At 43.1% G+C, this 72,089-nt stretch overlaps 1 protein-coding gene and 1 long non-coding RNA gene across 2 annotated transcripts; one reads left to right on the forward strand and one right to left on the reverse strand.

Moving 5' to 3' along the window:
- Window positions 1-19,262: 19,262 nt before the first annotated feature.
- Window positions 19,263-27,188, reverse strand: LOC129707017 (uncharacterized). The gene is made up of 2 exons (XR_008725130.1): window positions 26,148-27,188; window positions 19,263-23,539 (listed from the first exon to the last, which is right to left on the reverse strand). It is a non-coding gene; the product is annotated as an uncharacterized LOC129707017 (long non-coding RNA).
- A 546-nt stretch (window positions 27,189-27,734) lies between these two features.
- Window positions 27,735-44,341, forward strand: hapstr1a (HUWE1 associated protein modifying stress responses a). The gene is made up of 4 exons (XM_055651744.1): window positions 27,735-28,107; window positions 30,249-30,329; window positions 32,810-33,088; window positions 43,272-44,341. Exons 1-4 carry the CDS (start codon window positions 27,897-27,899, stop codon window positions 43,514-43,516), a joined length of 816 nt encoding a protein of 271 aa, XP_055507719.1. The 5' UTR covers window positions 27,735-27,896; the 3' UTR covers window positions 43,517-44,341.
- Window positions 44,342-72,089: the final 27,748 nt, after the last annotated feature.

Genomic DNA, 72,089 nt, shown 5'->3' on the forward strand with positions numbered 1-72,089 from the left:
GCTTGCGATTTGAGTTTCACCTGTGCAAACTTTAGTCACACCCGTTATTTCTCACTTGTCAACTCTTTAGCACAAGTCAAAATGTTAACTCACCCATTCATCGACAACTCTGCGGTCTGCACAACTGTAGCACGTGAAAGGACTACAAAGCTTCTCTTGTCATTGCCATAATGGTAATGTCTATTTTAGTTACATAAAGATAAGGAATGAGCCAATTCATCAGAAACTGTAGCAGCAAAAATATCCTGTTTACTTCCCCATTTCTTCATTAAAAAAATGTCGTAGTCTAAAATAATTTTTAGAACCCCATATTTAGTGACAATGTTTCATGCTGCAGCTCAAGCCAGACCTGATTAATGACGCACGGGGTCTTCAGCCATGTATTCCTATTGTAATTTATTCTCCGCTGTCTACTTAGATAGCTTTCATCCGACCGTCTGAGCCCTGAGCATAGAAGTTAGGGGTCATGTTACAATTATATACAACGTTGGTGAGAACACATTTAGAGTATTGTGTTCAGTTTTGGGCACCATGTTATATAGGAAAGATGTTGCCAAGCCGGAAAGGGTGCAGAGAAGATTTACGAGGATGTTGCCAGGATTCAAGAGGCTGAGCTATAGGGGGAGGTTGAGCAGGCTAGGTTTCTATTCTTTGGAGCACAGCGGCTGAGGAGTAATCTTAAAGGGGTGCACAAAACCATAAGAAGAATAGATCGGGTATATGCATAGAGTCTCTTGCCCAGCGTAGGGGAATCGAGAACCAGAGGACGTAGGTTTAAGGTGAGGGGAGGAAAGATTTAATAGGATCTTGAGGGGTAACGTTTAAACGCAAAGGGTTGTGGGTATATGGGACGAGCTTCAAAGCGGTTGTGGGGGGGAGGGGGGTGTGTGTGGGCGGGGGGTATGTGTGGGCAGGTTGGAGATTGTGGCAGTGCGAGGGGGGTGTGGGGGGGGCTGTGAGTGCGCGGTTGGAAATCTCCGCCGGCTATCCTCAGCTCCATTAAAGACGCGATGACGCAGGAAGGTGCAGACCGTCTCGTGGAGTGACAGGAGTAAAGACCAATCCACGCGGTGCTGAACGGCAGGAGAGGAGATCGATCTGCTCACACACGGTTTAAATTTTTTTTAAACTTCGCTAACTTTTACATCAGACCACCGGTCGGAATGAAACTTGATGCAATTGCAGCACAGGACAACGGTGAGTAAGCGTACCGTCTTTGCGCAAATCAAATGACCGTGCAACCGGAAGATAACAAGATCAGAGCTTTAGTTATGGAAAGATGGCGCAATCTCATTGGGACTGGTGGAAGTGGCATATGTTGGATGCAAAGGATAGTGAGTGAAAGGTGAGGACCAGAGAGCTGTGTCTCTGTTCTCTCTGGAGAGGTGTGGGAGTAAGAGCAGAGAGAAGAATACTCACACGCATGACATTTAACAAACAGAAGTACAACAAAGAACCATTTTGTGACCTTGGATGTCCTGTACAGATCTACAGATTTGTGGCTAGCGTGGTACAGTACAAAGCACAGCGTTCAAGCTGTGTTCAGCAAGATTTAACAACTGTGAATCTATGGTCAGAAATACTTCCTTAATCATGCTAGTTATGGATAAATATTGACAAGGGCAAAGGAAAGAAGTTCCCTGGTCTTGCTCGTAAGTCAGAGGCCTACCCCAATCTCTGACTGTATTGTACAACTATTTGGCTTCTTTTGCAGCAGTTGTAATCACACTCATAATACACCGTAAGGTCATGCACTCAGATCACAGCTGTCGTCATTGCCAGAAGGGAACAGAGAAAACAATTCACATTGTGTGAATAGGGTTGTGCACTTTAACAATTTGTTAAATTCTATTTATTATTTTAGTGGGATGTCCGCAATCCATTTCTACAAGGACTTTGTGTTCCACACAGATTAAATGCAAATTAAAAAGAAAACATTGAGTCAACCACCCTTTCTAAAAATCTATTTGTTTTACCTCCTTCAGTGCAATTAAAGTGATTTATTTGAATTTTAATGGTTTCTTTTTTTATATATATTTGAATAAGATTGTGAGCGTTACTCCCTGGGCAAAGGGTCCGCTTCATTCTTCCTTCTTTATTTCCGTGAATAACATGGGGAATATAGCAGTTTTGTCTCAAGCTTCCTGGATGGCCGATTATTCAATGAAGAAGGCATGTTGCCTTTTAGCACAGCTAAATTTGGGAATAGAAGATTTTATTTTTAATTGACATAGAGTGTGGTTATGATCTCAAATTCTTTGCCTGTAAGGCAGAATCAGTCAGTACCTTCAAAAAATAATTAAATAGATCCTTGAGAAGAACAAATTTTGCGGGTATCTGGGGAAAAGTGTGAAAGTGGCACTGAGAGGATTGTTCTGCCAGAAGCCAGCATTGACTGAGTGGGCCAAATGAGCACCTCCTGTGCAGCAGAATGTGATGATTCCTTTGAATCTGTGATTAAATGATCTTGTGCAGGAGGTAAGTGTTTAAATGTGGTGAAGCTTAATCAGAGCAGGTTTGTGCAGAGCCTCTGCAGATGATTGAGGACTCCAAATTGTCAGACTTTCTGCCCCTCTTCATGCCGGGGTGTCCCCTGAGAGAGAGAGCAGTGTGCAGAGGTACGCACACACAAGTGTGGATGGATTCCAGAAGGGAGAAAGGGCGAGGAGAATGGAAGACGTGGCTGATGGTGCAATCCCATTGGAACTAGTGGAAATGGCAAAGGATGATATGTTGGATGCACGCTAGTTCTCCCCACATCACCAATAAGTCCCCGTGCCTGACTCAGCCACTTGCTTACATGCCAGGGGCAAAGTACCATTTAACCAACCAATATATCATGGGATTTGTGAGAGCATGAGGGAGGAGGTAATGCAGGTGATAATTTGGAGACTAATAATTGAGCAAGCCTCACACATATATCGGCACTAGTCAGCATTGAATCCAGGTCAATGGAGCTGTGAGGCAGCAGTTTTACTAGATGCAGATTGCAACCATCTATGCAAGACACATTTTCACACACTTTTATGTGTGACATGATTCTAGACTCAAAATGCTAGAGTAACTCAGCAGGTCAGTCAGCCTCTCTGGAGAAAAGGAGTAGGTGACATTTTGGGTCAAAACCGTTCTTCAGACAGGATTCGGCTTGTACTCGCTAGAACTTAAAGATTGAGGGGGGATCTTATAGAAACTTACAAAATTCTTAAGGGGTTGGACAGGCTAGATGCAGGAAGATTGTTCCCGATGTTGGGGAAGTTCAGAACAAGGGGTCACAGTTTAAGGATAAGGGGGAAATCTTTTAGGACCGAGATGAGGAAAACATTTTTCACACAGAGAGTGGTGAATCTCTGGAATTCTCTGCCACAGAATGTAGTTGATGCCAGTTCATTTGCTATATTTAAGAGGGAGTTAGATGTGGCCCTTGTGGCTAAAGGGATCAGGGGGTATGGAGAGAAAGCAGGTACAGAATACCGAGTTGAATGATCAGCCATGATCATATTGAAACATAGAAAATAGGTGCAGGAGTAGGCCATTCGGCCCTTCGAGCCTGCACCGCCATTCAATATGATCATGGCTGATCATCCAACTCAGTATCCTGGATGATCAGCCATGATCATATTGAATGGCGGTGCAGGCTCGAAGGGCCAAATGGCCTACTCCTGCACCTATTTTCTATGTTTCTAACTTCTGAACATGTGTATAATTGATAATCCAGATGGGGTTTTTTTTTAAAAACCGGTGTTGACATTGTTGTCTGTTTACAGTGGACACCGCTTTTCCCAACCAGCTTGAAGATGTTTGAGTAATTTCCTTGTCAATAATCCGTAGGACCCACGTTGTTGTGAGTGATTGATTCAGATGTTAAGGTGGCCTCTGATTCCTGCCTTTGAGAGCAAATGTTAAATTCATGCAGGAATACTGCATCCAGATTGTCCATATTTGGCTTCTACAAAAGGTGAACTCAATGTTTGAACATTATAATAATAATCACCCCAAAATTGTTGTTTAAAGATTATAAATAACTAGACTAAGTGGCCCATGTTCACACGGGAGGGCTGGTCCCCCAACGCTCCTCCCCACCAATTCCAGGTGGCCAGTGGGGGGGGGGCTTTCTGGAGTGCTGGTATGGGTTCTTGAGGTGGCAGCTCAGTCCCTCAAGCCTGATCTGCTGGCAGCTCACTCACGGCTGGTGGGCTGGCAGTTGACTCATGACTATTCCTTGAAATCCATTTCAAGCAGGGTGCAAGGCCACCAAATTCAAGTGCAGTTTCTTACCACTATGAGCAGGGTGCAAGGCCACCGAATCCAAGTGCGGTTTCATACCACTTTCAGCAGGGTGCAAGGCCACCAAATTCAGTGCAGTTTCATACCACTTCAAGCAGGATGCAAGGACGCCAAATTCAAGTGCAGTTTCATTCCACTTCAAGCAGGGTCCAAGGCCACCAAATTCAAATGCAGCTTCATACCATTTCATGCAGGGTGAAACCACCATAAAACCACACAAAACACCAAACTCACAGTTCAGTAGACATTCAGTGTGTTCAGTTGATTCACAGCTCAGACAGAGTCACGACCTCTCCCTCTCCCATCATGCAGAGACTGAGCCACACCCACACTTCCGGGTATTATAACCCCTCCCCCCGGAAAAGGAGTGGCTTTCAGGGCGTGATTGACAGGAGAGAAATTCTCAACATTTTTTAAACACTAATAACACGTTTATTTTTAATTGATGGGAAGAATTCTCTGCACCTGCTCAGCGGAGGGGGGACTGAGTAAGATGGCCAAAAATCACAGCCGGAAGTGGTAGCATTTTATTTAAAATCAATATACAGTGCAAACAGGAAGTAAGTGCATTTGCAGTAGTGCCTTTTAACTTCAAGCCAAATCACCCAAGCTGCCATTTGCAGAAAGTAGTGCCTTTCAACTTCATGCCACCATTTGCAGTAAATAGTGCCTTTCAACTTCAAGCCAATGCACCCACGCCACCATTTGCAGTAAGTAGTGCCTTTCAACTTCAAGCCAAGGCACCAAAACAACCATTTGCAGGCAGTGCCTTTTTACTTCAAACAACCCATATTTTCATTTGCAAACCACATTAGGGGTACTCGCAGTTGTGTAGACATGTGTTCAGTGTTATTCAGAGATAGAGACGTGACCCTTGGCTTCATCCACCTTGCAGAGACTGAGTGAGGCACACCACTTCCTGGTTTTATAGTCCCTCCCCCTCCCCCCAGCAGGTGCAGCAGAGAGAATGGTGATTTCTTTAAACTTCAAGCCAAAGCTCCCAAGCCACCATTTGCAGTAAGTAGTGCCTTTCAACTTTAAACCAAAGCTCCCAAGCCACCATTTGCAGTAAATAGTGCAATTCAACTTCAAGCCAAATCACCCAAGCCATCATTTGCAGTAAGTAGTGCCGTTCAACTTCAAGCCAAAGCACCCAAGCCATCATTTGCCGTAAGTAGTGCCTTTCAACTTCAAGCAAAGCACCCAAGCCACCATTTGCAGTAAGTAGTGCCTTTCAACTTCAAGCAAAGCACACAAGCTACCATTTGCAGTACGTAGTGACTTTCAACTTCAAGCCAAAGCACCCAAACCACCATTTGCAGTAACTAGTGCCTTTCAACTTTAAACCAAAGCTCCCAAGCCACAATTTACAGGAAGTAGTGCCTTTCAACTTCAAGCCAAGTAGTGCCTTTCAACTTCAAGACAAAGCACCCAAACAACCATTTGTAGGCAGTGCCTTTTTACTTCAAACAAACCATATTTTCATTTTCAAACCACATTAAGGGTACTCACAGTTGTGTAGAAATTTGTTCAGTGTTATTCAGAGCTCAGATAGACGTGGCCCTTCTACATTCCAGACTGAGTGAGGCACACCACTTCCTGTCCCTCTTTAGTCCCTCCCCCTCCTTCCAGCAGGGGCAGCAGAGAGAATGGAGAATTTAAAAAAACATTAATATCTCTCTGATATGTCATTGATGGAAAAAGTCCTCCGCACCCTTAAGGCGGAGGGGGGCTCTGAGCGAGGTGGCCAAAAATGACGGCCTTAGGTGGCGGCGTTCTGTCGGAAATCGCAGTACAGTGGGCCAAAAGCGGTCAAGATCAGAGATTTAGTAATATAGATTTAGAAATAATTTCCTATGTTGTTTTGAACATACAAACAAGTAGATGAAAGCACAATTGTTGTGTCAATGCAACAGTGATTCAGAGATCTGGACTTTCTGGAGCAAAGACAACAGGTCAAATCCTATCTTAGCAGATGGGTATTTACGTTCAGTTAATTAAGCAAATCTGGAATTAAAAGCTTACTAATGACTATTTAAGTACTTTAATGGCTATTTACAAAGCCATGTGGTTCACCAAAGCTCTTTAGCGAAGTTAATCTATTATTGTTTCCCCCATTTTGGCTTCCATGTGACTCCAGACTTACAGCAAATTGGTTGACTTTTACGTGCCACTGAAACAGCTCAGCAAGCCATTTGGTTGAAAGGTTATTAAGAATGGCAAGAAAATACTGGCAATACCCATGTCCTAGGAATGAATTAGAAATGCAAGATTCATGGCCTGAAAATCTAAAATAAAATCAGAAACTGCTTGAACTACTCAGTAAGTCAGGCCAGGGAAGGCAAATGGAGTTTTGTTTGATGTTGAATACCTTTAGATTGAACTTCTTAGGGAAAAGAAACTTCAGATTGCTGGTTTATACTGAAGATAGACACAAAATGCTGGAGCAACTGAGTGGGCCAGGCAGAGCCTCTGGAGAAATGGAACAGGTAATGTTTTGGGTCAGAACACTTTAGACTTTTCAAAGGAAATTTGTTGCTTGATTTGGTTTGCGAGTTTGCGATTTTGAGACCCAGAAAATTCCTGCATGTCACCCGCTGGCATGGAAACATTTTATCTGCTTTTCCTTCCAAGGATCCACAGCCTGTAGAACTATGGGTTTCTGCAACAGCTTTATGCCTCTACTTGGCTGCAAGGTAGCCACTAGGAGGCAGAGGTGCCTCATTCAGAATTTAAACCTTAGCTTGATCCCTATAGTATTTTTCCAGAGGCAATGATGTATTAACAGCTGAATGCGTTGAAAGGAGTCACTGAGATGATAATAGTACTTTGAAAATTAGTAATGCAGCAAAATTCACTGGATTTTAAATTTCAAAAGATGAATATTTGAATGATCATCTTCATAAGGACAATATATATTTTTAAAGTTCATGGATAAATCATCCTAAGATTTCACAATTAAAATTAGAAAATTGCTGGAAAATCACAGCTGGTCAGTCAGCGTCCATGGGAAGATAAACTGTTCACATCTCAGTTGAGGCTGGTTCATCAGAACTCATGAACATTTTTGTAAGCAAAAAACAATGTGTTGGAGGAACTCAGTGGGTCGGGCAGCATCTGGGGAGGAATGATGTTTTATGTCAGGACCATTCGTCAGACTGATGAAGTAGGAGGGAGAAAGCCTGAAAGGAGGACTGGGGATGTTGCAGAACCTGGCAAGTGATGGGTGAAATTAGGTTGGGGGAGACAGTGATAGATCTAAAAAGGAGACAACAGAGTGTCAAATAATGAAATAAGGGAAGGAGGGGTGGGTGATGAGCATATGGAGGATGGGAAAGGAGAAGAGAAAAGGTGTTGGAAGATGACGGGAGAAATGCGACTAATTAGGTTTCTTCCTGGTGTTCCGGTTTCCTCCCACATCTTAAAGGTGTGCAGGTTTGTAGGTTAATTGGCCTCCATAAATTCCCCCTCGTGTGTAGGGAGTGGATGGAAAAGTGAGATAACATAGAACTAGTCAGAACAGGTGATTGATGGTCTTTGTGAAAGGCCTGTCTCCGTGCTGTATCTTTCAATCAATATTCAATCACATGTGTGTGCCACTTGGTTATTTCAGCTCTAATAAAAGACAGAGCCCAGAATATTAACTTATTTCTATCTTCCAATAAGCTTTGACAGACCTGCTATGTTTTTCCAGCATTATCTCTTTTTGTTTAATTTTCTGTATTGACAGGACTGTGCATTTTATTTTCATGCCCATTGAGATTTGGAGTGGAACCACTTGACTGCCACTTGAGAGGATATTCAGAGCTAAGTTTTACTTGGGGCGTAGTTTCAGATGAATCTGCATTGCTGGTGCATTACAATTCGCTCTGTGTAGTTTTGGTCTCGCTTCTCCCACCCTTTCCATAACGTAGCTGGATAACGGCTGGCAAATCTTGCCCAGTCGAGAACGGACAGAGTTTTCCAAGACCCGGAGATACAACATTCCCACTCATTAATAGGGGAAAGGAACGAGACAGTGGGGGACAATGACCACTCCCGAGGATATTCGTAGTGATCTACTTTGAACTCTAGCCGAATTCTTACTTGACCCCATCCATTATATCACACAAATCTGGGAACAGAACTTGATTGAAGCGAATATTTTAAACTTTCTTTGTTTGGTACTATAGAATAATGTGGAAAAACAAAATCCACAACCCTCAGGGAAAGCGTTTAGTTTTGATTGTCTTCAATGCATGTTGAGAGTGGAGTGTTTTTACAGAAGTATAAAACTGTTACGGCATAGATGGAGACAAATTAACTCATCGTTCATGCCGGCTTCCTGTAAGGCAATCTATTCTGTCCCATTTTCCCACTTTTCATCCATATGTCAGTGTCTATCCAATTCCCTCCAAAGCCCTGATTCTTTTCTCCACCATTGCAGAAAATGAGCTCCAGATTTTCTCCAATTTTGTATTAAACTACCCTTGCTCGCAAATCCTTTTATATATTTTGCCCTTCACTTCAACCTTGCTTCCGTATCATCAGCTAATGGCAGCAGCCTTCCTCTATTAGCCTTCTAGTACATCAAAACTCCTCTCAGTCTTGTTTGCTTTAAGGAGAGGCAGCAGCACTGTGACACAACTAGTGACCTGGGTTCAGTCATGAGCTCCAGTGCCCTGCCAGCTGTTTGCAACAAAGATCTTATAGCGAGCAAGATAGTCAACTCCTGCTGAATGCAATGAGCTGACGTGTAGTACACAACGGAGCGGAACGTGGGTAATTTCTTCGTTCATTTCAGTAACCCGACCCAACTTTGTACATCCCTCTCGCAATGTAATCAGCGTTGCGGGGAAACAATTTGTGTGTGTGATATAGGGTTAGATTCACAATTCTGTTCATTCATAATTATGATAAATTTTGTTAAAGATTAATATGTTAACAAATTATGATTCTGTTAATTGTCTTTTTTAATGTTTTGTTAAAAAGCTTTTCTTTTTAAATGGCTCATGTGCTGACTTCCCACATGCTGTGGAAGGAACATAGGCATCTTTTTGCTTTTTATTGTGAGGCAGAGAGGCAGAAAGAAAATGAGAAGATTTTTACTAAAGATGTTTGATTTTTATGAGGATGTTTCCGTAACCAGCTTCTGTCTCTGCACTAGTATTTTTGCTCCGCTATGAGATCTTTGGTGTGGAGACGGAAGCCGGTTACGGAAATGGGGCCGAAAATTACCCATGAATCTGCCCATGACCGTACGACGTCCTTTTAGTCGAGTGGACTATCTTGCTCGCTATAGGATCTTTGGTTTGGAAGGCCTCTGTGGGCACCTGAGTTTCCCCATGTGATCTGGTTCCTTCCCACATACCAAAGATTTGCAGGTAGTTTGGATCATTTTTCCTATTGAGTAGGTGAGAGGCAGAATATGAGGCCTTGATGAGATTGAAGGGAGAATAAAATGGGATTTGCGTCTGCAGGTGCTGACTCACTTCACTGAAGGGACTGCTTTTGTGCTGTGTGACTGACTGCATATCAAAATAGCAGTAGTTTTAGCACTGACCCTGAGAACACAGCTGCCTAGCTTATTCCAGTTTTGACTTTCTGCTTGTTCTCCATGAGCCTACTTTTCAGTAATGCTGCTGTTAACCCATTCACTCCATTGGCTTTTCAGGTTACCTGAAAAGTTACATGCTAATGACTCCTGGAAATACCTAGCATCTAGGGAGAGAGACACAGAGTTTACATTTCATCAGAAAGGGCAAAACATTGAGATCTTTAGGTTTTAACAATCAAGGAACGGAAGTTCAGAAGAAGGAAAGAACAAAAAGGTTGGTTACTGGAGGGTGGCCAGTGGTAGAGCTGCTGCCTCACAGCAGCTGAGACTCGGTTCAATCCTGACTATGGTTTCTGTCCAAAGATCCTATAGCGATAGGATCTTTGGTCCTGTCTTTGTGGAGTTTGTACATTCGCCCTGTGACAGCTTGGGTTTTCTCTGGGTGCTCCGGTGTCCTTCCAAATCCAAAAGACGTGCGGGTTTGGAAGTTAATTGGCTTCTGTAAATTGTCCCCAGTGTGCAGGATAGAACAAGTGTACGAGTGATTGATGGTCAGTGTGGACTTGATGGGCCGAAGGGCTTGTTTCCTCACTGTATCTCTAAACTGAACTGGATGAAGATCAGGGAAGATGAATGACACAAAGGTATGATGATGCAGGGTGGGTTGTATTGAGACAAATAAAGAAAAAGTAGCTGGGTCTGGAGGAAGTGCAAGTGGGAATTATCTCAAACCGCTAATGTCAGTGCTGTCTTGTCAAAGAATGAGAAAGAGTTCCACAGGCTTCAGGGATGAGTGGCCTATACCTGTTCCTCATTTGTATGAGTTGATGTTGAGCTTCACTAAAAGAATGTAGGAAACTGAGGACAGGGAGGTCATTGTGCAACCAGGTCTTATTCTGGGACATTAAACAAATTGCTACCGATGGTGTAAATTTAAAAAAAGAGAAAGAGAGAAACTGCAGATACTGGTTTACTAAAAAAACACACAAAGTGGTGCAGAAACTCAGCAGGACAGGCAGTATCTCTGGAGAACATCGATGTGCCTTATCAAATTGGGACCCTTCTCGTCCCAAGCCAAAACTTCAACTATCTCTGTTCTCCAGAGATGCTTCCAGACCAGCTGAGTTACTCCAGCACTTTGGGTCTTCTTTTGCAGATAATATAAGGGGAATATGAATGCTGGCACCAGCCGTACACCACACTCAAATACTGGATCCGCAGCTCACTCACCAGACTAATGAATAAATCAGATGTCAAAACATTTGGATTTCTGAACAATCAAATGCTGGGTTATCAACACTGTTGATGCAGCATGTAATGAAATTAAGAGAGTAACTTTAAGCCAATTTTCTAGGCAATTAATCCAGTCGATTTTATGGCCTGGACAATTGAAATTGAAATTATTGACAAGAATAAAAGTACATAATGTGAGGTGATACCTTTTGGGAGGAAGAATAAGGAAGTCACTCATTCTAGCAATGTTACAAAGTTTTGAGATTTAAAAAATCAAGTCTGCAATTTATCCCATCAGATAAAGCATGACTTAACTCAAAAGCTGTGATCGAGGACAGTCAAAAGCCCATAACTTTCTTAAAAATTGAGAACAGAATGAAATTTTCAGTTATTATAGATTGAAGCATTCTGAAACAAATATGAAACAATCTTACTTGGATGGCCTGAAATTAAAGCATATAATTAGTTAGTTACCTAATTGTTGCTAATTACAAAATTCAATTACTAGATCTAAACATCTATCCATTTCTTAAGAAAATGTTCACATTTTTAAATAGCCTAAGTGTCCAAATAACATTCCCACAAGAATTCACAATATAACATGATTTTTAAATCTCATTGTCATGAAAATATAGGCCAAATGGAAGGAATTTAGTGTGTAATTCCCGTAAATTAATGGCCATTTAAATCATCTTGCGAGTGGGTTTTTGTGGAACGCGAGTTTATATGTAAAATAAACGACTTACCTTATGTTTTGTCCCGTACGTGAGATCCGTCCCGTTGTCGGCGTTGACAGCATTAGAAGTAGATTTTTATTTTACTCCAGGGATTAAATTATCCCGCGTTTTATTTTTTAAACTTCCGAGAACGGCAATCGGAATGATTTTTTTAGCATCAGATAGTAGCCCAAGAAAATATATCTCGGACAGGCAGGAGAAAACGTCATTTTAATCCCTCCCCCCCCCTCCCTCTCCCTCTCCCCCTCAAAGGCGCCAAAGTCGCGCACACGGCCAGTGACAGAACTGCAGCGCCGCTGAAGGTAAGTTTTGTAACATACCTACTCATTCACTGGAAAGTGTGAGTGCTAATGCACCAATAATTAAACAATTCACTACCGATTAGCATAGCCACAAGGAAAACAAACCAACCTCTGGAGTTTATTACTCGAGGGTTTGAATTGGAAAGAAGAGAAATTATGTTCTGGTCACCATATCTATTGGAGAGATAGAGGGGTTCTGGAGAAGGCACAAAGGAAGAATAGAAATATAAGGGTATTTATGTTACAAACAAATGAACAAATTGGTTCTCTTTTCTCTTGTGAAAACTGAATTGAAAGAGGTCCAATATCACCTTGGTCCAAAACGTCACCCATTCCTTCTCACCAGAGATGCTGCCTGCCTGAGTTACTCCAGATTTTTATGTTTATCTTCAGAAGAAACTTCCCTACTCAAGAGTGATGGTAGGATTGCTATCCCACAGAGTGATTTAAGTAAATGGTACAGATGTTCAAGAAGGAACTGCAGATGCTGGAAAAATTGAAGGTAGACAAAAGTGCTGGAGAAACTCAGCGGGTGCGGCAGCATCTATGGAGCAAAAGAAATAGGCAACTTTTCGGGCCGAAACCCTTCTTCAGACAGATACAGGTGCATTTAGTAAGAGGCTGAACAAGTATATAGAGGGGAAAAGGGAACTGAAGATCACACTAATTGATTTAGATAAGGGGGAGGGTGGGGTGCAGCACAAACAGTGGAATTGACTGTGGGCTAAATGGCCTCTCTTTGAGCCATATTTAGTTTAGTTTGGTTTTGAAATGCAGCGTGGAAACAAGCCCTTGGGTCACTCAGTCTACTCCGACCAACAATCACCCATATGCTAGTTCTATCCTACACACCAGTGGCAATTTATAGAAGCCAATTAACCTACACACCTGTACATCTTTGGAATGTGAGAGAAAATTGGAGCACCTGGAGAAAATCCACGCGATCACAGGGACAATGTACAAATACCATATGGACAGCATCATAGTCAGAATTGAACCCGGGTCCCAGGCGCTATAAGGCAGCAATAGACAATAGGTGCAGGAGTAGGCCATTTGGCCCTTTGAGCCAGCACCACCGCCCTCTGGCTTACCCCTTATTCTTAAACTGTGGCCCCTGGTTCTGGACTCCCCCAACATCGGGAACATGTTTCCTGCCTTTAGTGTGTTCAAACCCTTAATAATCTTGTATATTTCAATAAGATGCCCTCTCATCCTTCTAAATTCCAGAGTATACAAGCCCAGCCTCTCCATTCTCTCAGCATATGACAGTCCCACCATCCCGGGAATTAACCTTGTGAACCTACATGCTGCACTCTCTCAATAGCAATAATGTCCTTCTTCAAATTTGGAGAACAAAACTGCACACAATACTCCAGGTGTGGCCTCACCAGGGGCCTGTACAACTGTAGAGGAACCTCTTTGCTCCTATATCCAACTCCTCCTGTTATGAAGGCCAACATGCCATTCGCTTTCTTCACTGCCTGGTGTACCTGCATGCTTACTTTCATTGACTGATGAATAAGGACCCCCCAGATCCCGTTGTACTTCTGCTTTTCCCAAACTGACACCATTTGGATAATCGGCCTTCTTGCTTTTGCTACCAAAGTGGATAACCGCACATTTATCCACATTAAATTGCATCTGCCATGCATCTGCCCACTCACCCTACCTCTCCCAGTCACCCTGCATTCTCATAGCATCCTCATCACAGTTCACACTGCCACCCAGCTTTGTGTCATCTGCAAATTTGCTAATGTTATTTGTAATCCCTTCTTCTAAATCATTGATGTATATTGTAAATAGCTGCAGTCCCAGCACCGACCCTTGCGGTACCCACTAGTCACTGTCTGCCATTCTGAAAGGGACCCGTTAATCCCTACTCTTTGTTTCCTGTCTGCCAACCAATTTTCTATCCATGTCAGCACTCTACCCCCAATATCATGTGCTCTAATTATGCCCACTAATCTCCTATGGGGGACCTTACTCAATGCTTTCTGAAAGTCCAGGTACACTACATCAACTGGCTCTCCCTTGTCCATTTTCCTAGTTACATCCTCAAAAAATTCCAAAAGATTAGTCAAGCATGATTTTCCCTTCGTAAATCCATGCTGACTCGGACTGATCCTGTTACTGCTATCCAAATGTGCCGTTATTTCATCTTTTATGATTGACTCCACCATCTTCCCCACCACCGATGTCAGACTAACTGGTCTATAATTCCCTGTTTTCTCTCTCCCACCTTTCTGAAAAAGTGGGATAACATTAGCTACCCTCCAATCCACGGTAACTGACCCTGAATCTATAGAACTTTGGAAAGTGATCACCAATGCATCCACGATTTCTAGAGCCACTTCCATAAGTACCCTGGGATGCAGACCACCAGGTCCTGGGGATTTATCAGCCTTCAGTCCCATCAGTCTACCCAACACCATTTCCTGCCTAATGTGGATTTTCTACAGTTCCTCCGTCACCCCAGGTCCAAAGTACTTGTTCAAATCATCTGCCATTTCCTTGTTCCCCATAATAAATTCACTCTTTTCAGTCTTCAAGGGTCCAACTTGGGTCTGAACAATTTTTTCCTCTTCACATACCTAAAGAAGCTTTTATTATCCTCCTTTATATTCTTGGCTAGCTTACCTTCGTACCTCATCTTTTCTCCCCATATTGCCTTTTTATTTATCTACTGCTTTTTAAACGTTACCCAATCCTCTGGCTTCCCACTCATCTTTGCTATGTTGTACCTCTCTTTTATTTTTATACTGTCCCTGATTACCCTTTTCAGCCACGGTCACCCTTTATTCCCGTTGGAATCTTTCTTCCTCTGGAATGAACTGATCCTGCACCTTCTGTATTATTCCCAGAAATATCTGCCATTATTGTTCTACTGGCATCCCTGAAGGGTATCTTTCCAGTCAACTTTGGCCAGCTCTTCCCTCATGACTCCATAGTCCTCTTTGTGCAACTATAATACTGACATTTCCGATTTACCCTTCTCTCTCTCAAATTGTAGATTAAAACTTATCATAACTCTATCACTGCACCATTCTGCTGCCCTTCTGAGCCATATGTTCCACCTAAGTTACTTCGAAGGCCAAGGATCTGAGGATAACAAAAATCTCCAATAAACACAAGAAATATTGGAAAGATTCAACCTGCAGATTGAAAATAATAAACACATTTTTGGGTTAGGGACCTTTCATTTGAACTGTGAAACGGCGAAGATGTGGGTTTTAACCATGCACGGGTGCTAGGAAAGCTGCACCAGGTAGGAAAGATCTGTGATACTGGTGGAAGTAAGGAAGAACTTGAAGCTAAAATTGTCCAAAATCATATACAGTAAACACATCACATACAGAATACAAGTAGCAAGCGCGTAGTGTACTGTTGTGGGGGAGGTTTGTGTGTTGGACTGAGCTACATCCACAACTCTCTGCAATTTCTTTCAGTCTTGGGCAGAACAGTTGCCAAACCAAGCTGTGGTGCATCCTGTAAGAATGCTTTGTACAGTGGATCTGTAGAGGTTTGTAAGAGTCATTGGAGACATGTCAAACATTCTTAGTCTTTTGAGGAAATAGGGGCATTGCTGTACTTTTTTGACCGTAGCTTCAGAGTGGTTGGTCCAGGACAGATTGTTGATATTTATACCTAGAAACAAAATGTTCTTGACCATACCCACTTCAGTACCATTGATTCTGACTGGACATAAATACCACCTCACTTCCTAAAGTCAATAACTGGCTCCATCTTGCTGGCATTGAGAGAGGCTGTTGTTTTGACACCATGTCGTTGTTGGGCACTGTTGTTGAGAATTAGAGTGGAGGATATTTTGTCGCCTATCCTCACTGATTGTGATCTATGGGTTAGGAAGTCAAGGATCCATTTCAGAGGGGGTGCTGACTCATAGCTCGAGGAGTTTGGAGATGGGTGGGTGCTTAGTGTTGCTGCTGCACTCCTCCAACAATCTAGGTTCAATGTTGATGGTGTGGAGTTCATACATTCATCCTGTATCCTGTCTACGTGGGTTTTCTTTGAGTGCTCTGTTTTCCTGCCACACTGGTTGGTAGGTTAGCTGACCAGTGTAAATTAAGAGCAAAACACAAAGTACTGATGAAACTCAGGAAGGGGGGGGGGGGGGGGGGTCAGGCAGTATATGTGAAGGGAATGTGACATTTTGGGTTGGGACCCTTCCTCTGTTCCTCCAACAAAATGAAAGGTTCCAGTATCTGCAGTGTATTGTATCTCCAGTGTACATATGCCTTAGGTGGGTGATGGGAGAATGAGGAGGAAGTTCGGGGGCATGTATAAGAGGATAGGGTGCAGGGAAATAACTGATCGGAATGTTCTGAGAGTACAGACTCACCAGGACAAAAGTATGAATGTGGGCTTAGGGGAAATGAAAGTCATAGAACATGGAAGTCATAGTCACTGGAAGTCATACCAACAACGAAAGTATTACCAGTAATAAACAGACAGGGATATCTGAGAGAGTGTATTCCAAATATTCCTATGGGTTCTCCATTTAGTAAACGAGGTTAAAATGTTTGCATCAGTTTATTTTGACATTGGCTCTTTCCATCATGGCCCTTGTGCTTTTGTCATCCTTAACTCTGATGACATTTACCAACCTCACTTCACTCTGCAGGTAACAGTCACATTATTTCCCAGTTTAACCTATTAATTGGATGACAATTTGAATTTTATCCTTCCATCAAGCTCTTCCGTTCATCTACAGTTCGGTGGTAAAACCATGACATTTTGACTCGTAACTTTATGAACATGAGAATTTAGACCAGCACACCAATGAACTACTTGGGTGATTGATAGTTGGTATGGACTCGGTGGGCCAAAGGGTCTGTTTTTATGCTGCATCTCTAAACTACACTAAACTTTCTGTCTTGCATTTGCCAACTATTCCATTTAAAAGTTCTTCTAGCAGATGGCTTCAGGTATTTTGTAAATAGGTTATGCGGAGAGGAGCGGAAAGTCGAAGAAACAGGCCCTTTAGCCCACCAAGTCCATGCCAACCATCAGGTACTCATCCACACTAATTCTCTCTACTGGACAGTGTTAACTGTATTGCTGGAGATAAGTGGGTGGGTTGTAAGGACATGGGTACAAAGCGAGACATAGAAACATAGAAAATAGGTACAGGAGTAGGGCATTCGGCCCTTCGAACCTGCACCACCATTCAATACCCAACTCAGTATCCTGTACCTGCTTTCTCTCCATACCCCCTGATCCCTTTAGCCACAAGGGCCACATCTAACCCTCTTAAATATAGCCAATGAACTGGCCTTAACTACATTCTGTGGCAGAGAATTCCAGAGATTCACCACTCTCTGTGTAAATTTTTTTTTTTCTCATCTCAGTCCTAAAAGATTTCCCCTTTATCCTTAAACTGTGACCCCTTGTTCTGGACTTCCCCAATATCGGGAATAATCTTCCTGCATCTAGCCTGTCCAACCCCTTAAGAATTTTGTAAGTTTCTATAAGATCCCCCCTCAATCTTCTAAATTCTAGCGAGTACGTCGAGTCTATCCAGTCTTTCTTCATATGAAAGTCCTGACATCCCAGGAATCAGTCTGGTGAACCTTCTCTGTACTCTGAGACATATTGTATGAAGACACAAGTGACTGCAGATACTGGAATCTTGAGCAAAATCAAAGTGCTGAGGAACACAGTGGGTCAGGAAGTATCTGTGACAGGAAATGGACAGGCAAAGTTTTGGATTGGAACCCTTCTTCAAGACTGAAGTAAATTGAAGATATCTGGTAGAGGGAGATGAGTGGGGTAAGAGGGATAGGTGGATCCAGGTAAGGATACTGCATCCCTTGTTGTGACTTAGCTGGTTGTTACTTGCTCCGCCTCAAGTATAGTTTCATAGAATTCAACATGACGTGTTGAGTAATGGTCAGTTGGTGCCTGATTTTTGGCCTTAACCACATTCATTTCACTGCCTTTGTATTTGCTATGAATCCGCTGGCCTGCATAAGTTCCAATTGTTTAGTCCTTGAATTAATGATTAAAAACACATATTGCTGTTCCACAAAATGGAGCTCACTACCATGCCGCTTACAAACTTCTGCACATGCTCATGATTATATGTGGTGTTCTTAAAAAGAAAAAAAACATTGTGTTCTTATAGTGGATACAACAATGCTGCAATAACAACAACAACAATAACAACACCTCAGAATGTTCCTGGCAAAATGTAATCCCACAGAAATCATCCATTTCCTTCCCATACTGATTGAAGTTCAGCTTTTGTTCAGTGTGTTTATAATGGACAAAGTAGTTTCTGGAAGTTTACAAAGAACAATACAAACTGTAGCAGATTTAGAATGTAACGTGGCCTGTCTAGTACATATTTTTGCATTATGATTGAAGGGAGAATGTTCATTGGGTGATTTGTTAATATAATCCTTGTTACATTCTTCTGGCACAGTCCACAAAATTGTTTGTTTCAAGGCCAGCAATTTCAGTTGCTGGTCATGCATTATTTCTGCTTGGCACATACTGCATAAAAACAGGGCTATTCGGCCCAACACGTCTGAGCTCCTCCACGGCTGATTCTATTTAATCCCAGCCTTAAAATCCTCTCTCCTTTACAGGCTACTTGCTTGCATTGTATGGCGACCCAATGACTAAATCTCCTTTAGACAAAATACATTTAGGATCATCTGGAACATGAGGGGACTGGACATTGTGCCTTCCCCCACAGTGGTAACCATTGTGGGGGGATGATTTTTTTTTTGTGTGTAAGTTAATATGTTAGTCTGTGTCCAAGATGGCTGTCGGAAGGGAGAGTGGACGCTGGCGCGCTTTAGCTGCCGCTGCTCTCTCTTCACATTGTGTTTTTTGATTTTTTGTCATTGGAGCGATTTCTGTCTTTAATTTGTGTATTGGTGATGTCCTTATTATTTATATTTATTTTACTCTGACTATATGTTTTTTCTCTTCTGTTAATTTCTGTAAGGTGTCCTTGAGACTTTGAAAGGCGCCCGAAAATAAAATGTATTATTATTATTATTATTATTATGAGGGCATAAAGAAGACTATCCAAAGCATAAGGGTACTTCACAAGATAATCTGGGCTATGAGATGTCTATTTTAATTCATTAAAGTATATCCAATTAGGTTTAGTGCATGAGCCTCAACAGATCAAGCTGATTTCTTGTTGTAATTTAGTCGCTCATTGATAGAATTTATTTCCCACACAACCAGGGTCGGTGGAATTTGGGTTGGCAGCAGCGATACAATAATAAAGAACCACAATAAAAATGTAACACAGACATCCACCACAGCATTCAACACTGTGGTGGAAGGCACAAAATTTGGCCAGTCCTCCTCCATTTCCCCCCCGTGGACAGGACCAGAGTCCAGAGTCAGTCCAGGATCGGCTCTTCCTCACTGGTGACCGCGGCTTTAAGTTGGTGTAGGCCGCAGGCTGGCGGTCGAGATTTAAAGTCTCCGCCGCAGCCAGAAGCACCGTAGACTGCAGGGCCGGCGGTCGAAGCTCCCCTCCAGGGGTGATGTTAAGTTCACGTTTGGCTGCGGGCCGGCAGTGGTGGCTTCTTCCCCCCCCCGGGTCCCCCACGAGGGATCCCGGGCTGTAGACGCCGCACCAGCTGGAACTCTGCAGACCGCGGCTTCAGGCTGCCGGCTGCCCCGGGCCAGCGAAACGGAGCACTCCCCTCCAGCGAGCCCCAGCGAGGGCTCACCCGCTCCATGACGAGAGTCCACGCTGCGCCTGCCGCTGAAGCCCCGAGCGCGTCTCCGGGAAAGGCCACGCCGATCCTTGATGTTAGGCCACGGGGGAGGCGACCTGGAAAAAGTCGCCTCTCCATGGAGGACGCGACCGAAGCGGTTTCCCCCTTACCCCCCCACACAAGACACACCGAGAAACATCAAAAACACACTTTAAAACATACAAAAAAAATAAAAAAAGTTGAAAAAAACTAACGCGCTGCTGACATGGCTGCTGCCAGAGCAGCGCCCCCTACATCATACTGAATACTTCATGAAAATCCCACTTAAGTGTTGTACATTTTTTTTGACACATAATTTTATTTAATTTGGCTGTTGGACACATTGAGTTGTTATGACACATGCAGTCCGTAGCTTTAGGTTTATTATTGTCTTTTATACAGTGAAATGCTTTGTTTTGCAAGTTATCTAACCAGTTAGTACTATATATATAAATACAATTAAGCCAAATTCAAGTACAATAGGTAGAGCAAAAGGAAAGATACAGAGTAAAAGTGCACCAGTTCCAGACACACTCCAATGGGGTTGAGGGGAATTGGTCCATGCTTTTGGAAGGACTGCTCAGAAGCCTGATAGCAGGGGAAGAACCTGTTCCTGAGTGTTGGTGCATGTTTTCAAGCTTCTGTTCTTCTGCTCAATGGGAGTGTGAAGAAGTATGAATGACCGGCGTGTTATAAGTCTTTGATTATGTTGGCTGCTTTTCCAAGGAAGCATGAAGTGTATAGGCGGAGTCAATGGTGATGAGTCTGGTGTGTGTGATAGACTGGGATACATCCACAACTCTGAAATTTATTGGAGACTTGGTCAGAGCTGTTCCCAAACTAAGCTGTGATGCGATCCGACTGTATGCTTTCTATGGTACACCTGTAGAAGTTTGTGTCATTGGAGACATGCCAAAATGTTCTTAGTTTCCTGAGGAAGTAGAGGCATGGGTGTGCTTTCTCATCAGTCTGAAATCACTTCTCGTGTTGGAATCCCATCGGTCCCTTTTCTCTTCTCTTTCGTTTTCCATTGTGATGAACAAATTCCTGTTCAAAAGCCCCGACACACTCTCCCCAACTTTCCACCTCGCCCTTGTAAGCTACGAGTCACAGATTTTAATTGCTTTCTGCGTGAAAATGATTTTCTTTCCACCCCTGAATCTTTTGCTCTGAATCTTAAATCTGCGCCGTCTGTCATTTGGATATTATGTTCATTGGAAAATCTTTCCTTCATTTATTTTATCCAAAACATTCATGATCTTGTCAAGGCTTACTGTGATTTCCTAAAAAAAAGGCCAGAGGCAAAGATTGCTTCCAAAAAAGTGAAGATTGTTTCCAAAAAAGTGGAGATTGCTGCTGTTTGCAAAACTTTCTAGGCAGACGTAGCAATATTAATTTAACTCTAGCAAAAAATAAAACCGGTTGAAGAACTCGCCAAGTAATGCAGCATCTGTGGAGGCAACAGGATGGTCAATGTGACATTTCAGGTTGAGACCCTGGATCAGGATTCAAATCAGGATTGCTCACCTGTTTATGATGGGCATGAGATGTATGCTGTGCCAATACAATGTTACTTAGGAAAGAGACCATAAAGCACACAACAGTACAACACACGATGCCTATGCTGAACCTGATGCCAAATTAAACTAATCGCTGCTGCCTGCATGTGATCCATATCCCTCCATTCCTTGCATATCCAGATGCCTATCTAAAAGCCTCTTAAACCCTATTTGTAGCTACTTCCATCACCACCCCAGCCAGTGCAATCCAGGCACCTACCCTTCCTGTATAAAAAAAACATACTCTGCATAACTCCTTTAAACCCTCTCACCTTAAAGTTATGTCTGCCAGTATTTGACGTTACCACCTTAGGAAAATGGTTCTGACGGTCTACCCTATCTATGCCTCTCATAGCTTCTCTCAGGTCTCCCCCGCAGCCTCCAATACTCCAGATCCAATTTTGTCCAACCTCTCCTTATTGCTGATGCCCTCTAATCAATGCAGCATCCTGGTAAATAACTTTTGCCCCTACTACAAAGCCTCTCAGTTCTTGTAATGACAATCGGAACAATAATCATCAGCACACAATTCAAATGTGGCCTAACTAAAGTTTTACAAAGCTGCAACATGATGTTCTATTATACTCAATGGCCAATGCAGGCAAGCACACCATATGACTTTTTTTTACCACTCTCTCTACTTGAGTTGCCACTATTAATAGTTCTCTGCAGCAGTCACACTACATTCTGCACTGTCTATTTTCCCTTTTGCACTAGCTGATGTACTCATATATGGTATGATCTGCCTGGATAGCACTCAACACAAAGTTATTTTCACTGTATCTCAATACAATAATAAACCAATCAAATGTCTCAATACAATAATAAACCAATCAAATTATAGAAACAAGGAACTGCAAACGCTGGTTTATACTAAAGATAGACAAAAGCGCTGGAGTAACTCAGAGGGTGAGGCAGCAACTCTGGAGAAAAAGGATGGGTGATATTTCAGGAAGAAGATTCCTGACCTGAAACATCGCCTATCCTTTTTCTCCAGAGATGCTGCCTGACCCACCGAGTTACTCCAGCGCTTTATGTTTAGCATCAATCAAATGGTAGACTTAGTTTAAATGGAGATAGCCACAGGAGACTCGTGCATTACCTGCCTGCCTCTACTGGTGGTTACCCATCTAACTGGCTGAACCTTTGGCGTGACCACCTCTTTAAAACTACTGCCTATAACCCTCCCTGACTCCTGTATGCTCCTCAGTGCATACACTTGCCACTCCAGCTGATCCATGCTGCTCTAGAGGAGCTGCAGCTTAACACAACTACTCCAGGAATTAATTCACCTAGATAATTTCAGAAAGTACACAGAACATACTTGCTTAAAAAAAACATTTTCATTCAATTTTTAAGAGACTAATAGCTCCTGACTCACAGGAAAATGCACTCCTTTCTTCAAGGTTTCAAGGTCAGTTTATTGTCACATATACCAATTAAGGTACAGTGAAATTCGAATTACCATACAGACATACTAAAAAAAAGCAACAAGACACACAACTACAAACATTTTAACATAAACATCCACCACAGCGGATTCCCTACGTTCCTCACTGTAATGGAAGGCAATAGAAACATAGAAACATAGGTGCAGGAGTAGGCCATTCGGCCCTTCGAGCCTGCACCGCCATTCAATATGATCATGGCTGATCATCCAACTCAGTATCCCGTACCTGCCTTCTCTCCATACCCCCTGATCCCTTTAGCCACATCTAACTACCTCTTAAATATAGCCAATGAACTGGCCTCAACTACCTTCTGTGGCAGAGAGTTCCAGTAAAGTCCAATCTTCCTCTTTTATTCTCCTACGGTCGGTGCGATTGAAGCTCCCGCAGCCGGCGGTCAAAGCCCCCGTGTCGGGACGGTCAAAGCCCCCGCGTCGGGACGGTCGAAGCCCCCGCGTCGGGGTGATCAAAGCTCTCACATCGGGCAGTCGAAACTCCTGCGGCTTGGAGCTCCCGAAGTCGGTCTCTAACCAGCTCTACGATGTTAAAAGTCCGCAGGCACCTGTGGTAGAGCTCAGAGGTCGATCCCTGGCAAAGGGATCAGGAGCTCTGTGATGTTAAGTCCGCAGGCTCCCGCGGTGGAGCTCTCGAAGTCGGACTCCAGCAAAGGCCGCCAACTCCTCGATATTCGGCTGCAGGACGGAGATACGAATTGGAAGAAAATTGCATTTCCGTCGAGGTAAGAGATTAGAAAAGGTTTACTCCAACTCCACCCACCCCCCCCACCCCCACATAAAACAAGCTAAAGGACACTAAAAACATATGTTTAACACATACAAACAAACAACAAAGAAGGAAGGACAGACAGATTGTTGGCGGGGCAGTCATTACATTTCCTGCACATTTCCATTATACTTTCAGAGCAGAAGCCTGCTGTGTCCTCGCCAGTTAATACCGGGAAACCCCGCATGTTAACCATGCACAACTTGGATCTGCAGAGGAACACCGAGTCCATTACTTTGAATGAAGATGAACAGCAGCAAGGAATGATCTTTAATCATTCCGACTTCTCTCTGCTCCTCCTGTCTGGTAAAATGTAATGAAGCTTCAAAGAACGCACCACCAGACACAGGAACAGTTTCTTCCCCTCTGTTATCAGGCTTCTGAATGGTCATTCTTTCAACTAGGGTACTGTCTACCCGATTATGAACATTATACTTTGTCTATGGAACTGAATGCTACAATGCTGAGAACTATTCAGCACTCTGCACCCTTTGCTCTACTTATTTGTATTTGAGTTTAACTTTATTTATTTATGTACAGTATATCTCTGATCTGTTTGGATAGCATTCAAAGAAAGCTTTTCACTATACCACCTGTACACGTGACAATAATAAACCTAAACCTACAATACAGCTTACAATTTTTCAGTTGTTCAATCATAGTTTTGGAACTTCAGGGGCATTTAAAGGCATCAATAATCCTTTCAATGGACAGCTTTGCAGAAGGCTTTACTAGGAATCATTTTTCCTTGATCGGTTTGTAGGCAAGACTGCTCCTGGCCATCCCACGTGACAACATTGTGCTGCTCAAGATCCTCACATCACATAGCACCTTATCATTTAACTTCATTTGGTTCATATCAGCAGCAAATATAGATGACTCATTGGCACTTAATTGGTTCGAAACTGAGAAAACTGTGTCAACAAGTCTGGGATCAGTTTTATTAAGCTGAACAGTTCAGGAATTCTTCTGGAAAACATAAAAGAAAATGGGCCTACAACAATCTGTTAGGTGCAGACAGTCATCATAAATGATACATTAATTCCATAATTATTTAATTACTTCCTAAATTTCCCAGCCGCTTTTGTGAGATTAATACATTGTGTTTGGATTGAAGTTCCAGCTCTCCAGTAGCCATTTGGTTATACTGGCATACTCTCAAATACCTGCTAATAAACATTTTGAATTATTTATTTACAAGCTTTCTTTCATAAAAATAGTAGGCTGTTCCCATCAGTTTTTCAGAATTGTTTCTTTGGAAGTCTTAGGATTTCATTACTTATCTTTTTTTTTAAATCCTAACCTTCACTTTTGCTTCAGCTTTACTGCTGTTTTGGTTTAGTCTATGAACAAGTTGCGACGATAATATAGGACACTAAGTGCTGGAGTAATTCAGCAGGTGAGGCAGCATCTCTGCAGAACATGGATAGGCGATGTTTCGGGTTGAGTCTCTTCTTCAGACTGAAAAACAGTCTCGACCTGAAATCGCATGTATCCATGTCCTCCAGAGATGCTGTCTCACCTGCTGAGTCACTCCTGCACTTTGTGTCCTTTTGAGTATTAACCAGCATCTGCAGTTCCTTGTTTCTACACTTTGACTGTGATAGTGTTAGCAAACTTGTGACGACAAGAGTGCGAGAACAAGGAAGCCAATGAAACAGGAAATATGTGCCAGGGATGAATTTCTAATATATTGTAAATTAATAAAAAATAATTTTGATAAATGCAGATATGAGATGCAATTTTCTAATGGCATTTCCAGTAGTGTTAATAGTTAGTAGTCAAGCCACTGATTTTATTTTGTGTTTTTGTTATTTCTCATTATTTACACTAGGATGCTTACAGGAATCTATTTGGTCCAAGACTGGAAGATATTGCATCATTTCCTTTATAATTACTTAGCTTCCCCACACATCTTTCGCAGTGTGTTCCAATGTTTCCTATATTCCTCATGGTTTACCATTTTTTCCCCTTTTGATGGAAACTGAACTTAATTACACAGAAAGAGGCAATGTCTGCACTATTGTTTCCTTCACACAATCAACCGACAATAATCTTATTCTCTTGCTGGTTCTCCACACCTACGGTACTCTTTTTAAAACAAATGTCTGATTGCCCTTTTAATATGCCTTCAGTCTCACCATTAGTTAGCAGCAGAACATTCTCCACACTAAACACCCTGTTTCTAACAATATACACTACACATTTCTCCTCTCCAGCGATGCTGCCTGTCCCACTGAGTTACTCCAGCTTTTTGTGTCTAATATCCACTGCAATTCACTTTAAAACATTTTTGAAATGAATGCAAAAGTCAAAAGAGAGTATTTGAAACGCAGCCAGATTTTTAAACATGGGTTTATTTCCCAGTAAGTTAGTTAGTTGGCACGTGTACCGAAGTGGGCAATAATTCCCCCCAAAATGGTCAAAACTGGCAGCTTATTCTCATTAATAATTAAACCATAATTCATTAGTGATATTTATAAAGGAAACACTAGATTTCCTTTGAAGATAATGAACCTGGACAATTGGCAGATCTTTCCTTTTAAAAACACGCGTTGTCACCTTTGCTAGTAAAAATATAATACAAAATAATCTGGCTTGTTTTAAAGAAAAATTAACTAGATTGTTCCTCCTCTGGCTTAAGACCAAAGAAAATGACAATGCAACAGCAGTGCAGTCTCATAATTGTGCACAAAGTCTGTACTCAGAGGTTTAAAGTGGTCTACTGTCGACTAGTGACACGCAAAAATAGCTTAGGCTAAGATTCTTGAGAGCCTGCATTATCGAGTTGCAAATATGCAGAAAACATTTAAAACCGTGGCGTCCCTCATGCTTCAAAATATCTCATGGTGATGTGAAGAAAAGCAAGGGAGACCCTTTGTTTCCAAAATACGCCCTCAGTATCACCACTGAGCTGATCATCTGTGCCCATATTGGTTTGACGGGTTTTGTCAGGCATAAATGATTGGTCAATGTTTTCCAAGTCATTCGTCACCCAGACTCTAAAATGTATTGTTGTTCCTTTATTATCACTGGGTATAGACCTTGGAATTTCATACTCAGCAATATCTTGGAAGTAACTTCACCAGATGAACCTTCCCGGTTCAAAATGGCAACTCACCACCATCTTCTCAAGGGACAAGCACACAAGCCAAATATAAGGACTGCAACAGCAACGTGACTTAATTTCTTTTTCTCATCAAAATTATTGTTTTTTTCAAAAAGCGATGTAAATGGTACTTGATAAAGTGAAAATCTTGCTTTTGAAGTTTCATGACGAAGGGCGGTCATTATCAAGATGTCCACATCACATGACACACCGAGAGGGGCGGGTGCAAAAATGATGGGAGATTCTCCGCCGCGCATGCGCACAGCGTTGGTAGGCGGGGACGGACGTTGGTTCCGTCAGAGAGCTCCCTCCTCCTCGTCCCCCCGGAAAGTGATGACGCAGCACGGCGCCCTTCCCCCTTGGGGGGGAGGGGGGAAGAGGGAGAGTCGTGCGCGTCTCCTCTATGAGAGGAAAGGGGGAGGGGGGAAAGGAGAGCGCGCGCGCCAGACCCTCCCCCTCGCTTGGTAAAGCGTAGCGTGGCCGCCCCGCCCACCGGCCCGACCAGCCCCGCCCATCTCCTTCACATCATGCTGAGTGACGCGGCCGCTCACCAATCGCCTGCACGCCATCACACCAATGGGTGGGTGGGGGGGGGGGGGGGCGGGACAAAGGGACAAAGGGGGCGGTGCCGCGGGGCGCGCGCGCGCGCGTGGACGCCGGGGGGGGGGGGGGGGGGGGGGCGCGGGCACGAGTCCGAACGCGGGGGCGAGCGCGCGGGCGGGCGGGCGGGGCGGACGGACTGCGAGGCGGCACCATCCGGCCTTCACGTTAGGGTTTGAGGGGCGCGGCGGACGGCGCGTCCACCCCCCCCCCCCCCTCTCCTCACCCACCCCTTCAGTTTAATAACGTCAGCGAAAAAGTGCAAGTGGGGGGCGATTGTTGACGGCGCCGGGCAAGGCTTTAATGGTGTCTGTGTTGGGGGAGGGGGGGTGGTGGTAGGGTAGGGTTTGTGTGAGTTTAGGGTGGTGGGGGGGGGGGGGGGGGGGGTGGGGCGGGCGGAGATATCAGGAAAAAAAACCCAGCCGGAGCTGAGGGGGCAAGAATACTACAAAGCGATAAATTATATTGAGAAAATAAAAGACAAGACATTCCTGCCCGCCCGCCCGCCGGCCCGCCAGCCCCACCGCGCCGGGACAGTCGAGGCAGGGCGGCCTGTGATGGAGGATAAGAAAGAGGAGCGCGAGACGGAGATCCAGGAGCACTGCCCCGAGCACTGGTTCTCCAAGTGGGAGCGGCAGTGCCTGGCCGAGAGCGAACAGCAGCAGCAGGCCGAGGCCGACAGGGCGTCGCTGGAGCAGGAGCAGAGCCAGCAGAAGCTGTGGCACCTCTTCCAGAACTCGGCCACCGCCGTGGCCCAGCTCTACAAAGGTAGGGCGGCTGGGTAATGTCGCCCCCCCCCTCCCCCGGGCTCACCCCCCCCCCCCCCCCCCCCCCCCCCCCCCCCCTCGGCTCACCCCATACCCCCAACATACGATAACCTGACCAACGAATCACCCCCCCCCCCCCCCGCAAGATCGCCACTCTCTCCAAATCCACGATTCCCACCCCCAACACACGATCTCCATTCAACCCCCCGTGTACCCACAGTCTCCACCCCCAACCCACGATCCCCACCCTATCCAAAACCACAAACCCCACTACAACAAAAACTCCCCACAAACCCCACTATAATGCACGACACCACCAACCCCACGACCTCCTTCCTCTACACACAACCCCCTTCCCCCACCACACAATCCCCTAACTCACGATCCTCACCCTATCCAAAACCTGCACCAAACACTCCCACAAACCCCACTGTAATCCATGATTCCCCCAAACTCACTACCCCCACCTTCTCCCAATCCACAAACACACAGACAAATCGCTCCACTCTCCCCAAACCCACAACCCACACCCTCTTCCAAACCCACGACCCCCACCCTCTTCCAAACCCACGACCCCCACCCTCTTCCAAACCCGACCCCCACCCTCTTCCAAACCCACGACCCGCACCCTCTCGAAGCCCACAACCCCGCCTGCGTCAACCCCATATCCCCACCCATCCCCCAAATCCTGCTCCCACCCCCCATATCCCTGCTCTACCCATCCCACATATCCCCACCTATTGTCAAACCCCTCCTCCTGCAGCCTTCAAATGACCAAACCCCTCAATATCCCTGCTCCCACTCCCCCCCCTCATCCCTTCTCCAGAACACCGCTGATATCAACACCGCCAATATCTTCTGACCCCCCCCCATATCCCCACCTGATTCCCATAACACTGCCCTCCATACCCACACCTCCAACCCCCCCATATCTCTATGTCCCTCAACCCCTCCGTAAATACCAGCCTCTCAACCTGCCAGATTTCTGTCTCCCATCTCCACCTACAATCCGTTTCTATCCCCTAACGTCCTGCAGTCTCTATATGACCAATCCACCCCTCCCCCATATCCCTGCACCCAACCTCACATATATCTCCTCCCAATCACTCCTCGTACAAACATCCCCCAAAACCACGTTGTCCCTATCCCTGCTCCCCTATATATCTCCCCTATATAACCCACCCCCATAATCTCTGCCCCCCCCCTCCCATATCCCCTGCTTCCCACCCCCCTATATCCAGTCCCAGAGGCACCCCCCCCCCCCCCCCCCCCCCCCCCCCCTGCCCCCCCCCCCCCCATTATCCCCCCTCTAAACCCCACCCCTATCCCTTGCCCCATCTGTAAATCTGGCATTGTCTGGATTTCCCATCCCTCCCTCACATCACCAGTGGTGTGGAGACCCCACACTCCATGCACCACAGTATTCCAGGGTCACCTCTGGTGCAGAGATCTGGATCCCTCCTGTATTGCATGTCCTCCCTCCTCCGGATGGCACCAATGATCTGAGGCTCTCTTTTTTTCACTCTAACCCTGCAATGTGACAGTGTTTTGGACCCTTCACGGTTTGAAGAGCTACGTGGGGGATTGATGGCAGTTCATGTAGCCAGAAGGCAGAGAGACTTAAAGTTGTCAGTTCATGCTTTTATTTCTGCAAGTGTATTTTAACACTAAATGCTTGTAGTTATACTTGTAAACCAATATTTGGCTTTGTGGAATGGGTGGGTCGAAATGTTTTTGAGAGTGCTCCACACAGCCAGAAGTAGAACGATTGTTTTATCAATTGACATGGTTAAATATGTTAATAGTCAAAATTTTAAATTTGGTTTGCGTGTCTGTGGGTTGGGTGTTAATATTATGGGTGTGCTAGCAGACAAACAAAATTGATAAAGATGATTGATTACTTGCCAAGTGTGGATTTTATTAAAAAAAAAAAAAAAAAAAAATCATTTTAATGTTTGAAATTGCCTGAAAAATAGTGTTTATTTTGAAATTACAGATGCAAGGGTAATGCTGAAATCTGTATTATAGTGTCTTTTTGGAGATCAGTTTGCATTCATGGCTTTGCTAACTTGTTTTTTAACTCTCTCCCCATCCCCTCTCCTTCATCCCCCTACTGCTCCCCTCCCTGTGTGGTCTTTGCAGATCGAGTCTGTCAGCAACAAGGGCTGTCACTCTGGGTCCCATTTCAAAATGCCGCCTCGGCTGTCACCAATGTGTACAAAGGTAATATTCAAACTGTTTTGTTAACTCTGCATTGTCTTGACTCGTGCACTTGTGTCTGCAACGGGGTTGACATTTTAGGTGTTGAGCTTAAAAATGGCCAAATGAAGCAATGTGCAGCTTAATTTAATTGGATATAGTAATAACTGTCAGGGGTGCATTTGGGAATTATCAGGATTGCAAGTGAAATATTGAAGCTTCATGCAGCAGCTTGCTCTGTTCTTACTGTTTTGTATGTAACTTCGGAGGCATTGATTATGTCAAACTATTTAAGATGATTCACATAACTATAAATGTGCTGAGTGCTGTTTCCAATCTTTAAGTGACTAAAGAGGTCAAGTCCAAAACACTTCCCCTTCTCCCCTCCCCCTCTTGGTTTCCTTGCATGACTCATGATTGTGGATGCCCAAGACAGCCAAAACAAGATTTCCTTGCTGCAACCATTTTTGGTTTGCTGCTTTCTGTGTTTTAAAAAAAAGATTATTCTCGTTAAATACTCCAAAATACAATGACCATTCCCATTAGTTATATGAGATTACTTTTTTTCTAAACATGCCATTATAATTGTCAGCCTCGGTTGTGTACATTTAATCTATTGATTGCTTTAAAACAACAGTTCTCTTCCTGAAGCCCTTTGTATATGCCATTATTTGTTAACATTATAAATTAGGCAGAAGCTTTACCAAGCAATCGCAGAAAGCCTTTGTGACAAACTAGGAACTTGCTGAATTTCCTTTCTACATTTTAATGCTCAAAATAAAACACCCACCCATACATGGCTGTCATTTGCTCAATACTTGGCACTCATTTGCTTTGAGAGTTACTCTCTGTTTGAGTAAATTGTTTGTTTCCAATCCTAATGCGCATCATTCTTAGCACAGTATGTAAGAATGCTCTACGAAAAACCTAGTCTAATCTAATCTAATCTTACAATTAAGAGGTCATAAAGTATGGTAGTAAATTTGTAAAAAGAAAAATGCACGTCCAACTGCTTCATACTATAGGCAAAGCACAGCTATACTGGCGACATTTGAGTCAATGGTCTTGTATTTACACCTTGTTGAACAGTCTTCACTTTTTCAATGTAGTATCTGAGCTTGTACAATTATATGTACATGATGCATTCTGAGCACAAAGGAAAATAAAATATATTTGAGTTCTAAACATGGTTGAAATGTTTTTGAAAGTAGTTCAAATTAAGTAGTTTTTTTAAAATGGCTAAATAAATTTTATAATTTGGATAGCCTTCATTCAGTTTAAATTATAATTTATAAGAGTACTATTTACTGTTAGTTTGAGGGTTGAAAGATTAGACTTCAATTTGCTGGTAAGAATAACATTTCATTTGTTGTACTACTGGCTATTGATAAAACATTCCGACATTGCCATTTTCTTGCTAAAGTCAACGTGTTTTGATTTGCACCGTGAAGCGGTGATTTTTGCTCAATTTTGGCTGATAAAGGGAATTATAAGCTGCATTTATCCCAATTATTGAAAATAATTAACGTTAATTGTTGGAGAAATTTGCTGAGATCTTCCAAAGTTAAATATTAACAAATAACATGTCAATTTTGTAAATTTAATCTGACCAAATTTAATCTGTAACATCTATAATCTGTTACACGTGAGACAAATTGTGCATCAGTGGAAAAATTCTGTATTTTCCTTCATTTTTGGTTGCTTGTGAGTTTTGGCCATAGATGTACACAAAAATGCTTTTACTGCAACTTATTGCATTGCAAGAATCTGATGCATCTGTGCTCAGTTTGAATGTAGTGTACACACAAATATTTTAGTTCTTTTTAAACATCTAATGATTCTAAAGCTGTACTTGCTCTTCATTTAAACTTTAGAGATGTTAGACTTTAGAGATATAGCATGGAAACAGGCTTCGAGCAATCACCCCGTACGCTAACACTATCCTACACACTAGGAACAATTTGATTGTGGATGATCAACCATGGTCACATTAAATGGTGGTGCTGGCTCGAAGGGCCGAATGACCTATCCTGCACCTATTGTCCATAATTTACAATTTTACCAAAGCCAATTAACCTACAAAACTGTACGTTTGTGGAGTGTGGGAGGAAACCGGAGCTCCCGGAGAAAATCCACACGGTCACATGGAGAATGTACAAACTCCGTACAGGCAGCATCAGTCGTCGGGATTGAACCTAGGTTTCTGCTGCTGTGCCGCCTCATTTGTTTTGAGTAACGTGTTAAACAGTTCTAAACTGATAACCTAAAAAAGTTTTATCTACTATGGTTGAGATAATCTTGCTGTCATTAATGATATTTAATCAATGAGATGTAATCTTTAGGCCTTGCAGAATTAGTGTCAAGCTTGATACATAAATTCTATCATGAGGAAGTAAATTGGCCCAAAAGCCAAATTGACAGGTCAGTAAATGCATGTCTTGGTATATAGAATAATTTAAATTTTGAATGTACCTGGCTATTCTGAGAAGTTTTTTTTGTTTCAGAAAGTATTGAAGCTCAACGCAGAAGTTATGATTTAGGAATTCAGATCGGTTATCAACGACGTAATAAGGATGTGTTAGCTTGGGTAAAAAAGCGGAGACGAACCATTCGAAGAGAAGATTTAATCAGCTTTTTATGCGGAAAAGCACCACCTCCACGCAATACCAGAGCCCCCCCTAGACTGACAGTTGTAACCTCTCCCACCAGAGCACCCACAACAGAAACTAGCTCATCTGTAGAGACGGACTTACAGCCTTTCCGTGAAGCCATTGCACTACATGGTAATTATACTATTACGTAATAATGCTTGAGGAAAATAAATGCTGATTTCAAAATATCTTTGATATTCATATGCAGAACTTCAGCATTATTAGATTGATATCTCAATTTCGCCTGTCAAAGATGTTGCACGTGGTGTGATGAAATGTAGCTTCATTATAATTTAATTAATGACAATATTCAAGTGAAATTGAAACATTTCAAGTGCATTTTATGTTTTCTCGTGTTTGATAGGACACGGAATTGTCTGCTTGATTTTTGGTGATCTATTAAGGTTCTGTGAAATGCTTTATCATTGCAGATTTAACACCATTTTGACCCATAAAACACCATCTGAGCTGCTTCTCGGTAACAGTTGAGTTATGTTTTGCTAAACATTAGGAGTTGTACAAGTCATTTAATCTTTATGAAAATATTTTTACTTCAGGCATTTCAATTTGAGTTCCAGCACTGAATATTCAAGATACCATGACTTTTTCTTTTGGCGTGGAAGAGGGGTGGTTGAAAATATCAAGTATATTTTTTAAAGCTTATGTTTTAATGCCCATTTGTCCATTCTAGTGCTATTAATATCCCATGACAATCTCATGACAGGCTTTGTTAGTGTGTCATTACTTTAACCAGTTCAAAAGGTTTTGCTGTCTTTGCTGTAGAATTTACAAAAGTTTTATACTTTGTCATTGAATTTATTGTTGCATTCTTTTTTGGAATATGTTATTGTAGACAATTTTGCCAAGCACTCCATTGGAAAATTTTTGACAGTGTCTAACATCCTTTGGAATTCCATGTCTGGAAGTATTAACGGAGTTTTGATGTGTCTGAAAACTAATTTTACAAGCACGGGTTGGTCAATGCACTATGCCCTTTTTTACCAATTTCAGTTGTCATTAGCTTGTAGCAGAATTATCGCCTCCATTTGATGATTACTTAACTGCCTCAATGCTGATGGATATTTTAACTGCTCTATCTGCACCCCACCCACAATCCTTGGTGTTTTTAAAATTTAATTATTTGTTATTTCTTTCCGAGCCTTAAATTCCTGTTTTCCTTTTGCCTTTTACCATTTCTGACCTCTGCCCATTCATGTGGGTTCATTCAAATTTTAGAAGAGATGGCCAGGCATAAAGTGTGGCATTAAGTTTATTAAATAAGTCGGCAAGGGAGGGAAGACATCAGCAGATTGTAACGGTTGGAGAAAAACGGTTAACTGTTGTAGAAAAAACGGCACAACAGTTGGTGATGTTTGAGAGTTATTTTCTAGCTAACTTGTAGATTGAAACCAGTGATTGAACCAGAAAAGAGAATGCTATTTAGCCATGCAGTAGTGTGGCCTATCCAGTTTCTGTGTGGTTTCATAATCTGGATTGATCTCTTGATGCTGTGTAATTCTACTGACAGAACCTTAAAGTTGCTTATTAATTCATAATGGCAAGTTTGAGTGAAAAAGGCTTTGTGCAATTTAAAAAACAACCTTTTTTGCGGAAAAAAAACACGAACAAAGATCAGTCTGATTGTAATTGTAGAAATTGTCATTGTTAGAAGTATTGTAGAAAATAGTTTAATTTAAATAATATTGGTCATATTTTGAGGGATTTTTGATTTATTGTATTTGCTACCTGAAGGGTATTGAATTGGATTGCAAATTATTCGATGGGAGTAAGATTTTAATACAAATCTACCGCTGAATTTTTTTTCCCCTGAAACCTTTAATTCTAGAGCCTTTCTGGATTTTGCCAGACCAACTGAGGTTGCAGCCTCAGAGGAGTAGAACGGTCCGACTAGGTTGCCCAGAGGCTAAGCTACTGGCCAGCAAAGTCGGCCTTGGAAGTTGGCTATGGGAACAGATCTGCTGGCTGCGCTGTAGTTCCAGAAATCCCGTCCACAGTAGGCGAATTTGACCCACCGATCGGCTATGGGGAAATGATATGCTGGCCCCGATCGCTGGGGGGCAAATTCGACGTGCCATTAGGCTGCAGAAGTCTTCTATGGGAATGTATCTACTATGTCCGGCCAAGCTGGAGTTCCAGAGACCCGGACGTAGGTGGCAAATTTGACTCTCAGATCACCGTGGAAATTTCAATGAGGTAGAGATAGGCTGTCTCATCTGGTCTAGGCCCCACATTTTCAGGAGTGCTATGGTAATTTTGTGCCTTTACTGGAAATTGGTGGTGAGCCTGCACTTAATTCAATGGCATGATTGCGAGTTTTTATAAAACAAATTCCCGCTTTGTCATGTTGGTACTTGAGTTTGCAAGAATGAGATTGTATTGAGTTTAGTGTATTTGGAAAGTGTCAAGTTTTGACAAGTTTAATTTTTGAGGAAATGGTTGTATTTCATGTTGCTTTTCAAGACGTGAACAACTAACTTAACACTTAAAATCAGGAATTTAGTGTGTACTCACTTTTGTGGGAATCCAGATGATTTGCTCCAGATGAATGATCGATACCCAGAGGTGCTGGCCATGACCTACACGTACAGCTGTTTTAATTCTGCACTGAACATTAAGGTGCACATGACATCCTAAACTAGCCCGCTCAACATCAAGTTCAAAATCAAGAGTGGTCCCGACCTGAAATGTCGTCTGTCCATTTCCTTCCCCACATGCTGCCCAACCAGCTAATTTCCTCCAGTGGATTATATTTTCCTTCTATTGTCTCTTGCATGTCCATTTATTTCATTGGATTAGCTCAGTGGAGATATGTTTTATTCTGTTCATATATGCTCCAACCAGTTCAATAAAATCCCATCTCTAGGTGTTAATGAACTAGATTTTGATGTGGCTCAATCTACAATTTAGTCATAAGTGTCTCAATTCAAAATGCCACCTCTGGTCCAGTTGGCTGATAAAAGCTTCCACCATTAACATTGGGAAGGATCTGTGAACCTATTCATTTCAGTGGGTGCTACAGGGCTATAGGGAAGAATGAGGTAATTGTACCAATAGTAATTTAAGTTCTAGTTTTAAATGTCTGGTTAATCAATTTTTAAGAAGTATTGATAGACTGAAACTGGGAGGGAGTGTTGGGTGGGTATGGAGGCGTGTTTTTAAGCTTTAGAGGAGTTTTACAGGTAATGTATTTTGCCTTCCTGTGTCATTTGAGGCATTTGAGACTCAAACCATTTCAGCCATCTAAATCCAATATGGGCCATGGGTCTAACCAAGAATATTTAGCCGTAAAACTTTCACGGGATTTGGTTTTATTGAAGCCGATGGATTCTCTGGTACCTTGCTGAGCTGACGGTACTAATGGCATTCTGTTAAGTTCAACAAGCCATTTAATGCTAGTGGCCAATTTGCAGTTGCAGTAAAAGTTGTTAGTACATCCCCATCACATTTTGCAATTTCTCCCTTTTCTGCACAGTACATGAGACAATGGTAATAATTATCTGTGTTCTATTTAAGATGAAAATCTGTAGACTAGATATTATGGCTGCCCTAATTAAATACAGTGGTGTATTTAAAATGAAGGATCCTTTTGAGCAGCATTATCTCCGGCGTCCAATGCTGGAAGTGTAATTTCCAAATCAAGAATCCAAATAAAATGTACTTGTTTTAAATGTTTTCCTTTATCTTCTGAAAACACTTTCGTATGTAGTCTTTCAGTCTTTGGCTATTGCAGTTTACTTATGGTTATTTAAGCTTGGAAATTGACCATATATTTATTGCGATACAGCTTGTCGAGCAGCTGCCTTTTGATCCTGACCTCTAGTGCTCTCTGTGCAGAGTTTTTTACATTCTCCATGTCCATGTGTGTTTCCTCCCACATTCTAAATACATAGGATTGGTCGTTAATTGGCTGCTGCAGGTTGCCCCTAGTGATAGATTGTGTTAGTGTAAATGAGTGGTTTGTCAGAGCATTCATTTGGAGGAAGGGCCTGTTTCCAGGGTATGCATCTCTATGATTCTTATGTGGCATCTAATTAGGATCAAGGTTGAAAATTTGAAGTTAATTTTGGTAGCTACTGTAGTTGGTCCAGATCATGATGTCCTGCTAGAATCTGTTGGTCTGAAGCTGTTCACCATACTTGAACGTGACTCTGGGATTAAAAAGTCAAACAAATTAATTGCATAAATTTGCTTTTGTAAAGCGTTTGAATGGCAGGGTTAAATTGTAAACTTGTAAATTTGAGCTAACTGGCAAATGAATTGTAGAGCAATACTCTAAAAAGGTAAACCAAGTAGTTGTAGTGAAAAATAATTTGAGATTTTATTTTCATTGATATTTTAAATAGTCATACAGCACGGATATAAAGGCCCTTTGGCCCAACTTACCCATGCCAACCAAAAGGCACCATCTACACTGGTCCCACCTGCCTGCATATGGTTCAAATGTTTAAGAAAGAACTGCAGATGTTGGTAAATAGATGATAGACACAAAATGCTGCAGTATCTCAGCGGGTGAGGCAGCATCTATGGAGAAGATGCTGAAGATATCAGTGTAGAAGGGTTTCGACCCGAAACATTGCCAATTCCTTCTCTCCATAGATGCTACCTCACCCGTTGAGTTACTCCAGCATTTTGTGTTTACCTGCATATGGTCCATATCCCTCTAAACCTTTTCTATCCATGAACCTGTTGAAATGTCTTTAAAATGTATCTGGCAGCTTGTCCATATACCCACTGCCCAATGTGTGGAAAAAGTTCCGCCTCGGGGCCCTATTAAATGTTTCCACTGTTACCATAAACCTATGTCCACTAGTTCTTGATTCCCCTACTCTAGGATAAAGACTCTGTATTTATCTTAACTATTCCCTTTATGATCTTATACAGCTTTATAAGATCACCCCTCATCCTCCTGGTCTCCAAGGAATAAAGTCCTAGCCCGCCTAACCTCTCCCTATAGCTCAGACCCTCAAGTCCTGGCAACATCCTCGCAAATCTTCTCTGCACTCATTCCAGCTTAACAACATCCTTCTTATAGGCAGGTTAACAAAATTGAACACAATACTCCAAATGCGGCCTCACTAATGTCTTGTACAACTGTAACATAACATCCCAACTTCTATACGCAATACCCTGACAGGTGAAGGATAATGTACCAAATGCCTTCTTTCCCACTCTTATCTACTATGATGCCACTTTCAGGGAACTATGTACCTGTACTCAAGTCAAGTCGAGTCAAGTTTATTTGTCACATACACATACGAGATGTGCAGTGAAATGAATGTGGCAATGCTCGCGGACGTTTGTGCAAAAGACAAACAACAAAACAACCAAACAAATTATAAACACAATCATAACACACATATTCTTTTAAATAATAAATAATGGAAGGAAAAACGTTCAGTAGAGTTAGTTCCTGGTGAGATAGGCGTTTACAGTCCGAATTGCCTCTGGGAAGAAACTCCTTCTCAACCTCTCCGTTCTCACCGCATGGCAACGGAGGCGTTTGCCTGGCCGTAGCAGCTCGAACAGTCCGTTGCAGGGGTGGAAGGGGTCTCCCATGATTTTATTTGCTCTGGAGTTGCACCTCCTGTTGTATAGTTCGTGCAGGGGGGTGAGTGAAGTTCCCATAGTGCGTATGGCTGAACGCACTACTCTCTGCAGAGCCTTCTTGTCCTTGGCAGAGCAATTCCCAAACCAGATGGTAATGTTCCCGGACAAGATGCTTTCCACCGCCGCTGCGTAGAAGATCCTCGATCCCTCTGCTTTATAACACACCAGGTATCTGCCATGTGAAGGTCCTACCCCGGTTTCACATCCCAAAAAGCAACACCTCACACTTAACTACATTAAATTCCGTTAGCCATTCCTCAGCCAACTGATCCAGATCCTGCTGTAATTTTTGATAACTATCTTTGCTATCTACGATGCCACCCGCTTTCTTGTCATCTGCAAAACACTAACCATGCCTTGTGCATTTCATTCAAATCATTGATATAAATCGCAAACAGCAATGGTTCCAGCGCTGATCCCTGAGGCACACCACTAGTCACAGGCTTCCAGAACGAAAAACAACCTTCCACCTTCAGCATCTGCTTCCTTCCAAGAGCCCAATTCTCTATCCAGTTGGCTAACTCTCTCTGGATTCCCTGTGAACTAACCTTCCAGAGCAGCCTACCATACGGAATCTAATCAGATGCCTTGCTGAATTCCACATAGAAAACGTCTACGGCTTTGCCCTTGTTAACCTTTTTGGTTATTTCAAAAGATATCAAATAACAAGAACCGGCTAAGTGAATGCTGTCCTTATAAGTGACCACAGTGCAGGGACATCGTGCAATAGAAACAAAACTGCAAGACGTCACCTGAATATTGCCAGGGCTCAAGGCCACACATCCTAGCGACCATATTTTGGCCTCAGTGATATAATGGTTTAGGTTTGTGTAATTATTGTAGATGTACTAGAATAACACATGGGGCATTGAATTATAAAAGTCCTCATAGAGATATTGTCAGGTTATTTGAGGTGTTGAGAAATGACGTGACATTTTAATTTCGTCAACGGTAACTGGGAAGATGGATAGTTATTTTTTCCAGTTGGGAATTTTAAGAAAAGTCTGATTTTTGGCAGTGGTTAAAAATTACTTTGATGTGCAGAGGGTAGAAATGCTTTTGCCATGGTAACTTGCTTAATTTTAAATCTGAGTGAGTTAAAGGTATTTAGAGGGCATGGGAGTGACAGCAGAGACATCTACGTCTCCTCGTAAATGAAGTACAAAGCTAGCTTGCAGTAAAACCAGTAATTATGAGGGCAAAGGCACGATTGGCTTTTGTTGCAAGAGAACAAAGTGAGGAATACATGTGGCAACCTCTGGGCACCAATAAAGGGCCTGTCCCACTTGGCTGTCATTTACACGACAGGCCGGTAGTGACTGACGCACGCGTCATCATGCATCCGCACAGCTGTCTGGAGCGCGTGACGTCATTTGAAGATAGACACAAAATGCAGAAGTAGCTCAGCGGGACCGGCAGCATCTCTGGATAGAAGGAATGGATGATGTTTCAGGTCGAGACTCTTCTTCAGTCTGAAGAAGGGTCTCGACCCGAAAGGTCACCCATTGGTTTTTGGGCCTGTCCCGCTTTGGACGTCAGTTACGTGACAGGCCGGTGGCACGCGAAGATTTAGTACAAGACGAAATCCACACCACTCCATGCGCCCGTCCCGCGTTACCCACACACTAGCAGGTCGCGTAAATGGTGCTCTAAGTGGGACAGGCCCTTAAGACCTCACTTGAAGTACTATGTACAATTTTTATACATTTAAAAGGAATGTATATATTTGCATGGGAATAGTTTTTGAAAAAGTTCACTTAGTTAATTACTGGGATGAGTAAAGGCTTAGAAGGTTGGGTCTATGTGCAAAATACAAAAAGATTTGTTTATTTTCTCAGAAGTTAGTTTAGAACTAAGGATTATAGTTTCAGAATAATGGTAGCCCTTTAAGGTAATTGCCAAGTTGCAATTATTTAAGAAATGGAATTGAAGTGAAGTTCTTGAATTGCAGTTCAGGGACAAGGCTGTATTTCTTGTTGTTAGATGGTTGTTAGATGGTTGCAACATAGGCCAGAGATTAAAACCAAAGGATTTGTGAAGCTGGACGAAGGAATGTGAGTGGAGAGGGGAAGTGCACGTGGACCTCTGGACTGGAGATGCTGGGGTCCCTGGTTGGAGGTGAGGGGGGGGGGGGGGGGGGGGGGGGGAGATATAAGGACCCGAGGAGGATGTGGGGGTGTAACCTGTTTTGTTTTCTTGGGTGCATATGTATAGTTGGGTTACAGATCAGCTGTGATCTTCCAGAATGGCAGAGCAATGTCAAAGACCAGTGGTGGCCTCCTGCTTCTGTTCATCCAGTATAACTTTTATGGCGGCCTTTTAGTGACATTCATATAAATTATGACAACATTTGCTTAATTACTGGCCTTGGGGGGGGCACTTTACTGATATTTTGGATAAGTCTCCAGTACAATGGCTATTATCTTAAATGAAAAATGACTTTTGTCAACCTGTTGAATTCTGTTAGTGCTGATGAGTTTTGTCAATGTCGACTTTTTAACCATGCTATGAAACAAGGCTACATTGAACTCTCCCAATACAAGCACAAGCCGAGCCTGAAACATTGAATTGTGCATGACATTTACATTTTTATGCTAAATTTGTCATTGTCAGATTCACAATTCAATCAGTTGTTATGGCCACTGTGATTTGTGGGATCTTGCTATGTGAATGTGGAATCAATATTTCCGATATTGCATTGGCAAGGGCTCTTCAAAAGTAGGCTAACCAAGATTATCAGCCCGCACAAGATCCACATCCCTCCATTCCCAGCATATCCGTAGGCCTATCCAAATGCCACTAACGTATCTGCTTCAAGCTACCACCCTCAGTCGTGGGTTCCAGGCACTCATCACCCTCTGCAAAAAGAAACTTGCACCGCATGTCTCCTTTAAGATATGCCCCCTGACCTTAAAGCTAAGTCCGCTAGTCTTTGACATTTCCACTTGGTGTTCCAGAGAAAACAAACCAAGTCTGTACACCACCTTCTTGTAGCTAATACCCTCTAATCGAGGCATCATTCTGGTAAACTTCCTCTGCACCCTCTCCAAAGCCTCCACATTCTTCCTGTATTGGGACCTCCAGAACTGCATGCAATATACCAAATGTGGCTAACCAAAGTCCTATTATGCTACATCCTGACTTATACTCAGTGCCCTGACCATTGAAGGCAAGCATATATCACACCTTTACCACTCTACTTGTGTTGCCATTTTCAGAGTTGGATCCTAATATCCCTCTGTACATTAATTGTATATATTTTCATGGCATGCTACCTCCCAAAGTGCAGTATCTCACAATTGCTCGGATTAAACACCATCTGCCATTTTTCTTCCCATTTCTGTACCCCGCCGTATACTTTAACACCCTTCCTCACAATCTGTGACCCCAGCAAACTTGGTGACATTTGCAAACTTACCAACCAATCCATTTACATATGACTTGGACTTAAATGTAGATCCCAGTACAGATCCCTGCGCATCCACACCTGACTCTCATCGATTACATTTGACGACACCTCGGAAAACTCAATCAAGCTGGTAAGATATGATCTGCCGCATACATAGCCATGCTGACTGTTCCTTATTAACCCATGCTCTTCCAAATGGGAGTAAATTCTATCCCAGATAATTTTCTCCAATAGCTTCTCTAAGCTTACTGGCAAATCTATTTGGTCTCCATGGTCTTGAACTGATAAAGGTGTCAAACTTTATCCTATTTGTGCATCGTTGTGATGGATTTATGAGATAAAAAGTAATTGGGGTTTCTCCTACACAAGCTGTCGATAGTTCCCGAGGCCTCATTATTGTACCCCACTCCCCTGTGCCCCACCTGGACATACTTATTTATCCCATCTCCCTCCAACTAAATTCCTTCTTCTAGCTTCACAATTTGCAGCTCTTCAATCACTGTCTAACACTTGCATTAATCTCTGGTCTTGTTCTGATCATCTGCCCATCAACCCTCCCCCCCCCTCCTCCCTCGCTTGTGTCCACCTATTACCTCCCATGCTTTGTTCAGCCTCCTCCCAGCTTTCCTTTCTCCCACAATCACCATGCAATCAGTCTGAAGAGGGGTCTTGAACCAAACATCACCCATCCATGTTCTCCAGAGAGATCCACTGAGTTACTCCAGCACTTTGTGCCCTTTTATTGCATCTTCAAGTTCAGTTTTGCATTTAGACTTTAGAGATACAGCACAGAAGCAGGCCTTGTGGCCCACCGAGCCTGCGCTGACCAGTGATCACCGATACACCAACACTATCCTACACACTAGGGACAATTTACAATTTTTACCAAAGAAAATTAATCTACTAACCGGTATGTCTTTGGAATGTGAGAGGAAACCAGAGCACTCTGAGAAAACCCACTTGGTCATAGGGTGAGCATACAAACTCTGTACATACAGCACCCATGGTCAGGATCGAGCCCAGGTCTCTTGCGCTGTAAGGCATCAAATCTACTGCGGTGCTACTGTGCCACCCTTTAAATTGTGAAAACTTCTTATTTTTTATGGGCTGGAACAGGGAAAATAGCTATTGTCCAAACATGCTTAAATGCTGTAACTTCCATGGATTGAAGTTGTTCATCCAACTAAATACCACAGTGTCCATGAATCTTGCACTGGGACCATTAATGTTTTCTCATTTAACACTTATAATGGTTTTTTTTTTGTTTTGTTTTCACAGGCCTTAGTGGAGCAATGGCTAGTATAAGTGTACGCTCAAGTACTCCAGGGTCTCCCACTCATGTAAGTGGTAGCTCTAACTCTTCTCGCAGGAGAAATGGACTCCACGATGTGGATTTGAACACTTTCATATCAGAAGAAATGGCACTCCATTTGGACAATGGTGGCACTAGGAAGCGTTCCTCAGCCCAGTGTACTGATGTGATCACTGATTCCCCTACGCACAAACGCAATCGAATGCTTTGAACTTTTATATTGTCACCATGCTACTTGAAAGCCACTTGATACTCGACACTTTCTTGAATGGAAATGGAGGGCCATCGTAACTAGTTTGATTGTGAAAGTACAAGTGAATTCAATAATGATTGCCATAAAGGAAGTTCTAACTAATGCAGTAGCTGCCTCTTGTAATTATGGCTTTCCCTGTACTGGTCTTGTGACAGAGGACATTTGATCATTTGTGTAGTAGTTAGCAAGATCATCATAGGTAAACACATTAGGTTCCAAGCTAAAGTGACCTTAACTTTTATCTATTCAAGGGAAGGGTGATTTGGATGTTAATTTGGTTAACATGTTAATTGCCCTTTTTTTATTTTCTGCTGTGTTGACTGCTTGACCAGTTGCCAATATATCACTGATATTGTCTATGTTAAAATGGCATCCTCTGTCAAATCTGCCGACTTCCATTTTAAAGTGCTGTACTAAGACACAAGTTCGTATAGTGCAAGTACATGCGTTGTATCAATATTGGATTACTTTTAGTTAGACTCACGCAGCTGCTAATTCTGTCAACTGTGGAAATGGTGCTATGATGGTCATGCAATGAATATCAAAAAATCAACAAAGATCTTTATTGGATTCACTTCTTGTGTTTGTGTTGCAAAAAATACAAAAATACTATTGACTTTTCCATAAATTCTAAAATACTCTTGTTATGTTTAAATATATAAATATATATAAATATATGTAATGTGTATATACTAAGCATTTGAATGCTGGTATGATACTCGTTCTACATAATGTAAATAAAATGTGCACACCAAACCCTGGAGTGGATATCCAAAATCAGAACTACATCATGCTTGGTTTTAAATGTTTCCTCACACAATCGAGCAGGGTCAGATCATTGGGTAGTTGTTGGAACATAACCTTCAGTGGGTAGAAAATGACAATTTGGTTTGTGGCCTGCTCACTTTTGAAATTGTCAGCAGTAGTTAGTTAAAGGAGGTTGACATTTTTTTGTGTGAACATATTTGCGTAAACTACTTGCATAAATCTGAACAATTGCTTTATGTCACGTTGTAATTTGGTAACCCTCTGGTTGCATTATGTGGTGTTTAAAAGAGGAGCCTTATGTCAGTTTTGGGGGAGAATTTCAACTTCTGAATTTACACTGTGGTAAGCAAGCTTAGCAAAAAAAACGTATGTGATTTTAATGGCGATCCTTTTCAGTTAGTTTTGATTTTCAAGTTAAAATCTACAAGTGGTCACTACGTAGTCCAACAACTTGCACAGAAACTTGATGTACACACTAACTCAAGCAATTTGCCCATTTGCACATGCAGATACTGGTCATGATGGCTATTTTGAGTTGACTTGTTTTCTCACTGAGAAGGCTATGCAAAGTGCAATTTTACTGTTTCAAGTAATACTAACTGGCGGGTATTGTCTGTTGTCCTCTCCTGCATGTTTGCAGTAGACAACCCAGCCAGCCTAAAAGGTGGCTTGCTTTTTAAGCCAGAGGCGGTAAGGATATGCTGCAAGGCAGCACTTTTTTTGCAATAGTTTAGGTAATCTTCCATTGATAGTTCCCTCTTATTCCCCACAAACACCCTGCCCCATTCACTGACTCCAAGCCAGGTATGGGTAGTATTAATGGACATTGGGAACCATGTCATTGGTTTCTGGAGAAGGTTATATAATAAATAATTGAAGTGCAAGGAGGGCTGCATCTGATCCTGGATTTCCTAATGAAATTTTGCATGGTAAGAACAGAGTACGATTTTTAAATGCTGACCATCATCAGACATTTTACTAAATTTTACATTGGTCTCTAGATTCCCTTTGTCATTGGGAATGCTAGGAACTCTCAATGATCAGTTTTAGCCTTCAAAAAAGTGTTTTCAGGTCGGGTATTGTGTTAAATTGTCAGTGTGGTTGGTTGGTGCAGAAGGGGCAGTGTAACACAAAGCTGTCAGTATATTGCAGATTCACTGTTTGAACTAGCATGGTGCGGAGGGGTGGGTGGGGGTCTGGTATTGATTTTAACAGGTTCCGGTAAGGGGGGGGGGGGGGGGGGAGGGGGGGGAGGGAGGGGGAGGGAGGAGGGAGGGAGGGAGAGGGAGAGAGAGAGAAGGTGAAAAAACGAATATACGTCCAAAAAGTGAAAATAAGGCTTAGAGCAAACTTTGCACTAACAACCTTTCTGTTTACATTTGATTGGCATTAGCATGTCTATCCTCACCATTCTTGCCACAACCCTCGGGATTGATTTTTGCGGTAGTTTTTTGGCCACTTTTCTAGCTCAATGTACAATTTTAAATCTAGGTGAAGAACAGTAGGGATAGGTCAGGTCACCCACCTTTGAAGCGATTGAGAAAATTCCATGTTTTGATAGTTAAGTTTTAAGTGTTCTGAAAAGATATTATCAGATCCCTTGGTATAAAAACTGCCTGATGGATTTCTAAGTTGCACGCTGTTTGCTTTTCTTGAAGTACTTTCATTTGGTGGAAGCCACTGTAAGCTGTAATTGCCATTTTTAAGAATTGGTAACTTACAGTTTTATGCATCAAAAGTTTGTATCAAAATGTTACTTTAACTGTAGCGCGCACTTGGAGAAAGATTAAACACCGTGCAAATCAGATGTTGCTTTCTTTCCATTGCACCTGTTTACCTGGAAAGCATTTTAAAATGCCTTTATTTGGGAGTATTTTTTTGTTTTGTCTTTTTCCTCCTCCAGTCTTCTGCAGTTGTGCATTCACTGCGAGGATAGGGACAGAATTGGCAAATTTCGAGTTGGAAAATTCCTTCTGAAATGTGGAGTTAAAGTACAATGCTTGCATCACTCTGGAAAAAAATTGGTTCCTTTTTGCCTTCATCTCCCAGAACTTAAATCCATGCCTGTAAGATGGCCAATGTATTTGCTAACCTGAATATTAGTTGCAAAAGAATGACGTTGATTTTGGTTTCTTTTTTGTATTCTCATACCCTATTGTACATGGAGGTGAGGGTATTACTGAATGGTACGCTAAATTCATGGTCATGGTGCCATTTGGTGTTCAACAGATGTACGTTGTCACTAGAAGATAACTTTCAAAATATGGCGTTTGCGATGTAATAAGATTTTAATTGTAAATGAATTGCTGTCTTTAGTCAATAATCTCAGATGCTTTAATTTGTAGCCACAGGACTAGGTCGTGAAGGTTTGAACTTTTGGCCTTTTAGTCTCCAAATTTTGTTTTTTACTTTGTACACTCGAGTGTCCCATTAATAAATCACTGCACTTCCAGAGTGTCTGATTGAACTATAACAGTAATAAAGATCTATGAATTGTATTGTGTCCAATTTCCATTATAGCACATTAGCTGTTAGATAAGTTTGATTTCTGTGGTTTCTGGTTTAAAATTCTTGATGCTTTTAATTTGAGTGTGAAATATTTTCTAGCAGTTTTTTCTCCCATTGCTGCCTCAACTGGGAAATAGAGCAATATGCTCTGGGCTGCTGTTTGATCATTTTCTTGCGCATCCCATGCCTTCTTATAAGCCTTTCTCCTTTAAAGAAAATATCTTGGCAAGAGTAAAATGATTTGATTGAAAACCAGGTATTAAGTGCAGTTGGGTAACTATTCCAGACATGCTGAAATAGGATAGTCATAGCTTTACTTCCCCCCCCCCCCCCCCCCCCCCCCTTTTAATTTAAATTAATCGCTCCTTCAGTCTTCGACATGCAATCAAGTACCAAGTAAGAAGAGATTACACAAGTAGGGGGTGGATGAGAAAATGGGATACAGAACTAGTGTGAGCAGGAGCAGTGGCTGGTGTGGGCAGAAAGGCCTGTTTCCATGCTGTATCTCTAAATTAACCAAGTCTGATACCAAATTGTATGGAGGTGTTTAAGAATGGAATGCATTCCACAAATCTCCAAAGTCGCAGAACTGATTGATAATGGTATCAGGAGCTATATGGGGTAGAGTTTAATAGCTACATAATTGCTTAAAGAAACAGAGGTTGCACGCTATGTTAGACCATAATTTTACTTGTCCCATTATAGAAAATCTGTGGCTTCATTTTAAAGTGAAATGTTGCCAGGATGGGAGAATTTTAAGATTGGTTGCACTGTTTTCAGATTTTTAGCATTTTTAGATTTTCTACGGCCAGCACAGCTTCAATGGGCTGAATGGCATTGGTACTATAAATTTGACACATTCACTTGCAGACCAATTCTGCTGTTGTAATAGACTGCTTTGCTGCACAATCCACCTCAGTTTGAAGGTGGTAATTGGCTTCCTCTGAGATGCAACCAAATGTTTATCTTCCCGTTGTTAGTTAAGTCTTGCAAAATCTGTTTTTGCTAACATCTGTACAGACAATCATTTGGGATATTGCACTGATTAGTAATTTACTGATTAAATTATTCCATGTGAAACAGATCTATAATACTTGAATGCTGCATTGATCACTGGCTGATGTATGATGTCAATTAGTGTGCCAAAGATGCAGAACACTTGGTAAAGTGAAAATAATGGAACTACTTTTTTTCATTAAAAGATTCCGTGCAGTGATATTTTTGAAACAAAATACACTATGAAAATTGAGTCCTTCCTTCCATGTTCTTGACTATATATCATTAATGCAACAACATAATTGCAGTACAGTCCAGTAAATAATTCGGCAGGTGAGGTACATCTTTTGTGAGAGGAAAAATAATTTTTGCAATTTGTCAGGATGTTAACATTGGCTCCACAGATTGTCTAATCTGCTGAAGTCGTGCTGCATTTTTATTCTGGCATGGGTGCACTAGACCGATTAGACTGCAGATCATCAGTCTAATGTCCAATATCTGCAGTATTTTACTTTAGTTCTCATGAATTTGTGCTTGTGTGGAAGTGTCTGTACTTCCTGCAGAACTATCGTGCCACCTTATTTCTGAAATCTTGTCAAACCAATTTTGGTTGAGTCCCAGTATTTGACTTACAATTTTCTATTTGTGCAAATTTGAATGGACACTTTTAGCTTAGTAAGATATGACTTTATTTGCAGCAAATCTGTCCAGTCCAGGATAGACACACAGTGCTGGTATAACTCAGGCAGCATCTCTGGAGGAAAACGATGGATGAGGTTTCGGGTTGGGACCATTTTTCAGTCTGAAGAAGGGTACTGACACGAAACATCATCCATCCTTTTTCTCCAGGGATGCTGCCTGACCCGCTGAGTTACTCCAGCACTTTGTGTCTATCTTCGGTATATACCAGCATCTGCAGTTCCTTTGTACCCATGTCAAGTCCAGGGACTGACTACGGTTTGCCTTTAAATCTCTCATACCGTGGCACTTACAAATAGTACTAATTGTACTATGACTTCCAATACTGATGTAATGTTTTGTTGTGGATAGCAGCCAGGATGTGAAGTCATGAGGATATCAGTAACAAGATCATAGTAACTGGTTGTAAAAATAAAATTGAGCCTGCTCCCATTTTTAGCTAGACTTATAATTAAAGTTATCTGTGACCGTGTGTCTGCAAGATTGTGTCAGTCGGTGACTTCTGCTTTTCCTCACCAACTGGAGACGCGTCTGCTTTCCTTCCATTTATGTCATGATTTGCATGGTGGAGATTTTTAATGAACCTGATCTGCCACCCAGAGTACATTTAGCACTCCCTCCGACTGTTAAGTTGGGGAAAACTTTGCCTCTTGCAATTAACTCAGTCTGCATAAATAGCTGTGAGTAGAGCTTAAAAATCCAGTGAGTACAGATAGTGACTTGGTTCACCCAGTCTTTCTTTGCAAAATCTGCTCTGCTCTTTCCCTATGCTATATTTACAGTATCTCCAAACTAAACTAAATATTTAAGCTTTACTTTTTTTAGTTCAAATGTTTATCCAATTCTCTGAAGTTTATTATTGACTCCTGTCCTATCCATGTAATCTAAATCGTGAATTATTAGCATGTAATGATGGAGGTATTCTGTCGGCAGGCAGTAGTTTTGGTAAACTAATGGTTTTGATTCTACATCACTACTGATAGAGTAATTGATCTGAAACATTACCTCTTTCTCACTCGACAGGTCAGGAAGCATTAATGGATTTTTTTTAGGGTCATCTGTTCTATTTAAGAATGCCAACATCTGCCCTGCTTTTCATTCAGAATTCTTTTGCAAGATTTTCATATGTTGCTTCTGCTATTGTTAATCGTTCTCAGTCCATTCACTGATTTAGTGGATCATCCCTGGAAACTGTTCCAATCATGAGTTATCTTAAACATTTCTTGTCTAATGCCTTTACCTTCTATGGCCTTGGGGAAAACAAAGGTGACTGAAGTCTGTCCATGCAACAGTAATCACCTAAGTTCTCCTACATTTCAGCTCCGCCCATGCCTTTAGTAAAGTGCTCAGAATTGGACACTACAGCTCGGCTGGGGCTGAGCTGGTGTTTTACAGTGGTTTAGCACATGTAAAGTTGTATAGCTTTTGTTCTCAGCTTTGAATAAGACCTCGGCATTCAAAACAATTGATCAGTTACCTCTTTAACCTGCCCTAACATCTATAACGAAAAAATCTAGGGACCGTGGCCTCCATTTTTTAAAGAATCCCTTTTGAAAATTACACCATTTATCTTATGATTTCTATTCATTTATTTCACTTTAAACCTCTCCATTGAATTTCATGTGTCCTCTTTGTTTACTGTGGACGCTTGATTGTAATCACGTATAGTCTTTTGGCTGACTAGATACCACGCAACAAAAAGCTTTTAATTGTACCTCAGTACACATGACAATTAACTTAATAAACTTAACTATTTCTATGTGCTCTGTTCTCTGTACAGTTTAATTGACTATTTTGATAAGGGTATCAGGAGTCGTATGGTTCAAATGACTAATTTTGTCTTCACTACTCTGAATTGAGTAGCTGAACCGACACACATCTCAGACTCCTCATGGGCAGAATGGCTTTGACTGTGAACATTAGTTGGTCGGTAGCTTTGGTCCTGAATTGAGCTGCCTACATCTATTCTCATCTGTTGCTGTAAATGCATGAATTTATTAATCAGCTGATTGTACAAATGATACATTGCATGGTTCCAGGGCATTTCTAAACATTGCAACTAATAAATGCCTGGCTATGTAGACAATACAAACAGTGAAACTGCATGTGGTGCGGGCTGGTTGTGTTGCAATCCAACAATGGCATGTTTCAAAGAATTTCCCAGCCAATTAAACAAATACGATCACTTTCAAAAGTTGGCAAACCTCAGTTGTAAGAAGGAACTGCAGATGTCGGTTTAAGCCAAAGATAGACACAAACAGCTGGAGTAATTCAGCAGGACAGGAATCTGGAGAGAAGGAATGGGTGATATTTCGGGTTGAGACCCTTTAGACCTCAGTTGTAAACTTTGCATAGTTATATGAACAGCAATTTTCATGTCAACAGGATGAAAGACAATAACAATATTTTCCTGGATTTTCAAGGAACTGCAGATACTGGAATATTGAGCAAAGACCAGTGTGGGTTTGACTCAGCAGGTCAGGCAGCATCTGTGGAGGGAAATTATTTTTGGATTTTGGACATTGTTTTTCTCATCTCTTTTTAGCTGATGTTAATCAAGAACCATGCTGTTGCTTTGGTTAATAATGCAGAATAAAAGGTCAGGATGTCATGATATCAATGCCACTAAAGCCAGATCCAACCTCACCAATCACTTTGAGGTGCCTGTTTTCCATCAGTGACTCTTAAAGAATTGAGAGCAGAAATATCTAATTCTTCTAGCCAGCTTCACCAGTAATCAAGGTCATGGCTGATGTAGCATTTTCCAGTACTATTGACATTTAGTTTAGAGATATAGTGCGGAAACAAGTCCTTCCGTCCCCTGTGTCCATGCCAACCAGCAATTTCCCTGTTCACTTGCACTATCCTACACACAAGGGACAATTTGCAAACGTTACTGAAGCCAATTAACCTACAGACCTGTATGTCTTTAGAGCATGGAAGGAAACTGGAGTTCCAGGAGAAAACCCAAGTAGTCATGTGGAGAACGTACAAACTCCGTACAGACATCACCTGTTTTTGGGATGGAACTCTGGTCTCTAATGCTGTAAGGCAGCAACTCTACCGCTGCGCCACTGTCTATGTGGCAATGTGCTACTGAATTACTCTTGCAATGTGTAGGAAGAAACTGCAGATGCTGGTTTAAACAGAAGATATAGACACAAAAAGCTGGCGTAACAGTGGGGCAGGCAGCATCTCTAGAGAGAAGTTAATGGGTGACGTTTCTTGTGAGACCCTTCTTCAGACTGTTTAGGAATAAGGGAAACGAGAGATATAGACGATGTAGAGAGATATGCAAAAAAGTAATGATGATAAAAGAAACAGGCCATTGTTAGCTGTTAGGTGAAAATGCGAAGCTAGTGTGACTTGGGTAGGGAAGGGATAGAGAGAGAGGGAATGTCAGGGCTGCCTGAAGTTAGAGAAATCAATATTCATACCACTGGGTTGTAAGCTGCCCAAGCTAAATATGAGATTTGTATTTAGCCTCATTCTGACAATGGAGGAGACAGAGGACAGAAAGGTCTATGTGTGGGAAGGAGAATTAAATTGTTTAGCAACCGGGATAGCCGGTAGGTTCAGGCAGACTGAGCGAAGGTGTTCAGCTATACGATCGCCCAGTCTATGCTTGGTCTTGCCGATGTATAAGAGTCCATATCTTGAGCAACGGATATAGTAGATGAGGTTGGAGGAGGTGCAAATGAACCTCTGCCTAATCTGAAAGGACCGTCTGGGTACCTGGACAGAATCGAGGAAGGAGGTGTAAGTCTGAGCATATTTAGATAAATCAAGAGTTTCTTTTCTCATATGACCCAAAACAGAATGATGACATTTTTTCTTGTAGCAGCACAACAGATATGTAAAACTCATACTCAGTAGACACCATAATCAAACAACAAAAAGGAGTTCAATATATTAAAAACAAACAATCTAGCACAAGGACAAAAACAAAGTCACAAGTCCCTAATGCCATCAAGGCACCTTGCAGTTCCGAATTTATTTTGAATGCATAGTGTTCAATAGCCTGATGGTTTTTGGGAAGAAGCTGCTCCTGAACCTGGACGTTAAAACTTTCTGGTTCCTATACCTTGTTGCCCACGGCAGGACTGAAATGAGAGTGCGGCCAGGGTGGTGTGTGTCCCTGATGATGCTGGCTGCCCTTATGGGGCAGTGCCTCCTATAGATCCCTTTGATGATGGGGAGCTCAGTCCTGTCAAGCACTGGGCAGTGTTCACCCCCTTTTGCAATCTTCGTTCCTGGGCATTTGAGTTGCCGAATCATGCTCTGACAACCACTCGCACATTTAAGGCAAAACATTGTTGAAATTGGAAAAACATGAAACAGGCCGAGACAGTTAATATGTGTCACCGTCACACTGCGTGGAAACAGGCACTTTTGGGCGAGCATGCCCGCACCGACCAATGTGTCCTATCTACGCTATTCCCACCTGCCTGCATTTGGCCCATAACTTTCTAAACTTATCTTAGCCATGTACCTGCTCAAATATTTCTTGACCTGTATGATAGTATGTGCCTTAACTATTTTCTCCGGCAACTCGTTCCACATACCTACCACCCTTTGTGTAAAAAAAAATGTTACCCTTCAGTTTATTATTAAATATTTTCCTCCTCACTTTAAACCTATGCTCTCGATTTCCCCACTCTGGGCAAAGGACTCTATGCATTTACCAAATCTATTCCTCTCATGATTTAGTACATATCCATAAAATACCCTCTCATCCTCCTGCACTCCAAGGAATAGAGTCCCAGCCTGCTCAATCTCTTCCTGTAGCTCAGACCTGAGCCCTGGCAACATCCTCGTAAATCTCTGTACCTTTTCCAGCTTGACAACATCTTTCCTAAAACATGGTGCCCAGAACTTAACAGAGTGCTATGAATGTGGCCTCACCAACGCCTTATACAACTGTAACATGACCCCAGGGTATTGATTAATCAACACCCTGACTAAGTGTGTGTGTCCATGACCTTCATAACTGGGGAACGTTAAAACAAAATGGGTTTCAAATGGCCGAGAAAGATGGGTGGGGTTGGGGAAGAGTTTGATGAGAACACAAGTCCATGACATGATGGAGATATCCAATGACAAAAATGGTGTTGTAGTTGGTTATGAAAAGGTAATGAAAGCTGAGAATATTGAAATTTCCTCCTCAAATTGGTTTGGAGAAAATGTAGATAACGTCCGTATCACCTTCGGTTACCTGGCTTTAATTCTCCCCCCCCCCCCCCCCCCCTCACCAGTTTTTCACATTTTCTGTTTCTTCACTCCATCACAATCATGCAGATGAAAATATAGTTTGACTGGGAATGTTGACATGATTTCTTTCCACAGAAGTAACCCAAGTTGCAGTGGATTCCCATCACTTTCTGCTTGTGATCTCTTATCTCCGTGATCACTCACCTCCACACCTCAGTCCTCTACCTTTTAGAATTTGTTTTAGCTTCAAACATTCCCAGTTCTGATGTAAAGACTGGCTTGAAGCGGCAGAACTCTTTCTCCACACTTCATAGCTATAGGAGCACATTCGGCCCATCAAGTCTACTCCGCCATTCAATTAATGCCCTCTCAACCCCATTCTCCAGTCTTCTCCTCATAACCCCTGACACCCTTACTAATCAGTTGCTGCCTGATCTGAACATTTCTCTTTATTTTGGGCTTCCAGCTTCTACCTTCAATCCTTATCGATGTACTATTTCAAGATTCTATCAGTATATTGTGTTCCAAGTTGTTGCCAAATCCAACTTTATTTCCACTTAGTCATTAATTGTCTGGTTATTGCAATCATACTCTGTGTCAACTTATGCCCTCCGCAAAGTTCACCAGTCCAATTATAGGCCAAGCATGTAAGTTATGGCTGTGTTGAAACAATACAAGGGCATCTGATTGATTGAGAAGAGCTGATCCTGACCATTGATGTGAGCTTACATTGACCCCGGCAGTATTGACAAAGAAAGCCACTTAAATGCAGGAAGTAATAGCAAAAAAACCAACAAAAAAACTTTCAACATGTCAAGGCAGTATCTGTGGAAAGAAAAACAGAGTTAATGTTTCACGTCAAAAGACTCTGTCAGAACTGGATAGAGGGAAAACCAGGTTGTTTTAAATTTGGGAGTGAAGGGAAGTCATGCTAGAACTATAGATAGTGCTAGAAACAAAGGACTACAGATAGTGGTTTACTCGGTGGGGGACAAAGTGCTGGAGTAACTCAGCAGGTCCAGCAAGATCTCTGGAGAACATGAATCATTCTTCAGACTGACATTTCGGATGGAGATCCTTCTTCAGACACAACGTGTCTCAGTCTGAAGAAGAGTCCCAAGCCGAAATGTCACCTATCCACATTCTTCAGAGATGTTGCCTTACCCGCTGAATTACTCCAGCACTTTGTGTCCTCTCGACAGCGCTGTTGGGTCATAGCTAGGGCACTGTACTGTTCTGGTCACCGCACTAAAGGAAGGTTGTGATAAATGAGATTTATGTGGAAACTGTTAGATCTGTTTGTGAGAAAAGGTCAATGCTTCTAGCCTTCTAATCTTTCTGGTATTTGATCAGTCCCATTGGAAACCTTGGCTGCCAAGATCCTAAGCTCTCAAATCCCCTCCGTGAACCCCTCTACCCCGTCTGATAAAGTTCTAAAACCAAAGTCATTGACTAGATTTTTGCTCAACTCCCATTATATTTCCTTCTGTGGCTTATCAAATGTTGTTTGCACTTGCTATTACAAAGCATTGTGCAGCATCTTGCCAGGAAAGGTGCTGGATAAAACATTTTGTTGCATTGTGGGTCGCCCTTGTGATAGCTAAGGCCTGAACCAGCCTTGAAATGATTATCGTGTTTAAGAAGGAACTGCAGATGCTGGAAAATCGAAGGAACACAAAAAAGCTGGAGAAACTCAGCGGGTGCAGCAGCATCTATGGAAAAAGCTCAGCACTTCAACTCCCCCTCACATTCCCCATCCGACCTCTCTGTCCTGGGTCTCCTGCATGGCCAGAGTGAGCAACACCGGAAATTGGAGGAACAGCACCTCATATTCCGCTTGGGGGGTCTGCATCCTCTGGGCATGAACATTGCATTCTCCCATTTTTGTTAGCCCTTGCTGTCTCCTCCCATCCCTCGGGCTCCTCCTCCTTTTTCCTTTCTTCTCACTGCCACCCCCATCAGTCTGAAGAAGGGGTTCGGCCCAAAACGTTGCCTATTTCCTTCGCTCCACAGATGCTGCTGCACCCGCTGAGTTTCTCCAGCTTTTTTGTGTACCTTTGAAATGATTATCCTCTGCCTGTAAAACAATTGGAACTTGCATTGCACGAGTGGCCTTAAGCCATTTTAAAGTTCATAAATCCCTGGGCCCCTGATCAAGTGAAACATAGGACAGTGTGGGAAGCTGGGAAAGAAATTGCACTGATTCTGGGCCATGCCTGCAGAAGTGGACCATGATTCCAGGAGCTTGGACAAGTGGTGTGATACAGAGACTCCATGATCTCACCTCGCTGAAGTGCCCTGACTATCTCTGTCAGAAGGAAAAACTGGGGTCAGATCTTTGCCCCAGAAAGCCTCAAATTCCTAGGAACAATATCACCATCCACTTATTCTGAACAATCTCTATGGAAGCAATGGCCAAGAAAGCACACCAACACATCTACTTCCTTTGAAGGCTTAGGAAGTTCGGCTTATCCCCAACCACTCTCACCAACTTCTACAGATGCGTTGTAGAAATCAGGTGCATCACAGCATGGTTTGGGAACAGCTCCATCCAAGCCTGCAAGAAATTGCAGAGGATTGTGGACCAAGCCCAGATCACCACACAAACCAACCTCCCTTCAGTTAACTCCATTTACACCTTATGCTGCCTCGTCAAAGCCACCAGCATAATCAAGGATGAGTCGCACTCCGGATTCTCCCTCTTCTCCCCTCTTCTATCAGGCAAGAGGTACAGAAGTGTGAAAATGCACACGTCCAGATTCAGGGACAGTTTCTTTCCAGCTGCTATCAGGCAATTCAACCATCTTATCAACAGCTGGGGAGCAGTCCTGAGGCTACTATCTAGCTCATTGAAGATCCTCAAACTATCTTTAATCGGACTTTATTGGATTTTATCTTACACTAATAGGCCTTTCTCACGGGGCGACTTGACGCAAGATGTAACCAGAATGAAGTGGTCGTGGTCTAGCACGATATCACACGATATAACGGGGGGGTAGACAAAGAGTTCCCACAGTACTCGGTATTTCTGTTATTTGTGCGAGTGACTTGTCCGTCATCCGAGCTTTCCTGTTAAATCTTGAATGAACATTGTAAACTGTCAAGTGTAATTAAATCATCACGTGGCACAAATGATGTCACTTTTTTTTCACACACTATAAATATCCTCCCTTGGTTTAATTGGCTCATTTGTAGACATGCCTGTACTAATGCCATGACTTTACTGCAGGAAGATGCCACATTAGGAGAGAGGGGGAGAGAGACAGAGAGAGAGGCACAGAGGCAGTGTGATGTACTTCGGGGTGACTGGTGGAAGAGAAAGAGCGCACATGACCTTGGTCTATCTGTGTGTGTGGGAGCGAAGAGAGACTAAGCAGAATACATCGGTCTTATTGTGTGTGGGGGGGAGAAAGAGAGAGGTGGGGGAGGGGGAGAAAGAGAGGGTGGGGGGGGGAGAGAGAGGGGTGGGAGGGAGAGAAATTACGGGATATACACACACAAAGCAGAGTTTTACTGTGTATGTGGGAGACACAGATGGACTGAGCACAGTACCTCGGTCTTACTGTGTGTGGGAGAGGGGGAGAAAGAGACGTACACTCACAGAGGCAGAGTCTCTCAGCCTGTGTGAGGGAGGGAGGGAGAGAGAGAGAGGCACATACAAGGTGGATGTGAAATCTCACCTGCCTGTTTCAGTGACAGACACCCGCCATCTGTCCCCCCCCACCTCCCCCCAACTCAGTAAAACTGAAGACACCCCCTTCTGTCTCCCCCTCCTCTCCCTCGACTCCCCCACCTTTCCCTCCCAAATCCAGTCCCGTCCCGACCCCCTGGTAAACTGAAGGGAGCAACAATTAACTGCTGCCTGCCTGCTGAGTTAAAGAGTTCCCACGGTGGTAAGACGATGTTAGTTGCGCCCAAGTTTAAATTTCCAACGTGTGTTTCAGAGTAAAGAGTCAGCGCAGAATCCTTGATAATCAAAAACTGTCGAGGGAGAGAGAGAGAGTGTAAGTTACCTCAAATTAAATAATTCAATGTTCATAGCGAACACAGACACAAAATGTTGGAGTAACTCAATGGGTCAGGCAACATCTCTGGAGAAAATGAACAGGTGGCGTTTGTGTCTATCTTCGGTAAAAACCAGCATCCGCAGTTCCTTCCTGCACAATGGATCTCAGTGTCAAGTCTCTGACTTCCGTTGGCAGGCCATTCGGCCCACAGCCCGCCCAGCGATGACTAACCCATGTCACAGGGGGATGGTGTGAAGGCGGAGTTAGACAGAGCTTGATTAATGTTACGGTTGGGGAATGGGCCATAATATGGCCAGGGAAACGCTGTTATTCGTGACGCCCCCTCCGCCCTTTCCCAGCTGTTCTCAATCGCACCCCTAGCCACACAAAAATTTATACTTTAAGAAGGAATACACGGAACATTGAAACTCAGAACGCTTCTAACAGAGTGAGTCATGTGAGCACTTTGATCATTCTCCCTGTATTTGCATTTGACAAAATAGTCGGAAAAAAATGTTTAAAAGTGTTCATACCTTTTGCTATGGCCCTTACCTCTGCGAAAATAGTCTGATATTCGTAGGTGAAATGTCACCAACAATAATTGATTATATTATTAATTGACTAATAATTGACTATTAGCGGAAAGATGCAATTCTGATCTAATATTATAAGTGCCTCTGTCTTTGGAAGCAACACCAGCAATTTATTAAATCTGACTACATGCGACACAGTGGTAGAGTTGCCCCAGAGCCCCAGAGACCGGGGTTCGATCCTGACCATGGGTGCACCGGTTTCCTCTCACACTCCAGAGATTACAGGTTTGTAAGTTATTCGGCTTAGGTAACATTGTAAAATTGTCCCTGGAGTGTATAAGAATAGGTGGTCGGCGCGGACTCGGTGGGCCGAAGGGCCTGTTTCCGCACTATATCTCCGAAGTTAGGTAATGTCTAAAGGAACTGCAGATGCTGGTTAATACGCACAAAAGGACACAAAATGTTGGTGTAACTCAGCAGGTAAGTCAGATCTGGGAAGAAAAACATAAAAAGCTGGAGTAAGTCAGCGGGTCAGGCAGCATCTCTGGAGAAAAAGAATAGGTGGCGATTCGAATCGGAACCCTTCTTCAGACATCCTAATCGGAATTGAGTCTGAAGATGTGTCTCGTCCTGAAACATCACCTATTTTTTTCCAGAGATGCTGCTTGACTCGCTGAGTTACTCCAGCTTTTTGTGTCTGTCTTCGTTTTAAACCAGCATGTGCAGTTCACTCCTTTACACGGGTTTCTGGAGAACATTGATTGGTAGCGTTCCGGACCCTGCTTCGGAAAGGCATCGATCGCTGGTCGGCGAGGACTCCGAGCTGTATCTCTCAAAGAAGTACATGTGAAAAATTTCTCACGGACCATAAAAATGCGGGACCTTTCAGTAAAGTCCATTTTAAAGATTATAGTTATTTTCTTGAATCTCATTAACATAACTCATGACTAAGTTGATGTCCATATGCGGATGCAAATCTTTATTTTTTAAATTCAATCCCACAGAAGACAATTTTTACTCACCTTCTGTCCCCCCTGTCCAGCTTCCGGGTTCACCGTTCGCAGGAGTTCCCACGGTACACGCAAGAGTCAGTACGGATATCGCACTGGCCACTACGTGCATATAATGTTGCAATGTTCAACCACAAGTGTACAAGTCACTCTTGGAGAAATTCAAGCTTGTTTGAATTTTCTCCCGAGTCACCAAGTTACACGAGTACCTGCCGTTAGCGCCACGGTGGTCCACGGTGGTCCATGAATGCCGTACGGTTATCGCAAGAGGTTCCCACGATGTTCAACTCTGGTTAACTCTTGCGTCAAGTCGCCCCGTGAGAAAGGGGTTTAGATGTTATTCACGTTATTTCCCATCATGTATCTGTACACTGTGGGTGGTCTGATTATAATTATATATTGTCTTTCTGCGAACTGGTTAGAATGCAACAAAAGCTTTTCACTCTATAAGGTACACGCGACAAGAAACTAAACTCAAACTCAAGACTCTGAGATTCCCGAAAGACCAATCCAAATTTAAACATCTCTTATGTGTAGGAAAGAACTGCAGATGCTGGTTTAAATCGAAGGTTTAAATCCCTAATGGTCGAAAGTGGTTTCCGCTTCTTCTATTTTCCGGCGATTATTTCAAAACATTCAAAACCGGCCGCGACTAAAAATAGGTTGCCGTTGTAAAGATCGGTAATTTCTTAGTCGAAGCCGGTTGCGATGCTAGTTGAAGGTGGCTGCCGGAGGTTGCAGGTAGTGGAAGGTACCTGCAACCTCCAGCAACCACCTGCAACCTCCGGCAACCACTTTCAACTAGCATCGCAACCAGCTTTGGCTAAAAAAATTACCGATTTTTAAAATGGCAACCTATTTTTAGTCGCGGCCGGTTTTGAATTTTTTTTAATAATCGCCGGAAAATAGAAGAAGCGGAAACCACTTTCGACCATTAGGGACACTGACAAAAACCTCCGGGAACCGCAGGGAAACCCTGGGTGGGGCGCAAAGTCTCCAGAGGTTTCCGTTAAGATTTCCTAAGTGGGACAGGGGCATAAGAGTCCTGCCTTTTAATGTATCGTTTCCCCTTACATTTGACCTCCCAAAGTGCAACACCTCATAGTTCTCCATCTTTGATATCTACAAAGATTAAAATTGAAGGAAATAAATGGCAGTTAGAAACCCGAGGCACTCAGATTTTAAAGCAATGAAAAACACAAAAATGCTGGAGTAATTCAGCGGGCCAGACACCATCTCTGGAGAACATGGATAGGTGACATTTCAGGTCAGGACCCTCCTTCAAACTGTACATATCCTGGTAAACATTGATGGTGCCAAAGTAGAGATGGTTGAAACCTTCAAGTTCTTACAGTAAATATCACCAGCAACTTGTCCTGGACCAGCCATATCAAAGTAATGGCAAGAACACACCAACCTTAGAAGTCTTAGGAAGTTTGGCATGTCCCCAATAACTTTGGGTGGCACCAGCAATGGCTGCCTCGCCAACAGTCTGCCCTTCCTTCTTTGGTGTTTTTTTAGTATGTGTTAAATGTATGTTTTAGTATTATTTAGCTTTTTTTATGTGGGGGGTGGGGTTGGGGGAAACTTAAAAAAAAAATCTCTTACCTCGACGGAGATGCAATTTTTTCCCGTTCGTGTCACCCTCCACATGGCGGCCTAACATCAAGGAGTTGGCGTCTTTGCAGGAGACCTACTTCGGGAGCTCCGACCGCGGGAGCCTGCAGACTTTAACATTGTGGAGCTCGCAGTCCCTGGTTAGAGACCGACATCGAGAGCTCCAAGCCGCAAGAGCTTCGACTGCCCCGACGCGGGGGCTTCGACCGCGATAGAATAAAAAGGATGAAGATTAGACTTTATTGACTTCCATCACGGTGAGGAATGTGGGAAATCTGCTGTGGTGGATGTTTACGTTAACTTTTAGTTGTGTGTCTCGTTGCTTTTTTTTAGTATGGCTGTATGATAATTAGAATTTCACTGTACCTTAATTGGTACGCGACAATAAACTGACCTTTGAACCTTTAACTCTCACCAACTTCTGCAGGTGCCCATTGAAAGCATTGTATTGTGATGCATTACAGCATGGTTTGTGAACAGCTCCATTCATTACGGCAAGAAATGTCAAGGAGTTGTGGATGTAGCCCAGACCATCACACAAACCAACCTCCCTTCCTTTGACTCCATCTACACTTTACGCTGCCTCGGCAAGGCCACCAGCACAATCAAGGACGAGTCTCAGCCCGGTCACTCCCCCTTCCCCCCACTCCCATCAGGCAAGAGGTACAGAAGTAGGCCTGGTCCATCCTCCATCTAGTTGGTCCTTCACTGCAGCAGCAAGTCGCAATCATTTGTGTTGTCATCCTTTCGCACTGTGTTTGTGCTTAACTGGCCCTTGTTGGTGCAGTGGTGGTTTATGGCATTTCACATGCTCCATTACTCTGCAACTACTGCAGGAAGCTGCTCAGTTGCTGCTCCAGCTGACCTCGTTCCACTGTCAGGTCACCTACCTGAAACATTGACTCCGTTTCCTTCTCCGTGGTTACTCCCCGACCTGCTGAGTATTTCCAATGTTTTCCTGTTCTATTCTACCAGTGTCATGTTGATATTTCTAAGCTTTGAGCATTCTGCCAGCAGAGAGTGAAAGGCCACCATGGAAGGTACCGTGAGCTAATAGGAATTTAGATTCAATTGGCTGACAAGAATAATTCAATGGAGAGGTCTTCGCATGTATACAATCAAAAGCTGACATCACCCTTGAAATATAGACTGAGCCATGGATCTTGCTGTTTTTATGGTTGATACTGGGGATAAAAATGTTTACAACCACATCCTTGGTATTCAAACTGCGGTCTTGTCAACAGAACAGTTTTGCACAAAGTGTATAAGACAAAATCTACTCTACGCTGTTTAGATCAGTTTAGAGATACAGCATGGAAACAAGCCCTTTGGCTCACCAGGTCCACGCCAACCAGTGGTCACCCGTACACTAGTTCTATTCCACACACTAGGGACAATTTACAGAGGCCAATTAACCTACAAACCTGTAGGACCTTGGAGTGTGGGAAGAAACCGGAGCACGCAGGGAACACACACATGGTCACAAGGAGAGCGTACAAACTCCGAACAGTCAACATCCGTAGTCAGGATTGAATCCAGGTCTCTGGAGCTGTAAGGCAGCAACTCTACCGCTGCGCCACCGTGCCGCCCCTGTTACAGTGTCCAACTGTGTTACTTCTATCAGTCATCCCTTGTGGAAGCATGACATATAATCTCACAACCCTTTGCTGAACCCTTTTCTATAGATCTCCCTGTTAGATGCCTTGGTTCCACCTTGTACATACGGCGGTCCTAATTTTAAAACAAAATGAAGAGGCTTTCTCTATCTTATCAAACCTTTACATAAATTTAAATACTGCATACAAGTTAACCAACAATCTTCTCTTAACCTTAGAAGAACCCCAGGCTGTTCAATCTTTCCTCACAGATCTGACCTCTTGATGCCATTTTGTAAATGCAATATCATTATGAAATGCATTGTTTTTACAGGGAAATTATATCAAAATGCACACTATATCAGTGGATTGTCCTCGCTACTTTTGCCCACACTCTAAGCTTGAGCATGTTGGAAGAGTGTTAGTGTACTTAGTTGATAACATTTTAAGATTAGGATTGTGATACAAAATTCAGAGCATTATCAAGCAGTGTGGCCTTTGACTGGTTATGTGCAGTACCACCATTCTGCCAGCAGAGAGTGAAAGGACACCATGGAAGGTGCCTTCAGCTAATAGGAATTTAGATTCAATTGGCTGACAGAATAATCCAATGCAGAAGTCTTGGCAGGTATACAATCAAAAGCTGACATCACCCTTGAAATATAGACTGAGCTGAGGATCTTGCTGTTTTTATGGACAATACATGACCCTGACACATACCTGTGTCCTACCAAGCATATGTTAGACTTTAGTTTAGAGATTTAGTTTAGAGATACAGCACGGAAACAGGCCCTTCGGCCCACCAAGTCCATGCCGACCATTTGTCACCCACTCACACTAATTCTACATTATCCCACCATCGAAGGGATTTATCGGAGTCGCTGCCTCAAAAAGGCAGCCAGCATCATCAGAGACCCACACCATCCTAGTCACACACTCATTTCACCACTGCCACCGGGAAGAAGGTACAGGAGTCTGAAAACTGTAATGTCCAGGTTCAAGAACAATTTCTTCCCTACAGCCATCAGGCTATTAAAATTACAACCTCAAATAAGCTCGGAACTACAATAGACTATTATTATTATTGCACTGCTATTGTTTTTTTTTTGAGTATGTGTGTATGTGTATATATGTGTGTGTACTTGTGAGTATGTGTATGTATACACACTGAACTTTTTTTCTCTCGTTTATCATATTGTACAGAGTACTATGTTTACATATTCTGTTGTGCTGCAGCAAGTAAGAATTTCATTGTTCTACCTGGGACATATGACAATAAAACACTCTTGACCCTTGACTTGATAGATGCAAAATGCTGGACTAAGTGGTTCAGGCAGCATCTCTGAAGAAAAGGAATGGTTGAAGATGGGTTCTGACCCAAAACATCACCTAATCCTTTTCTCCACAGATGCTGCCTGGCCCACTGAGTTACTCCAACATTATATGTCTATCTTCGATATAAACCAGCATTTGCAGTTCTTTCCTACTCACTATGGTATCCCGCTTTCTCATCTACTCCCTACACACCAGGACAATTTTCAAAGGTTAATTAACCTACAAACCCGCACGTCTTTGGGATGTGGGAGGAAATCGGAGCATGTACCTGTCCAAATGTCTCTTAAACTTTATAATAGTACCTGCCTCAACTACCTCCTCCAGCAGCATGTTCCATATCCCCACCACTCTTTGTGTAAAAAAAGTTACCCCTCAGGTTCCTATTAAATCTTTCCCCTGACTGACCTTAAACCTATGTCCTCTTGTTCTCAATTCCCTTACTCTGAGCATTTAGCCATTGTATTTCTCTCATTATTTTGTACACCTCTATAAGATCACCTCTCCTCCTCCTGTGCTTCAAAGAATAAAGTCCTAGCCTGTTTAACCTCTCCCTTTAGCTCAGGCCCTCGTGTCCAGGCACCATCCTCGTAAATCTTCACTCCATCGCTTAACAACATCATTCCTTTAAGATGGTGACCAAAACGGAAGAGAATACTATAAATGGGGCCTCACCATTGTCTTATTCAACTGTAACATAACATCCCAACTTCTATACTCAATGGGTGATGGGTTTGTGGAACTGCAGTGCATGATAATGCTGACAGACTCACTTGGTTACCATATTATGGCCTCCTTTGGCTTCCTGTGGCCAATTTTGCTGAGTTGTTTGTTTCATAATCTAATGTCATGACCAGCAATCCAGCATCATATTCATGGTCCTTCCTCAGAACTTTGCCCCTGCAACAGTAACAGACTGACTTCCCCCACTGGTGTAGTGTGTCAGCGGTAGAGTTGGTATCTTACAGTGCCAAAGACCCAAGTTTGATCCTGACGCATTCCGTCTGTATGGAGTTCGTACGTTCTCACTGTGACCGCGTGGGTTTTCTCCTGGTGCTCCGGTTTTCTCCCACACTCCAAAGATTTTCAGGTTTGTAGGGTAATTGACTTCAGTAAAAAAAAATGTAAGTTGTTCCTAGTGTGCAGGATAGTGCTTGTGTAAGGGGGTAGCTGGTTGGCGTGGACTATGTGGGCAGAAGGGCGCTGTATCTTGAAACTAAACTAAATTAAACTGGTTGGCCTACAAAAGCAGTGTAAGACTCGTTGACTTCCATCACCAGATGGCTTGTGTTTCTGAGAGTTTATTTTATTAGTTACCCCTTTCTTCAGCATCAGCTCAGAAGGCAAGTGGTAGATTCTGTCAGTCTAGGTTGCAGGGTAAATGCAGTGGAAGAAGTCCTTTTAAAGATAGAGTCAAACAGCATGGCCATGGTCCCTTCAGCCAACTGGTCCGTGTCTCATCTAAACTAGTCCCACCTGCCTTCATTTGGCACATAGCTCTCTTAACCTTTCTTTTCCATGTTCTTGTACCTGCCTCAACTACCTTCTCTGACAGCTTGTCCCATATACCCTCCATCCTCGAGTGAAGAAGTTGCCTCTCAGTTTCCTATTAGATCTTTCCCCCTCTCATCTTAAACCAATGCCCTTTAGTTCGTGATTCCCTTAGCTGAAAAAAACTGTGCATTTACTCCTATCTATCCCCCCCCCCCCCCGAATGCAGCGCCGGAGACCTGGGTTCGATCCTGACTACGGGTGCTGTCTGTACGGAGTTTGTACATTCTCCCCGTGACTGCGTGGGCTTTCTCCGAGATCTTCGGTTTCCTCCCACACTCCAAAGACGTACAGGTTTGTAGGTTAATTGGCTTGTTAAATGTAAAAATTGTCCCTAGTGGGTGTAGGATAATGTTAATGTGTGGGGATCGCTGGTCGGCGCGGACCCTGCGGGCTCAAAGGACCTGTTTCTGTGCTGTATCTCTAAACTAAACTAAAACTAAACTAAATTAATATCATGTAAATATTTTCTGCATTCTTTCCAGCTTAATGGCATCTTTCCTATAGCAAGTTGACCAAAACTGAACACATGCTCCAAGTGCAGCATCATCAACGTCTTGTAAACCTGTAACTTAACATCTCACCTTCCCTATTAAATTCCTTGACTGATGAAGGTCAGTGTGTCCAGAGCCTTCTTCAGCATGCGATCCATCTGTGGCTTGCTTGAAAGTGGCCTGGATTAGAAGGTTTGAGCTATGGGGAGAAGTTGGATAGACATGGATTGTTTTCTCTGGAATGTCGAAGGTTGAGGGGAGACTTGATAGAATTATATAAAATGATGAGAGGCGTAGATGGGATAGACACTCAGACCCTTTTCCGCAGCATGGAAATGTCCAACACTAGAGGACGTAGCTATACATTGAGGGGGGGGGGGGGGGAGAAAATATAATGGAGACGAGCCGGGCAAGTCTTTTACAGAGAGTGTGGTGGGGGCCTGGAACGCAATGTTAGGGGTAGTGGTGGAGATACGATAGTGGTGTTTAAGAAACTTTTAGATAGGCACATGGATTTGCAGTGAATGGAGGGATATGGATCACTTGCAGGCAGAAGAGATGAGTTCAGCTAGGCATCATGTTTGGCACAAACATGTGGGCCGAAGGGCCTGTTCCCATGCTGTACTCTTCTATGTTCTATGACACCCCTGTCATGGGAATTACGCACTTGTACGCTTAGATCCTTCTGCTCTGGGGCCCTAGCATTCAATGTGAAGGACCTGCCCTGGTTTAACATCACAAAATGCAATACAGTTCTGTACATAATTTCTCTGAATTAAACTCCATTACCCGTTTGTCAGTCCACTTGCCCAGCCGATCAAGATCCTGCTGTCATTCTTGATAACCATCATCAGTCTACAATGCCACCTGTTTTTGCGTCATCCGCAAACTTACTAATTACCTTGCATATCTTCATCCAAATCATTGCTAAAGACTACAAACACCACAGATCCTTTAACACACCATTAGTCACAGGCCTCCAGTCTGAGAAAAAAAGCTACCACAACCACCTTCTGCTTCTTACCATGGAGCTAATTCTGTGTCACTTTTTTTTTTAACTCTACAAAAAATGACAGGAGTCTTTATAGAGTGTGGTAGGAAACCGGACCGGCACCCGGAGAAAACCTACGCGGTCACAGGGAAAACGTACAATCTCCATGCAGACAGCACCGTAGATCCCGTTGTCAGGATTGAATGCGTGTCTCTGGCGCTGTCAGGCAGCAAGTTGCAGCAGCACGACAGATATGTAAACATAGTACTCAGTTGGCACCACAATTAAAAAAGTTGAATATATAAAACAAATAAACAATATGGTGCAAAGACAAAAGTAATGCCCCCCAAGTCCCTAGTGCAATCGAGGCAGTTCATAGTTTGGAGTTTAGTTGGAGTTCATTGTGTTCATTAGTCCAATGGTTGTTGGGAAGAAGCTGCTCCTGAACCTGGACGTTGGAGTTTTCAGGCTCCTATACCCTGTGTCAGGTAATGGCAGGATAATTTTTGTGGGAGATCAGAATCGAATAGCAGACTGCCAGAGTTATTATGTGCAGGAAGGAACTGCAGATGCTGGTTTAAACCAAAGATAGACGCAAAGTCCTGGAGTAACTCAGCTGGACAGGCAACATCTCAGGAGAGAAGGAATGGATGACGTTTTGTGTTGAGACCCTTCTTCAGAAGCTAAAGACGACAAACAGCTCACAGATTCTTCAGAGTGTCTTGACCCGAAACATCACCCATTCCTTCTCTCCAGAGATGTTGCCGGTCCAGCTGAGTTACTCCAGCTTTTTGTGTCTATCTTCGGTTTAAACCAGCATCTGCAGTTCCTTCCCACACATTTCGTCTGCAATTCTATCTGTGTTCACTAGGTGGAGGCATTGTCACATCTTCCAAATGTTCAGAAGCCTTCCTTCACTCAGTCCCCAATGCAATCTGACCACATCCCAGTCTTGAGGCAATGTTATTCATACTTTGCTTGAATTCCCTGTGTTGGAGATGAGGTGTGGGGCTGATCACCCTTGATCATATTGAATGGCAGGGCAAGCTTGAAGGGCCAACTTTGGTATCCCTGCCCCTACGATCTTTCTATAATTTCAAGGAGTCACACAGAGATAGGCTATGATGCTTCTCCAGCTGGCAATGTTCCAGATGGGGCCGGATCTGTGCCAGTATGGATGGATGCCAGGGCCAATGCAGAATGTTCAGTGCTTCCTTTCACATGGACCAAAGCTGCCACATTGTGCCTTCTCAATGAACAGCCTGCTTCCACCACCTCAATGGAAACCTCTTTCATCATTCATGCCCCTGTTTCCATCAGTAGATTATATTGAAGAGGTTTAAGTCTTGAAGGAATATACTTTCATGTACCTTTGTTTTAGTTTTAGAGAAACAGTGGAAACAGGCCCCTCGGAGTCAGCACCGACCAGCGATCACCCGTACACTAGTTCTATCTGACACACTAGGGACAATTTACAGAAGTCAACTAACCTACAAATCTGCAATAGACACAACATGCTGGAGTAACTCAGCGGGACGGGCAGCATCTATGGTGAGAAGAATGGGTGACGTTTCGGGACGAGACCCTTCTTCAGACCGTGGGAGGAAACTGGATCACCCGGAGAAAACCTATGTGGTCACAGGGATTCAAGATTCAAGATTCAAGAGAGTTTATTGTCATGTGTCCCAGATAGGACAATGAAATTCTTGCTTTGCTTCAGCACAACAGAATTATAGAAGGCATGAATATGGAACAGATCAGTGTGTCCATACACCATTGTATAAATATATACACACATGAATAAATAAAACAGATAAATTGCAAATAAACAGATAATGGGCTATTAATGTTCAGAGTTTTGTTTGAATTGAGTTTAATAGCCTGGTGGCTGTGGGGAAGCAGCTATTCCTGAACCTGGACGTTGCAGTCTTCAGGCTCCTGTATCTTCTACCTGAAGGTAGCGGGGAGATGAGTGTGTGGCCACGATGTCAAGTCAAGTCAAGTTTATTCGTCACATACACATACGAGATGTGCAGTGAATTGCAAGAATGAAAGAAAGGATGGTGTGGGTCCTTGATGATGCTGCCAGCCTTTTTGATGCAGCGACTGCGATAGATCCCCTCGATGGTAGGGAGGTCAGAGCCGATGATGGACTGGGCAGTGTTTACTGCTTTTTGTAGTCTTTTCCGCTCCTGGACGATCAGGTTGCCGAACCAAGCCACGATGCAACCGGTCAGCATGCTCTCTACTGTGCACCTGTAGAGGTTAGCGAGAGTCCTCCTTGACAAACCGACTCTCCGTAATCTTCTCAGTAAGTAGAGGCGCTGATGTGCTCTCTTTATAATTGCATCAGTGTTCTCTGACCAGAAGAGACCAGAAGAGATGTGCATGCCCAGGAATTTGAAGCTCTTGACCCTTTCCACCATCAGTTGATATAAACGGGACTGTGGGTCCCCATCCTACCTCTTCCAAAGTCCACAATCAGTTCCTTGGCTTTGCTGGTGTTGAGGGCCAGGTTATTGTGCTGGCACCATTCGGTCAGTCGGTCAATCTCTCTTCTATACTCTGACTCATCTTCATCAGTGATACGTCCCACGACAGCGAACTTGATGATGGAGTTCACACTATGACCAGCTACGCAGTCATGAGTATAGAGTGAGTACAGCAGGGAGCTGAGCACGCAGCCTTGAGGTGCTCCCATGCTGATTGTTATCGAGGCTGACACATTTCCACCAATACGGACAGACTGTGGTCTGTAAATGAGGAAGTTGAGGATCCAATTGCAGAGAGATGTGCAGAGACCTAGTTCTGCGAGTTTGGTAACCAGCTTGGAGGGGATGATTGCATTAAATGCCGAGCTGTAATTAATGGATCAATGACATATGAGTTTTTGTTGTCCAAGTGGTCCAGAGCGGAGAGCGGAGTGGAGAGCCAGCGAGATCGCATCCACCATTGACCTGTTGTAGCGGTAGGTGAACTGCAGTGGGTCCAGGTTTTTGTCGAGGTATGAGTTGATTTGCGCCATAATCAACCTCTCAAAGCACCACTGGTTTCATCACCACTGATGTTAGTGCCACAACCGGGTATACCATCAGGTCCAGGCACTTTCCGAGGATTCACCCCCCTGAAGGATTTCCTGACACCGGCCTCTATTACTGTGACTGAAATACCATCACATCGAATGGGGGCTCGGGAAGGCACATCAGTATTCTCCCTATCAAAGCGTGCGTAAAACGCATTGAGCTCATCGGGAGTGATGCTACACCGATATACGAGCTACCTCCTGACTTTGCCTTTCGAGGTGATTGCATTCAGGCCCCACCACAGCTGCCGAACATCTGTCTCATCCTCCAGCTTGGAGCAGAAGTCCCTTTTGGCCTTTTTGATGCTTTACCATGGTCGTACCTGGACTTCTTGTAGACCACTGTATCAACAGAAATGAACGCCCGGTGTCCGGTCTTCAGGAGAGTGCGGATCTCAAAGTTCATCCAAGGCATCTGATTGGGAAACATTTGGAAGGGTTTTGTCGGGATGCAGTCCTCCACACATTTCTTTATGAAATCTGTAACGACTGTGGCATATTCGTTCGGGTCCGTTGCCGAGTCCCTGAACATTGCCCAGTCTACAGACTCCAAACAGTCCTGGAGTTGAGGGTGAGGAATAGAGCGATAGGCATTCTTGATGGTGGTGTAGCAGTGGTCGAGGGTGTTTGATCCTCTGCTGCAGCAGGAGACATGTTGGTGGAAGTTTGGGAGCAATTTCTTCAGGTTTGCTTTATTGAAGTCCCCAGCTATGGTAGTAAATACCTCGGGGTAAGACGTCTGGTGTTTGTCAGGGAGAACGTACAAACTCCGTACGGACAGCACACGTCGTGAGGATCAAATGCGAGTCTCTGGCGCTGTAGGGCAGCAACTCTACCGCTGCCACCCCCGACACATGGAGACTGTGAGCACTGTTGAAGTAGATCACCTGCATCCAGCAGGTAAATAGATTGAGGCCAATGCTTTGTGGAAAGCTTTTTATTGACATGCAGTATAAACAAGGTGTGATAGGAATTAACTCCCGCAGGCCAGTATTGTTTAATTAAGAGCGGTTCCCCTCTTCCATTATAGATGAGGCTCCCACTAGGGTCTCCTCGATATCCCGCAGCTCTGCTCTTGCTCCCCCTCCCCCCATTCGTAACAAGACAGAATCCCCCCTAGTCCTCACCTTCCACCCCATCAGCTGTTGCATACAGCATATAATCCTCCAACATTTTCACCACCTCCAACGGGATCCCACTACTGGCCACATCTTCCCATCTCCACCCCTTTCTGTAGAGACCGTTCCCTCCGCAACTCCCTGGTCAACCCGTCCCTTCCCACCCAAACCACCCTGGTACTTTCCCCAGCAACCGCAGGAGATGCAACATGTCCCTTTACCTCCCCCCTCGACTCCATCCAAGGACCCCGACAGTCTTTTCATATGAGGCAGAGGTTCACTTACACCTCCTCCACCCTCATCTACTGTATCCACTGTTCCAGGTGCCAACTTCTGTATATCGGCGAGACCAAGCACAGGCTCGGCGATCGTTTCGCTGAACACCTCCGCTCAGTCCGCATTAACCTACCTGATCTCCCGGTTGCTCAACACTTTAACTCCCCCTCCCATTCCCAATCTGACCTTTCTGTCCTGAGCCTCCTACATTATCAGAGTGAGGCCCAGCGCAAATTGGAAGAAAAGCACATCATATTTTGCTTGGGTAGGTTATACCCCAGTGGTATGAACATTGACTTCTCTAACTTCAAGTAGCCCTTGCTTTCCCTCTCTCCCCATCCCCTCCCCCTTCCCAGTTCTCCCACCAGTCTTACTGTCTCCGACTCCATTCTGTCTTTGTCCCAACCCCTCCCCTGACATCAGTCTGAAGAAGGGTCTTGATCCGAAATTTCACCCATTCCTTCTCTCCAGAGATGCTGCCTGTCCCGCTGAGTTACTCCAGCATTTTGTGTCTACCTTTGATTTAAACCAGCATCTGCAGTTCTTTCCTACCAGAACCAGGGGCCACAGTTTAAGAATAAGGAGTAAGCAATTTAGAACGGAGGTGAGGAAACACTTTTTCTCACAGAGAGTGGTGAGTCTGTGGAATTCTCTGCCTCGGCGGTGGAGGCAGGTTCTCCGGATGCTTTCAAGAGAGAGCTAGATAGGGCTCTTAAAAATAGCGGAGTCAGGGGATATAGGGA

This window comes from Leucoraja erinacea, chromosome 20 (genome assembly GCF_028641065.1).
Source record: "Leucoraja erinacea ecotype New England chromosome 20, Leri_hhj_1, whole genome shotgun sequence".
In the NCBI taxonomy this organism is placed as follows: domain Eukaryota; kingdom Metazoa; phylum Chordata; class Chondrichthyes; order Rajiformes; family Rajidae; genus Leucoraja; species Leucoraja erinaceus.

Excerpts from the sequence above, each read along its gene's own strand:
- hapstr1a (XM_055651744.1), top strand. The coding sequence starts at position 27,897 with ATGGAGGATAAGAAAGAGGAGCGCGAGACGGAGATCCAGGAGCACTGC. Across the intron at positions 28,108-30,248 it reads CGTGGCCCAGCTCTACAAAG|ATCGAGTCTGTCAGCAACAA; the intron begins GTAGGGCGGCTG and ends TGGTCTTTGCAG. Across the intron at positions 30,330-32,809 it reads TGTCACCAATGTGTACAAAG|AAAGTATTGAAGCTCAACGC; the intron begins GTAATATTCAAA and ends TTTTTGTTTCAG.